Here is a 72089-nt window from a genome sequence, read left to right on the forward strand (position 1 = left end):
TACTTGTGTGGCTCACATGAAAATACTCACATTGGCATGATATTAGAGATAATCAATAAAATAAACATGTAACAATATAAGCACATACACCATCATATCGAGTCTTTTTAGCCAACTACATCCGCCCGTTCAAGAGGGGTTAGTTGAACATCATCGAGACCATCTTTATTAATCGAGACAAACTTGAATATTTTATTAATAATAAAATCATGTTTACAAGGGAGAAAGACAAAGATAGATACAAGAGAGAGGTAAAAGTTATGTGAGATGAAATGTGTTTTTACAATGTGGCTAAGTGGTCTATTTGTACTAAAAATCTACACTTTAGCATTAATTATAAAAATCTCCTAATTGATTTAGAACGATCTTCGTGATCACGTGCTCGCTCAGATTTCCCTTTTTAAAAGATTTCTATCTTGATTTACCACGATCCTGCTCCCGATTTTTTTTAATACACGCACAATCAGAAACACCACAAAATCAAGTATAAAATGGGAAAAATAAGGTACTAACTGGTTAATATATTACACTAATATTATACAATAAAAATATGTCATCAGGTACATACGCTTGAGACAGTGTTTGCATTGACAGAGTTCATATCCTTCCTCGTCTATTTGTTTGTTTTTGTTCACATACTATATCACGCACACAAACACGATTACATTGTTTGTTACTGAATTTCGGGTTTCTGCAGATTGTTTCACACGCAGATCAAGCAGAAACTATAACCTACAGAATATCCAAATTATTATCGCTTTACTTTGTCTTTGAGCCAAATGGGACAAGCATCAGGTCTCCGTAAAAGTGTTTTATATAAAATAAGGATGATTGATAAGTTGATCCTGTATGCTGCGAGTTTGTCTCCAAATGACCAATATCCTGTCCCAACAATTATAAGGTCAAGTTGAATGTCCTACAAATCACAAATGGCACAAAAAGTTGCAATGCAGACTTGGCCGGCCTTTTTCAAATCTTTATAAATTAAAGCTCGACTACCTCAATCAAAGGCCAAAGCATAACGCAACTAAACAGCTCTAAACAAAGAAGAGAACATTTAAGATCGTGCTTCCAGATTATTTGTTCATTCTTTCCAATGGCCACCACTAATCTTTTGGTTGCATTTGCACTGATTTCAGCAATTATTGTTCCAGCTTTGGCAACTGAGTTTATTGTGGGAGATGACAATGGTTGGAGAACCAACTTCGATTACCAAACTTGGGCTGCAGGCAAAGAGTTTCACGTCGGCGACAAGCTCAGTATGTCGTTTACTTAAATATTTTATGCGATGTTCACTTGAGAATATTTTCAACTTCTTGGAGTAAACGCAATGTGCGAATCTAACATGCTTTCTAATTTCTGATCTTCAAGTGAGATATAATGGCATTTTTGGTTCAACTTTGCCATACTTGGAATTTCGCTCAACGTAATAGTGTAGCTTTCTTATATCTAATTATATTTGTTTTCTATTGTTGTGCAGTTTTCAAGTACTCTGCTGGCGTTCACAATGTTCATAGAGCAGATTCAGTTTCCTTTCCAAACTGTGCACCATCTGCCACAAGTGTAGCGCTTACTACCGGAAATGATGTGATTACTCTTTCAAGCGAAGGAAAAAAGTGGTATATATGCACCAAGGCTTCTCATTGTGCCACCGGAAACATGAAGCTTGCGATAACAGTGTTGCCACAAATGGAATCTCCAGCACCAGCTCCTCCTGCTGTTTCTGCAGCTACCGTACACCGGGCTTCTACATATTTTGCATGGATTACTGCAGCATTTGGCGCAATCATGATGATAATTGCAGCTTAATTAAGAATGTTCAATAGTATGTCAATTTTTTTACTTTTAACATACCTTTTCGTGTTGGTGCTTAAATTGTGATCAATGTTATCCCCTTATCAATTGCTTTGAATTGTAGTACGATATTTTAGTCACTTGTATTGAGATTCTTACAGTTAATACAAGTATTCTTGCATTTGCTGTGTCAACCGTGTATATGGTATCTGTCCATCTTATGATATACTAATGAATGAAGGAGAGGAAGTTCTGATCCTGAGAGCGAGGGGGCGATGAAGACTGGTCATTTCAGACTGGTCATTTCAGACTGGTCATTTCAGACGGCCAGTTATCAGAAAACATCAAACAAACCTTGTAGGACAGCATGTTAATATTCTCAACGGAGAAAAAGTATTTTATACAAGTGGCTTCTAAGGCCGTCTATCAGTTATATTTATTTATAAAATTGAATGCATTTTTTTGTATGAAGCCACATTTGTGGTGGCCAAAATTATGGACAAGGGTGATAAGGAGAGGAAGTCCTAAGTTGAAACTTCAACATACGAAGAACAAATACTAGTCCTTAAGATTTTTTTTGTATACCATAGTTTAACACACACATTCGAAACACCAAATGAACGGAGTATTTTATAGAAGTTTACTTTTTTAGGTCCCTGCTTGCAACCGATTTCAACTACCAGTCGAACCATCTCGTCAATTTCATCTAAACATCAAAATAAACGGAGTATTTTATAGACGATCAAGGTGGATTGTCGATTATTCACAAGATAATGATATTACTAAAACAGGTTACTGAAATTTAAAACTGGGTACAATCTGCAGGTGCAAAAGAGACTTTGTTTGCACCAAGATCATACTCAATCTGGAAGTTGATTTGAGCTCGGTTGCCATATATGTCTATACCATCGTCCGAAGGTATCATAGATAAGCAACTCAGACCGTTCCCTACATTTCTAAATATGTTGATTGTATTCAAGATAACATCAGCACCTGTAAAGTGAAATGTCATTTTTATCTCAGGGACTGCAAAGAGTGATTCTGTTTGGTAACATAAACGGTACTTAGGATGTTCGACTGAATTAAGACCGACCGTCACACGTACTGCTTCTTCCAAATCACCATACAACGCCGAGTTCAAAATATTAAGTGTAGTTCCGGAATCAATTATTATATTTCCACTTCCAGACTCGACCTGAACATTGTTCTGTATCGTATTGCCTCCAACTGTAACAGCATCGAGGTTTAAATAGTAGTAAGGACGATTACCATGGGATAGCATTGGAGTCGAAACAACATTAGAAGCTGACACCAAGTCAGCATCCTCTCCAAATTTTAGTTTGCTATTTAAACCCGACCTCACGGGTACTAAACAGTAGGCGAACTTGTTGTGAATGGTGTTTGCTAGTTGAGAATTGAGAGATAAATCTCCTTGGCCTAGACCAACTAGTCCAGAGCCCTGACTACTAAAAAGGCCACCGTTAATGTGACCACAACCAAAAACAGTGCCTGGAAACTCTGTATTTGACTGGCCATCAAAAGTGAACGTATCAGTGGCCAATTCTCCATTTGTATACGAATCGTCTCCATATCGATAATCGTACAAGCATTGGTTGTTTGTCTGGCCACATCCGCTTCTAGGAAGTGCACTACAAGCATCTGAAGTACATGGAACATTGTTGGAATAAGTGGATGATTGAGATGGATCAAAAAAAGGGGCATCTTGTTCGTAACAACTGGTACAAGGCTCACACTGTATCCATATAAGGTCACTGCCGGTGTCAAGCACAGCAAATTGTTCAACTGGTGGAGTTCCGACTGAAAACTTCATTAAGTAATCCCCATCGCCTGGGATGACAGTAGACTGGAGTTTATTTTGGTTGTAGTAGTTTCTATAACGAGCAAGTGAGCGAGTTGCAGCATTAATTGACAAGTCCTCTGGAGTGGCAGAGGCATTATAAAAGGGAGATTGAGGTGAGTTTCGGTAAATAAGCTCCACGGTGAGGCCCTTGATTAATTTAACATTGATAGAAATGAGAAGCAAGATGCACAGAAGGCTATGCATTATTCTCCTAAGGGGTTATGAAACAACGATATGGAGTAATATGTTACCACTCGCTGATCCTCCTTATATAGGAGATTTAAATGACTAGTACTAACTCTTATTACTATTAATCTATCTTAAGCACACAAACCACAAATTAACCTACAGAATGCCTTTTTCTTTATTCTCTTTGTATTACTTTTTGTTTGTGTTAAGTCGCTTTGAAAATTCACAAACTAGCATAATTATTCTCTTCGAAAATTCAAAGTGCCAAGTCTCCGCCAAAATATGAACCTTAATTATGAAACTTCACTACCCATCCCCACCCCCTCTAGAATAATACGTCAGAGGACTGACACTGATCCAACGCCAAACTTATTCTTCTACGTAGTTCGGAATCACGGATCAACAAATTTCTTCGTTAACAATATCAACTCAACTGGAACCAACATTCACGGTTCACTGTTGTCAATTATTTTCTTGATCTATTATGCAACTGTATAATCTGAATTAAGATTACACACTTTATACTCCAACAAATTCAAATGAAATGCATTTATATTATCGCTAATTAGAAACAAAGTCTATAACTAGCAAGAATAATAACATAAAAGCTAAATTTTTATGTGGAAATTTTAATTATGATCAGCGCGCAGTTATTTCTGCTAACTACTAATATTACGTATGCTCTGTTATGGTGCAGTTTTCATGTACTCTGCTGGGGTCATAATGTTCATAGAGCAGATTCAGCTTCATATTAAAATTGTACACCTTCTGTAACAAGCGTTGCACTTATTACCGGAATGCAAGCCATGGGAAAAAAATGGTATATATGCATCAAGGCTTCTCATCGTGCCACTGGAAATATGAAGCTCGCGATAACAGTGTTGCCACAAATTGGATCTCCAGCTCCGGCTCCTACTGTTTCTGCAGCTACCTTACGCGGGGCTTCTACATATTTTGCATGGATTACTGCAGCATTTGGCGCAATCATGATGATAAATATGGCTTAATTAAGAATGTTTATTAGTAAATCAATTTTTCGTGTTTGTGGTTAAATTGTGAACAATATTATCCCCTTATCAGTTGCTTTCCATTACTGTGTTTTAGTGACTTGTATTGAGATTCTTATAGTAAAAACAAGTATTCTTGCATTTGATGTGTCAAGTGCCAACCATATATATGGCATCTGGTCCATCTCATGATATACTATTGAATGAAGGAGATGAAGTTTTGATCCTGAGAGCGAGGGCGGTGTAGACTGGCCTTTTCAGACAGCCAGTGATCAGAAAACATCAAACAAACCTTGTAGGACAGCATGTTAATATTCTGAAGAGAGAAAAAGTATTTTATACAATTGGCTTTTATTATCTACCAGTTTAATTTATTCATAAATTGAAAACATCTTTTTATATATGAAGCAGACATTTGTGGTGGCTAAGTTGTGGAACAATGGTGATAAGGAGAGGAAGTCCTAAGTTGAAACTTCAACGTATTAGTACATCTTACTTGTTGATACTCCATCATACCATAGGTTTACACTTATTCAAAACACTAACTTTATCTCAGAAATTTATTTTTCTTAACTACACACGTCCCTGCTTGCCAACTAATTAATCTACATATCTTTTATGATAATTGCTATCTGTTTCAACTTCCGGTCAGACGCATCTTGTCAATTTCATCAGAATATCAACATAAACTATTTTTGTAGAGATCAAAGTGGATTGTGGAATTATACAATGGTTACAGTTAACTACAATAGTCTTTTCTCTCGAATCTTGCGTGCATGAATCTTAAAAGAGGAGTAGACAACAGAAATAGACGGAGTACTAGTGACTACTAACTACTAACCAGTAAGGTCCCTTTACAAATTAACCAACCATATTACATGGTTTCATTATTCTCAGGATTACAATATTACTAAAACAGGTTAATGAAATTTAAAAGTGGATCCTGATAGTACATGTAGCTCCCGCAAGGGATAGACCCGTACTCCTAACTCGATCCAGTCCTGCACACCATTAGTCCTAATTGACCCAGTCACGCAAGCAAAACCTTACGAGGTCCCAGCACGAGAGACACATGCCAAAACGCATGATAGGGACAACTGTCACCCATCAACCATGAGAATAATCAAGGCACGTGTTAGAGGATCCTCAGAACATTCCCCAACCAGTCCCGTCCCGACACTTGTAAAACATCCACTCCAGCCAGATGTCCTCCGCTCCTAAAACCAACGACTACGATTAAAAGGTACCAACCCCAAAACCCTACCCTTGGGCTATAAATAGCCCAAGAAGGAAATATTTTGGGGTTAATCACTCTCTTACACTCATATACACACACAACCAACTTGCATTCCTTTCTATCTTCATCTTCCCCAAAAACGAGTTCTTACTCTCACACCGAAGGCGCCGCGAGATCCAAACCCCCCTAACGATGTTGTTTTGTAGGAGCCCCACGACAGCTACACCACTACCGCGACGAATGATCCAAACATGGCGTCGAAGGAGCAGCCCCGCCACCAGGAGTTACCATTTGGCGCTAGAAGGAGGGGCTCTACATCCTTGGGTCTCAGTTCCCCTGGATTCACCTTCATCAGCAAGCTCTTGAAAGAGTCCATTTCTTTAACTTGTAAGAACCCAATCAACCAAACTCTCTCATAAATATGAATGTTGTTTATTTAAACCACGTTTATCTGTGCTCGTTATTTTAGGCCACGTTTGTGTGAGCCCTGTTTCGTTGATTTATTCCACGTTTGTGTGTGCTATTGTTAGTTTTGATTATTTTAGAACCCCGATTTTGCTCTAGTTTGCATATTGCCTTTGTGTTATAGAACCCAACTGCACTCATTCTACCACATTGTTAAGTAGTCCCAGAAGATTATTTAAACTAGTCCCAGAAAACTGTTTGTTACTGCTTGTTATTGTTCTATATAGTTTTTGCGATTTTCGAAAAGCAACCTTAGATCAATATTGTTAGTTAGAAATTTTTGTTAGTTGTTATTGGTATTTTTGAGACAATGGCAAGAGCAGGAAATCATACTTCTGGGAGACCCTCTGCTAGCACTCAGGTCCAGGAGTCGGACCACTCCCAGGCTCAGGAGCCCGGAGCTGACCAAGAAACACTCCAGGAGCAACTATTGCAACACACTCCAGTTATGGAGAGGATTTTCAACACTCGGGACGCCAGGACCCTCATTGAACTGAACCAATACAAGTACACTAATGTCCTGGTGGATGACGAACACATGGTCAACCTCACAAGTAATGAGTTGGCAGAAGCAATCCGACTCTACAGGCAGGAGCAAACCCGGAACCAGGAAGAAGCCAAACTTGAGGAAGAACCGGAGGAGTCCGGGGACTCCCAGCAATCTAAGACATCTGTCTTTGACCGAATTGAAGCTAAGGGGAAGAAGAAAATAAGGATCAAGGAAACAAGAAAGAAACAGAAGCGGCCAAGCAAAAAAGGTTAGAAGAGATGTGAGAGCAAATCAAAAAGGAAGAAGAAGCAAAACTCAAACTAAAGATCCAGAAAAGAATGCAGTTAGAAGAATAAAAGCTACTGGCCAAGCCCAGGACCAAAAGAGCCCGGAGGGATCCCGCTCCGGAGCTGATTTCTGACGACGAAGAAGAGGAGAAGCAGAAAGACCTAAAAGATATCATCTATGAATTGAAAAGGAAGATGGACAGAGACCTGAGAGTAGAAATTGGGGAAACATTAACTCCTTTCAACCACTCCTTGGAGGCTATTCCCCGACAGCGGGACCTGAAGCACTACAAATTCGATTCTTTTGACGGTCTGAGAGACCCAGAAGAACACTTGAACTACTTTAAGCAGATTGCGCAGATATACTACTACAACGACTTGACAAAGTCCTGTTTTTTCGCATCAACTCTTAAGGGAGAGGCCCAGAGATGGTTCAGCAGGATCCCCTCCCGAAGCATCCACAGTTGGAAGGAGTTCCGCGCAGCATTCCTCAGGAGGTTCCATGCAAACAAGACACATGAGATGCATATCACCTAGAAAGAATCCGGCAACATGACAATGAGTCCCTCTTAGCCTATATATGTCGGTTCCAGGAAGCAATCAACAAGGTTTTGAACTTGGACGGGCGCGAAGCTCTGAGCATCTTCAGGATAAACTTAGATCCGGAGCACAATGAAAGATACATAGTAGAACTGATCAATAAGGAGCCACAAAGTCTGGCAGCAGCTTACTCCATGGATGTCAGATTCATAAAGGAAATTGATGTACTCCAGGCAATAAGGATGACCCGCAGTGACGGATCCAGGAGTAAGAACTCTGCTGACCGACCAAAAGGGGGTTACCATCAGGACAAGAAGTTCAAGCAAAGCCAGCAGAACCAAGAAAGACAAACTACTCCAGTTTTTCAGAGGCTCGGTCCTAAGCCGGAGTCCAAGAGCGATCCAGGACCCACGAAGCAGTCCCGGGAGCCAAATCAGGAGCCAGACTGGATTCCTCTAAACATGACCCGAGAGGAAATCTTGAAGGAGGTAAAATACAAACCTTTTTATTACCCTCCGAAGCCAATGCAAACTCCTTCGGAGCAGGCCTTACAATAGGCAGTGCGATTATCACGAGACACACGGGCACAAGATGGAGAACTGCCTATCACTCAAGTACTTCATCGAGGACCAAGTAAAGAAAGGAAACCTGAACAAGTACTTGGTCCGGGATAACAACAATAGAGGAGAGGTACAGAAGAGAGGAAATAACGCAGTTAATGTAGTCCTAGGAGGATCCCACTCCCCACCACGAAGCCCGGACTTCGGCGAAGAAGTGATCTCAATCCAATCACTCCCAGATCCGGTGATATCCTTCAACAGTAAGGACTATGAAGGAGTCAACCCCCCACCACAATGCAGCTTTAGTTGTCACCTTGGACATCTTTGATAATGAAGTAAGAAGAATGTTGATAGACAATGGTTCCTCGGTAAATATTATCTTCAAGCACACAGTGGATCGAATGCAGTTAGGGAGCGTCCTCTCAAATGATTGCCGGGAGGATCCACTCTATGGGTTCGGACACAACTTAGTCCCAATCCAAGGGACCTTGTATCTGCCTATAATTTTTGGAACTGCTCTTAACCAAGTAACTCATGTCATTAAGTTCTATGTCATCAACACTCCTTCATCATACAATGGAATCATTGGCAGGTCTGCTCTAACTATGATGCATGAAATAACTTCAATCTCCCATCTCAAGATCAAGTTCCCAACACCGACAGGAGTCGAAGAAATAAAGGGAGATTATGGAGTTGCTGAAACATGTTACAGCCAGGGGTTAGTCATGGCAGAAACCCACTAGGACAATAAAAGGAAGGCCACAGTCCTTCGCAAACAGCAAAGTATAAAGAAGCACCGACCCCAGCCAAGGGAAGAAACAACAAAAGAAGTACAACTCATTGAATCAAGTACGGATTTAGAAGCAAACATACCAAGTCCGGAAGGACCGATAAGCAACCAAGTCATGATAGTCGACAAGGCAAATCAGGTCCTATACCAAACTAGTCCTACCATGCAAGCAACCAAAGACAAAGGATCAGAACAAGTAAACTTCTACTTGGAGAAGAATTCCGAAGCCCGAATTCATCAAATGATCTCAACCAAGGAACAAGCAATAATCGAAGCTGCAGTTAAAATAGAGGAAGTCCAGGTTAATGAAAGCAGTCTTAACAAAAAGGTAAAAGTTGGGTCAGGACTCGAAGAGTCCTTCAGAGAAAGACTAGTGTCCTTGCTCCAAGAGTACAATGATGTGTTTGCCTGGAGTCTAAGAGACATGCCCGGACTACATGAGTCCATAGTAATGTCAACCCTAACAAAAAACCATTCAAGCAGAATCGAAGAAACTTCCCTCCAGAGAGGCAGAAGGTGATAGACGAAGAGGTGGAGAAGTTACTCAAAGGAGGAATCATCAAAGAATTCAAATACCCAGAGTGGTTAGCTAATGTTGTCATGGTAAAGAAGTCGAACGACAAATGGAGAATAAGTGTGGACTACACTGATTTGAATGATACATGCCCGAAGGACCCATACCCTCTCCCCAATATTGATCAGTTGATAGATGCCACCTCCCGACACATCATGCTAAGTTTCATGGACGCCTTCTCCGGGTATAACCAGATCAAGATGAACCTGAAGGACGTACCTAAGACAACATTCATAACTCACAGAGCAGTCTATGCTTATGTGTTGTTGCCATTTGGATTGACAAGCGCATGATCCACTTACCAAAGAGCCATGAACAAGATATTCAAGTCCTAAATCAGGAGGAACTTGGAGTGCTATGTCGACGACATGATTTCCAAATCAACAACTATACCAGGACACGTAGAAGATCTGAAGGAGTGTTTTGACAACCTGAGGAAGAACCAACTTAAACTGAATCCGGAGAAATGTACCTTCGGAGTAGGAGCAGGCAAGTTCTTAGGGTTCATGATCAACAACTGAGGAATAGAAGCTAATCCTGAGAAGATAAAAGCAATCCAGGAGATGAGGGCTCCTAGGACCCAAAAAGATGTGCAGAAGCTAGCAGGATCCATAACAGCACTCAGGAGATTTTTCTCAAAGCTAGCAGAGAGGTGCTTACTATTCTTTGATTTACTCAAGGGAGAAAACAATAAGAAAGAGGTAAATTGGAGTCCGGAGTGACTAAAGGCATTTGAGGAAATCAAGTCCTACCTATCTCAGCCATCAGTCATAACTAAAGCTCAACCAGGAGAGCCTCTCTACCTATACTTATCAGCGGGAGCACAAGCAGTCGGAGCTGCCCTAATCAGGGAATAAAATGGAAGACAACAACCAGTTTACTATATAATCCAAGTACTTAACGAGGCCGAAACTAGATACCCAAGACTAGAGAAGTTTGCCTTCGCCTTAGTCACAACGTCAAGAAAACTCAGGCACTACTTCCCAGGAAGAGAAATCAGAGTGGTCACGCGTCAGCCTCTAAGAAAGATAATTCATAAGCCAGATGTCTCGGGAAGGCTAGTCAATTGGGCTATAAAGTTAAGCCAGTTTAATTTAAGATTCATTCTCAGGACTGCCATTAAAGCTCAAGCACTTGCATATTTCATAATCGAATGCAATTTCCCGGAAGAAGAACCGGAGCCAATGAACATAGATCCAGAGGCGGACCAAGCTATAAACCTAGGAGCTTGGACCTTGAAAGTAGATGGTTCATCAACAAGCGAGAGGTCGAGATCCGGACTCATCCTAACAAGTCCCGAGGGATTCACAATTCAGAGAGCTATATCTTTCGGCTTCCCGACAACAAACAACCAGGCGAAATATGAGTCGTTGATTGCAGGACTGGAGCTATCCAAGACCCTCAAAGTCTGGGACCTGAACATCTACAACGACTCCCAGATAGTGGTCAAGCAAACAAATGGAGAATACATAGCAAAGGACCATATTATGGAAAAGTATCAAGCACTGGTCCAAAGTTATGTAGCTTCAATCCCTAAGAATCAAGTCCTTTAGGTATGTCGAGAAAAAAATGAAGAAGAGGATATTCTATCCAAGTTAGTCCGGAACTCATCAGATCTTGACTACTCAATTAACTTTGAAGAACTCCGAAAACCATCTATTGATTCCGAAGAAGTCTTGGAGATCGAAAGCAACCAGAACTGGATGACTCCTTTCATCAACTACGTAGAGAAAGGAGAGCTCCTAGAAGACAAAGGAAAGTCCCAAAGACGGAAAGCCAAAGTGTTAGTCCCAAAGTATCGTAGAAAGGGGGGTTGAATACGATACCTACAATCTTTTTCGATTCGTTTTAAGTTCTTCGTTAAAAGTACGGAATCAAAAACAATACAAAATAATTCGAGGAATATATTGTTTTATTAATATAAACCTTGAGGTTGCTACTATCTAATCAAAGTATTGATTAGCTACAAGAAATTCAGCAGCATAACATTCTGTTTACAAGGATAATAAATTCAAGCTTTAATGGAGCTCTCGTAAACTGTATGTGTTTGCTGAAGAAGATAACTAACTGAATTAAATTACATTCACTTCAGTTTTGTAGTCTTTCAAAATTAAATGAACAGCTGGCCAATTCATGTCCACAAAAATCATTTAACTTTGTTGCATTTAACTCAGTGAACAACACCTTCTGTGGCGACAAAGTTCCTCTGTATAGCCTCTGCGGTGACACCTCTGTGGCGACACAATCACCCTGTATAGCCTCTGTGGCGACAGGTCTGTGGCGACACCTTCTCCTATATGGTCTCTGTGGCGACAGATTTGTGGTGACAGTTTGTCTTATAATACTCTGTGGTGACAAGCTCTGTGGCGATACCTCTCCTGTATAACCTCTGTGGCGACACACACTTCCCCTGTATTGCCTTAATCAATTTGTTCTAACACGTTCTGTGGCGACATGGGCTTCTGTGGCGACAGAGGTGCCTTAGAGCAAATCCTCTGTGGTTACTTCTCCTGTGGCGACAGTGATTCCTTAGTGTCTTTACTTAGAATATTTTTGGTTCTTTGTCAAGTGACTCTTTAGTGTATCAATCATTTTTCTTCTGTTAATTGAATCAAAATACTTCCTTGAAATGCTGATGTTTGGTGCACTGGTCTGATTCACAAACAACTAGCCTTGAAAGGATCCTGACTCAATTTGTCTTATGATTCTGAGTTGAGACATACTGATGTTTATCCACTGCTTCTTTCACTGAACCCTTGATTTGTAACACTTGAAGTCAATACATGCAGCTGATACTTAAAGCCTCTTGATGTCTTATTCTTCATGGCTGCTTGAACATAGTAATGAACTTCTTCCCATGATCTGTAGGAGAGCTTAATGAATCAATCACATCATTTGGTTCTTTGTGTTTATCCTGTCTTCATCTGAAGGGTTCATGTGATTCACACTTTAATAAAGTTTATCTGTTTCTGTTTTCATGTTGAGTTATAAATCCTCGATTACATGTTACATTACATTATGCTTTACAATCTCCCCCTATTTGATTGTTAGAGTTCGACAAGCAAATCCTTAAGGATAACTCAACTGATAATAAGAAAAAGTACGAACTATAAAAATAGATAAAGATATTAAATACATTCTGGATTACATATTCATTTCCAGATTTTTTATAATACAAATTACAAAAAAGTGTTCCTCTAGCCTGAACATATATTCTATATCTTCTTTGTCTTTGATTTCTTCTTCTTCCTGCTTCCTTCTTCTTCTTGAGGCTGAACGGATTTTCTCTTAGAGACTTTCTTCTGAGGACCTGAAGGTTTTGGAGGAGACTCTTTCAGCTCATTCAATCTAGCTTGTACACAATCACGAGCTTCTATTTCAAGTGCATTGACTGGAGGTGGATTGTTTAGCTCATGAAGCATTATCTCAAGATACTTGACTTTAGAGCATTTAGGAACCAGATCAAACAGTAGAGATGATTTTCTGGACATTACGAAGACTGTTATCCTTTTTAGATGTCCTCTTACTCCGTTGGTGTCATTAATCGATTCTTCTTCCGTTATTTCGTCAAGAATCTTTATGATAGGGATCAGAGCAACCATGTCATCTTTACAAGTAGACAGTTTGACATTCGTCAAGGCTTGCTGAATTGAGCTTGATTCACTTGTCCTGAAGTATTTGATTCTGATTCTAGATTTGTTGATTCTAAAGACTAACTCTCCTTCACTGTCAATGCTGATTATGGGTTCAGTGTCTTTGAGAAGACCAATTTCAGCTTCTCCATTAATGAACACCATCTCATGATATTCTCTTCTGATTTCCCTCATATCCTTCTCTGTGTCTCTGATCATCTTTTCATTGAGCCTATAAGCGTACATAACTTCAGCGGCTTTGACATCTGCTTCAGATCTCTTAAAACCTGGAGTTGTCAGTTTAGCTCTTTTGCTCCTTAGTTGACTTTCCAGAAAGGTAATCTGTAGATACCGAATGGTTTTTATGTGTTGGTCAGAAATGGTGATATTCTGCAATCTACCACCCCCAACAAGTTTGATCACAAATGAATACATAAATGCTTGAGAAGATACATCCATCATCATTCTCCAAAGTCTGTCTCTGAAGTATTCATTTTCATTCGATTCCAACCATGGGATCTTTGAGGCTAAGACAAACAGTTCAATAATATTCAACTTTTTTAGTACACTTGTGGACACTTTCATCTATAGACCATCTCTGTGATTGATAGTGATCTTCCATCCATTCTTCATAATGTTCACAGTAGTTTCAGTAATTACTTTGTTGAACTGATCATAGAACTCATGGATGTTTATATATGTCTCTCTGTAGTGCTCCACAGTTCTCAACAGATTAGAGTTTCCAGGGTCTGAATAGTGATATGTTTCTGGTTTGTCCATTTTCTTCTTTGTTTCTTCCCATTTACTTCCTTTCCTGTTAGCTTGAAGATATGCTTCTCTCTCCTCTCTGTTCCTTTTCCTTTGAATAGCTCTTTGAATTCTTGCTCTGGATCTTTCTATTTCTTCTTGAATTTCCAAATAAGAGCGATTTATTTTCTCTGTGATTCCATAGGATAGATAGTCATCCAAGAAAGCATCTTCATCTTCAAATTCTTCATCCTCTATGATGATCATTCTTTCTTCTGTAACCACTTTTTCAAATCTTGGCTCACACTCTATCGGAACATCACTTTCATCTATCTCACCTTCTTCTAAATCTTCTTCAGAAAATAAGGGTGTCGGAGCATATATCTGAGACAGAAGATTTCTCTGAGTTGTAATGATTCTGCTCAGATGCCCTGATTGCTCCCCTGAGATGTTGCGCTTTCTTTAGAGAATCTTTCCTTTAGGAGCACCCTTTCATCAATTCTCTCCTCTAACTCTTCCTTCATCTCTTCTTCAAATACATTATACATACCAGTGGTCTGAAAGGAATCTTGAAGTAGATTAACAGTAGTGTCCACTTTTTCTTGTTCTACTACCCTTTTCTCCCCCTCAGTTGGGTTATCCTTCAGAGCTGGTGTTGATTGAGCATGTAAGGTCGAGACAGAGATCTCAAGAGAAGCAGGCGGTTGCTTACTGACTGAGGTCTTTGACCCAGTACTAGCAAGAGCTGCTTCAAATGAGATTGGGATAGGCGCCTGCTTGCTAACTGAGATCTTTGGCTCAGTATTGGCAGGTGCTTTTCCTTTCCCTGTATGAGATAGAGATCGCTCAACGAATTCCCGCAAACTGGCGAATGCTGCTTGTTGATGTTCAAGTTGATTGGAAAGACTGGCGATTTGATGATCTCGGAGAGATAGTTCTGTCTGAAGGTGTTGATCTTTAAGAGCCAGCTGTTCCTTAAGATAGCTGTCTTTGAATGCTAGCTGCTCTTTGAGATAATCTTTAGTGACGTAATTGGATAGATCTATAGGTGTAGTTTGGATGGTAGGTGTCTCACATGCTTCTCATAGTGTATCGCTCAATACTCTATCACTCGGTTTTGGGTCATGTGTGTCACTCATTCTCACAAGTTCACTCCTCTCAAAGCTCCGAGTTCCAGGTGTACCTGCAGAAGACACCAGAGCCATCCTTAAGGAGGTCAGCAGTGGTGCAATGAGAGTTCGCAATTCCCCATCCTTGTCCGAGACAAGTTGCCTATCATCAGGAGATGATTCATCCAGAGTTTGAATCTCCGGAGGGAGCACCAGGGCCTTCAAATCTGGCATCTCATCCCCAGCTTCCCTTTGTATCTATGAAGATACATTCCCCTTAGGCTCACCAGGTAAATCTGGTTCATCACCAATAGGTTGCCGATCCGCACCTACGTCGGATCCACTATCCGCAGATGCATCCAGGTTTATTAGTCCTGGGGAGGTAAGTGATGTGCTAGATTTGGCAGCGATTACATCACTCTCTCCTAACACCTGTGAAGGCAGTTAATCCATTGAAGGACCTTGATTAGGATATTTTAACCGTAAAATGGTCGAATTCCCTGTTACCGTCAATACGTCCTCACCAAATAGTACTCTTCTAATTGACTCATTTAAAGCTTCAAGAGCTTGGATATTGGATAAGATGTTTGACTCATTACAGGATGTCGTGGCTGAAGGGCGAATTTCAATAGATCTACCTTGTTGAGAAGATAGATCTAGTAACTGTGTATGTGCCTTTTTAGCTAGAGAATCCTTTTGGGAAGATACCTGGAGGTTTGCAGATGTCTCAGGATGTTCACTACTTTGCTTCATAGGAGACAGAGCTGTGGGTTCACTCACAATACCTTCCTTATCTGCTGCATCTAGTGCAGTTTCTCCCTCTATTTGCATAGGATCCTTATACTCCAGGGCTTGAGCTAGGAGAGATGATGGTGTTTGGTTTGGCTCTAGAGGGTGGCTATGAATTTGTGGCATACCAAATTCACTCCCTAACCTATCTACTTGTTCAACAAGTATTTGTGTGTGCTGAGGATCAAGATGTAATTGATCTATGCTAATAAAATCAGAACATGCTTCAAATGTACGACTCATTGAAGAAGTACCCATACTTGAGAAGACTGGTCTATAGATAGAGGTATTAGAATGAGTAGATTCAGCAGCTTGATGTGGTGGACTAGCAGCTTCAGGTTGAGGTTGAGAGGATTCTTCAGATACAGCTTATTGTTCTTGCTCTACTTCAGCCTCTGCTTGGTCACCATGTTCAGAAATAGTTTGTTCTTCTTATACATCCTCATCTCCAACAGGCTCATTAGCAATATTTTCCTCTGGGTCATTGTCAGCTAGGGGTTCATCTGTAGCTATAGATGCATCTTTAGCTTCTTCTTCTTCTTCTTCTTCTTCTTCATATTGAGCATTGATAGTGGCAAAGGCATCTATCATGTGGTATGTTAGGAAAGCAACCTCTGTGTTTGGATAGTTCCCTCTTGTGTAGCTTTGTGACTACTAGTTGAGATAGGACAGGAGGATCTTGCATAAAGTCACTGTGAGTGGATGTCTTTTGGGATTCTGACAGTTTTCCATTTAGCACTATTTAAAGAAACCTTGCATATGGGATAAAGTTCTGATGATTTGATTGGTTCTCCAAAATGTGCTCCATGAATAACCTCCCAAAATTGATGCGAAGATTATTCGCGACAGCAACCCCAACAACTTGATTAAAAATAGTGAGTCCATGAAATCCAGCTGTCTTGGGAGACAAGCAATGAGACAGTATATTGAAGAATAAATTCCATTCTTTCGGAAGATGACTTTTGTTGAAGTGCCTTGGTAAATCATCATTCGCTGTCATTGTGCTCCTTATTGCTCTGAAGAAGCTGAGTAGTTCCCAATCTTCTGGAGTGTCATCAAAGTTATCTCGAGGTAACTGAAGATGTTCATTGAAATCATCCTCTATAATTCTGATGGTATCATCATCAATGTCAAAAGAAAAAGCTAATTTTTCATCATCTGAAGAGTTTATAGCTGTTGTGTGTACATGCCTGAGAAGCTCAACATTCAATTTCACGTTATTCGTTAATGCGAAGCGCACAATTGAGTGTTCGTTTAAAAAACAGATCCAAGTTTCAAAATATACCATTTTCACGGGATCACGTTCAATAATAGAAACAAAATTTGTTTTTGGAATCTGAATATTATTCGCCATTTAAATAAGATGAGAATAAAGTTTAGATTTAAAACAAATTAAATTGAGCACTTCAAATTATTAAGAGAAATAAATAGACTCTAAATTAAACACACTTTTAAATTTTAAGAAATGTCCAAACAAACCCTAAATGGATTAACCAAACACAGCCTTAAACAGTTAAAGATAGGGTAATTCGATCTGCAAATATAACCAATGAAACTAATTGATTTTGATATCAAATTACTCCTTGTGAACTGGGCAATCCAATACTGTAAAAATTAGAAATTTTGACAGTATTTAGTTAGGGTTTTAATCAATTAAAAAAAAAAATTCTCTCCTGCGATGGTGAAGCTGTGTGTATAACAAAATGACTGTGTATATATATATATCACAAAAACAGTCAATTTTTGTTCAAGGGGTTGTGTTATGTCTCTCTCTGTGGCGACCACTTTCTGTGGCGACACACGGTATAGGACTTAGAAAAGTTTCTAAGTCACAACCCTTTGCTACTGTTTTGTTTCAAACATCAAAAATAATTCTGTGAAAGAGATGTTTAAAACAAATAAATATTCACAATTATATTTCACCATTTTTACAGATGTCATTATTTTATTAATAACACTATAATTTTGTGATAAATAATTATGTTGCAATATATTCAATTTTAATGTCAATGAACCCCTTTAAATATTAATTATCTAAAGTCCACTGAGATCAAATTAAATAGATTTATCAATATGAATGTGCTCAGCCATATATATATTTTGTATGTAAGCACAAAAATGATTGAATTACGAGAAATAATTAATGGCATGTAAATTCAGATGTCCTTAATATATAGAATTTAAACAACAAGTGAATTTAACCAGACCAAGTTGCAGTTATTGACTTCTAAAATTAATTAGAGATATTTAACATCCCAAGTTCACCAACCAACTTAGAGAAAGTGTTTTCATCAAGTGGTTTGGTGAAGATGTCTGCAATTTGATCCTCTGTGGGTACAAAGTGTAACTCCACTGTGCCATTTGTGACATGCTCTCTGATAAAGTGATACCTGATATCAATGTGCTTTGTCCTTGAGTGCTGAACTGGATTGTTTGAGATTGCTATTGCACTTGTATTGTCACTGAATATTGGAATCTTTGATACCAATAGACCATAATCCCGGAGTTGGTTCCTCATCCACAAGATTTAAGCACAACAGCTTCCAGCAGCTATGTATTCAGCTTCAGCAGTTGATGTGGATACTGAGTGCTGCTTCTTGCTATGCCAGGATACCAATCTTCTTCCAAGAAACTGAAAGCTTCCTGATGTACTTTTCCGGTCAATCTTACAACCTGCAAAATCTGAATCTGTATAGCCAACTAGGTCAAAACCTGTACCTTTAGGGTACCAAATTCCAAGATTTGGAGTTCCCTTAAGGTACCTAAATATTCTTTTAACAGCTATTAAATGAGATTCTTTTGGTTCAGCTTGAAATCTAGCACATAAGCATGTTGCAAACATTATGTCTGGTCTACTTGCTGTGAGATAGAGTAATGAGCCTATCATACCTCTATAGCTTGTGATATCAACTTTCTTACCAGTTTTGTCCTGATCAAGCTTGGAGGTTGTTGGCATGGGAGTCTTTGCTGGAGCTAAATCTTCCAGATTATACTTCTTAAGAAGTTCTCTGATGTACTTAGATTGACAAATGAATATCCCATCTTTCCTTTGACTCACTTGTAATCCAAGAAAGTAGTTCAACTCTCCCATCATACTCATCTCGTACTTACTCTGCATTAGCTTAGAGAATCTCTTACAAAGATCATCATTAGTAGAACCAAATATAATATCATCAACATATACTTGAACTAATATCATATCAGATTTATGCACTTTGTGAAACAGAGTTTTATCTATGACACCTCTAGTGAAACCATTTTCAAGTAAAAACTTAGAGAGAGTGTCATACCATGTCCTCGGAGCTTGCTTAAGACCGTAGAGAGCTTTGAATAGAAAGTATACAAAATCAGCCAGATTTAGATCTTCAAAACCAGGTGGTTGTTCCACATACACCTCTTCTTCTAGCTCTCCATTCAGGAATGCACTCTTCATGTCCATTTGATAAACTTTGAATTCTGAATGTGCTGTGAATGCTAGAAACATCCTGATTGCCTCAAGTCTAGCTACTGGTGCATAGGTTTCATCATAATCAATACCCTCTTCTTGGGAATAACCTTTAGCTACCAGTCTGGCTTTGTTCCTCTTTACAATGCCATCTTCATCTAGCTTTTTCCTGAATACCCATTTAGTGCCTATCACTGACTTGTTCTTTGGTCGGGGTACCAGCTTCCACACTTTCTGCCTCTCAAACTGATTGAATTCTTCTTGTATTTCAATAACCCAATCTGGATCTTTTAGTGCCTCATACACTTTTTTAGGTTCCATTTCTGAAAGAAATCCTGAGAAGTGGCATTCATTCTGAGTGGCATGTCTAGTTCTTACTCCTGTGTCAGGATCACCAATGATCAATTCAAAGGGATGGTCTATGTTCCAAACTCTTTGACAAGGCAGATAAGATCTTGATGTTTCCCCTTGTTCAACCTGATGTTGAGTGTGAACTATAGATCCTCTTCCTGCTCCCCCTGAGTTGCTGTCACCATGACTGGATGATTCTGATCTGTTTGTAATGGTTCTTGATGGAGTTTCTGTATGATTATTATGATCATTATTTCCACCATTACCATTACTTGATCCTGAATCAGCATTGCCCTGAACTACAGGCCCAGTTCTAGCAATCTCAAGTTCTATAATATCCAAAGGATCATCTGATAGATTCTCATATTCCAGAGATTCAGAATCCTTTTCTCTCTGCAGGCTTGCCAACTTGGTGTCGTCAAATGTTACATTAAGGCTTTCAATCACCTTCTGATCAGAAATCATATAAACCCTGTAAGCTTTAGATTCCAGAGAGTAGCCAAGAAATGTACCTTCTTCTGCTTTAGCATCAAACTTTCCTAGATGTTCATTTCCTTCCTTTAGCACAAATCATTTGGCACCAAATACGTGAAAGTATTTCAGTGTAGGTTTCTTGTTAGCCATAATCTCATAAGGAGTCTTGTCATGATCTTTGTTGATCAGGGTATGATTTTGAGTGTAACACGATGTGTTGACAGCTTCAGCCCAGAAGTAGGTGGGAAGTCTTGATTCACTTAGCATAGTCCTTGCTGCTTCAACCAAGGTATGATTCTTCCTTTCTACTACCCCTTTTTGTTGAGGAGTCCTTGGGGCTGAATACTGTCTCGAAATACCTTTCTCCGTACAAAATTCATTTAGAAATGCATTCTTGAATTTTATCCCATTATCTGATCTGATCTTTCTAACAAGTAATTTCGCTTACATCTCAATCTTCTTTATATGATCCACTATTAGCTGAGGTGCTTCATCCTTGGATTGTAAAAACAACACCCATGTGTACTTGGAGAAATCATCGACCATTACTAAAGCATATCTTTTCCTTGATAGTGATAATACATTCACTGGACCAAATAAGTCCATGTGAATCAACTGAAGAGGTTCAGTTATACTTGTCATTTCTTTGCTTCTGTGTGAGGCTTTCTTTGATTTCCCTTTTTCACATGCTTCACAGAGTCCGTCTTGACAGAATTCCATCCGTGGTAGTCCTCTCACTAGTTCTCTCTTGATTAGAGAGTTCATTGTCTTGAAGTTTAAGTGCGAGAGCTTCTTGTGCCATAACCAACTTAGATCTGATGAAGCTTTGCTGTAGAAACATCTGCTTACTCCATCACAGGTAGACTTCAAGTCAGCTATGTACAGATTACCTTTCCTTACTCCTTGTAAAACAAGCTTCTCATCTTTCATGTGGGAGATCAAACATCTTTCTGTTCTGAAATCAACATTGTATCCCCTGTCACAGAATTGACTTATACTCAGGAGATTATGCTTTAATCCTTCCACAAGAGAGATATTCTCAATAATGACATTTCCAATTTTCAAATTGCCATATCCCTTAGTAAATCCTTTACTGTCATCTCCAAAGGTAACTATAGGGCCAGCTTTCTCAACCACACCTGTGAGCAGGGACTTTTCTCCTGTAATGTGCCTAGAACACCCACTGTCCAGAATCCACATGATCTTTTCTTTTCTTACCTTACCCTGCAAATACAGATTGATTAAGAAGACTTTGGTACCCAAGCTTTCTTGGGTCCTGAAGGTTTAGGGGTAGAAACAGAATCAATAATTGAACCTTTAACAGGCTTAGCTTTCACTATGGCTGGCTCCTTCTCAGTGTCAGTCTCAACAGAGTTGTCAGACTTAGAGATAGGAGTAACAGTCTTGTCTTGTGTGTGCTTATTTCTCATGCTTGTCTTAGTGTTGATGCAAGTGCTAGCAGTTGCATGAAAAGCTTTAAAATAATCAGACATGGTAACAAATGCACATAGCATACATCCAACTATACCACAAGGTTCATGAAAACTAGGCATGTTAGGCATGGCAGACATACTGGAAGTTGCAATAGATTCTACTTTACCTTTAGTGCATGCATGTGTAATATGTGCAGCCAAAATTGCAATTATTACAAAGCTTTCTAGATGCAGATGAGGAAGATGCAAAATCAGATTTCTTGTTAACACCTACCTTGCCATTCCTGTTATTTTTAGTCTTATCCTTAGCACTCTTACCAGTCTTAGGATTAACTATATGTTCTGGTTTCTTAAGAGTTTCAAGTTCCTTTCTATCCACCTTAGTACCTAGGTCAGCTATGGATTTAGCTTTCGTAGCTGGAGCCTTAGGAGTCTTAGGGGATTCCTCTATCTTCTCTCTATCTTCAGCAATTAATTCCTCATTGATCCGCAAACTTACTTCATCCAACGGTTCTGAAACAGACTCAGTGAATAAGGGAGATACGGCATCCTTAATAACATATGGAACCTTTTCTGAGACAAACATGTTTATCTATGATGTGCCACTATGTTTCTTACTGTTCAGCTTAGAATAGTCAAGTCCTATTGAAGTCTTAGATTTAAATCTTTGACTATCTATTATCTCCTTCTGAGTCAGAGCTGCATTCTTAAATGCCTGTAATTTCTTTTCTAAGTCAGCAATTTGGGTTCTAAGAATGGCCTCTATGTCTGCATTGCACTTAACCTTATTCTCTAGATATTCATTCTTTTGCTTAAGGTATTCTAGTCCAACTACAAGCAATTCTAGTTCTTCATTCCTAAAGGTTAAACTCTCAGATTTAAGAACTAACTTATCATTTTCCATTTTATATGCAAGCATGCTAGTATGAACATTATACAATTCTAAAGTAAGTTCATGCACAGTAGATTTATATTCAGATCAGACATTTCTATAGTGGTAAGTTTAGGAACCTGAGATGATCGTGGTGATTCCTCTGCAGAGTCTACCATGAGAGCCAGATTTACATGCTCTTCCTCTTCATCCGAATCGGTATCATCCCAGCTTTTTTCTTCAGCGATGTAGGCTCTTCCTTTTTCCTTTACCACATAAGCATTCAGCTTCTGTTTCAGCTTCTCATTCTTCCTTTTCAGATCTTCATAAGTTTCCTTCTTTTCATAGGAATCATTAGATTTTGTTGCCTTGGGCTTTCTGCAATCAGATGCAAAGTGCCCTAACTCATTGCAGTTGTAGCATCTGGTTTTGCTCTTGTCAACCCAGCTTGACTTGTAGCCTCATCTGGAGCTTGACCCTAACGAGTAGCTTCCTTTCTGAAATCTCCCTAATGAACCCCTTTGTTTGTAGTTGGGATTTCTTCTGAATCTAACATGACTAAACTTTGCAGCCACGTAAGCCATAGATTTGTCCTCCAACTGTTCAAGTTCCTCTTGAGTATAAAACTCACTTTCATCTTCTGGCTCACCATGAGTACTTTCAGCCACAATAATTTCTTTAATTGTTGAGGAGGGTGTAACCTTGTTTTCTTGAGATTCTGGTTCATGAGCTACAAGTGCAATGGTTTTTGCAAGTGCCGTACTCTTACTGTCAACAGAACCAGGTCCATAGATAATGGCTCTTTGCTCTTGCTCCAGCTCATGTGTTCTTAACTTACCATAGATCACATCCAGGGACATAGTGATAAAATCTGATCTTTCCCTGATTGAAGTGTTCTTTTGTTCCAGGTGAACTGGGAGCGTCAGCATAAACTTTCTGTTAGACTCTCGTATGGGGTAGACTTTCCCTTGCAGCTTTAATTCACTTAACAGTCTTGTATATCTCTCGAAGAGTGAAGACATTGCTTCTCCGAGTTGAAGTTTGAATGCCTCATACTGAGTCGTCAGAATAGCCATCCTGTTTTCTTTGACTTCCTCTATTCCTTCCATCAAAAGCTCAATGGTCTCCCACATATCTTTTGCACTGTTACTTCCTAGAAGCTGATGGCTCATATCATTATCGGTCGATTCCACAATTATGAGTTGAAGACTTGTGTCCAGATTTATCAACTCCTTATCGGTTTCCGTGTATTTAGACGGATCCCTGGGAGAAGATGTGGAAGGAATTCTTATACCAGTTGTAGTTGTGGATTCAGCAATTACTTCCATCGGAATATAAGGTCCATTCAGTAGTATCCCAACGTAAAGTGGATTCGAAGCTTTCATAAACAACATCATCTTTTTCTTTCATAGGTTGTAATTATCTCTGTCAAATGGAGGAACCTTTATGCTTCCAATTCTTTGGTTATTCATTTTCTTGGCGGAATTAAATTATTTAAAATTCAAAAAATTCAAGAAATGAGAATTTTTGAAAATTAAAAAATTCAAGAATTTTTCAAGAACTTGTTTCTTTTTCCGGATCTTGATTTGTATGTCAATCAACAAGCTCTGATACCAATTGTTAGTCCCAAAGTATCGTAGAAGGGGGGGTTGAATACGATACCTACAATCTTTTTCGATTCATTTTAAGTTCTTCGTTAAAAGTACGGAATAAAAAACAATACAAACCAATTTGAGGAATATATTGTTTTAATAATATAAACCTTGAGGTTGCTACAATCTAATCAAATTATTGATTAGCTACAATAAATTCAGCAGCATAACATTTTGTTTACAAGGATAATAAATTCAAGCTTTAATGAAGCTCTCGTAAACTGTCTGTGTTTGCTGAAGAAGATAACTAACTGAATTAAATTACATTCACTTCAGTTTTGTAGTCTTTCAACATTAAATGAACAGCTGGACAATTCATGTCCACACAAACCATTTAACTTTGCTGCATTTAACTCAGTGAACAACACCTTTTGTGGCGGCAAAGTTCCTCTATATAGCCTCTGTGGCGACACCTCTGTGGCGACACAATCACCCTATATAGCCTCTATGGCGACAGGTCTGTGGTGATACCTTCCCCGGTATGGTCTCTGTGGAGACAGATCTGTAGCGACAGTTTGTCTTATAATACTCTGTGGTTACAAGCTCTGTGGAGACACCTCTCTTATATAACCTCTGTGGCGACACACACTTTCCCTGTATTGCCTTAAGCAATTTGTTCTAACACCTTCTGTGGCGACAGGGGCTTCTGTGGCGACAGAGGTGCCATAGAGCAAATCCTCTGTGGTTACTTCTCCTGTGGCGACAGGGGTTCCTTAGTGTCTTTACTTAGAATATTTTTGGTTCTTTGTCAAGTCACTCTTCAGTATATCAATCATTTTTCTTCTGTTAATTGAATCAAAATACTTCCTTGAAATGCTGATATTTGGTGCACTGGTCTGGTTCACAAAAACTAGCCTTGAGAGGATCCTGACTCAATTTGTCTTATGATTCCGAGTTGATACATACTGATGTTTATCCACTGCTTTTTTCACTGAACCCTTGATTTGTAACACTTGAAGTCAATACATGCAGCTGATACTTAAAGCCTCTTGATGTCTTATTCTTCATGGCTGCTTGAACATAGTAATGAACTTCTTCCCATGATCTGTAGGAGAGCTTAATGAATCAGTCACATCATTTGGTTCTTTGTGTTTATCCTGTCTTCATCTGAAGGGTTCCTGTGCTTCATAGTTTAATAAAGTTTATCTGTTTCTATTTTCATGTTGAGTTATAAATCCTCGATTACATGTTACATTACATTATGCTTTACACAAAGCATCCAAGTTCTTCCTTGAAAAAGGACTACTATACCGCAAGACATTCTCCTCTCCTATTCTAAAATGCATCGGCCCAGAAGAAGCAAAGTACTGTTTAATGGAAGTCCATGAAGGGATATACAGCGATCACATGTCGGCAAAGGCCCTAGCTCACAAAATCATAAGGCAAGGATACTACTGGCCAACTATTCAACGGGATGCGGTGGAGTTCATGAAAAAATACAAGGAATGCCAGCTCTTCAGCAATGTGTCCCGGATTAGCCCAGTCCTATCTTCCTCAGTCATATCTCCAATCCCCTTTTCTATCTGGGGCATTGACATCATGGGATCCTTCCCCCGGCCAAAGGAGATCTCAGGTACTTGTTAGTCTCAATTGATAACATGACCAAATGGGTTGAAACGAAAGCAATGAGGACCATAAACCAGCAGGACTGCATAAAGTTTATGGACAATATTTTGATGAGGTTCAGGATTCCAAGAGTCCTAGTATCAGATAATGGACCACAGTTTATCGGATCAGAATTCGAGTCCTACCTCTAAGAGCGCGGGATCAAACACAAAAAGTCATCAGTAGCATATCCCCAAGGGAATGGACAAGTAGAAGTCACCAACAGAATCCTGCTCTGGGGTATTGAGAAGAGACTAAAAGAAAGTAAGAGCAAATGGCCAGAAGAACTACCAAGTGTACTATGGTCCTACAGGACAAGCCCCAGGACAAGCCGGAGAGACTCCATTCAAACTAGCTTATTGTACAGAAACAATGCTTCCTATTGAGATATGATCTCCTTCCCACAGAGCAATAAACTTTGATGAAGTAGCCAACGAAGAAGGACTAAGAACAAACATCGAGCTAATTGATGAGGTCCGGGACCAAGCTATAGCAAAGATGGAAAAATATAAGGAGAAGATGAAGGAGCATTTCAGTAAGAAGTCCAGAGTCAAAATCTTCCAAGTTGGAGACCTGGTTCTTCGAGACACGGAAGCATCAGATCCTACAAATAATGGAAAGCTAATGCCCAAATGGGAAGGACCATACAAGGTCAAAGAAGTCCTGAGACTAGTAACCTACAAACTCTTGAACATGGATGGATCAAAAGTCCCCAATATCTGGCATAGACTCAGACTAAGGAAATTCTACCAATAGCAAACAAAGCAACCAAAATCTTGTAGCCAATATGGCAAGCAACCATTTTGTTTTTCTTTATATTTTGTATGAATGAAATTCCATATTAATGAAAAGCATTTCTCCACATTACATTTATTAAATTTATCGAAAAAGCAACCACTAGTCCGGACCAATTATTAGTCAGGACTAGAGCCAACATGTTTACTTAGAATTAATTTTTTAAGTACAACAACAACCACTAGTCCGGACCAATTATTAGTCAGGACTAGAGCAAACATGTTTACTTATAATTAATTTTCTAAGTGCAACAACAACCACTAGTCCAGACCAATTATTCATAGCAAACATGTTTACTTAGAATTAATTTTCTAAGTACAACTTCAACCACTAGTCCGGACAAATTATTAGTCAGGACTAGAGCAAACATGTTTACTTAGAATTAATTTTCTAAGTACAACAACCACTAGTCCGGACCAATTATCCATCAGGACTAAAGCAAAGATGTTTACTTATAATTAATTTTTTAAGTACAACAGCAACCATTAGTCCGGACCAATTATTAGTCGGGACTAAAACAAACATATTTACTTAGAATTAATTTTCTAAGTAAAACAACAACCATTATTCCAGACTAAATATTAATTTGGACCAGAGCAACCATATTTACTTAGAATTAATTTTTCAAGTAAAACAACAATCACTAGTCCGGACCAATTATTAGTCTGGACTAGAGAAATTTTTTTTCCTTAACATTAATTTTCTAATTAAAACAGCAATCACTAGTTTGGACCAATTATTAGCCTGGACTAGAGTAAAAATATTTTCTTAGAATTATTTTTCTAAGTAAAACAACAATAACTAGTCTAGACCAATTATTTGTCTGAACTGGAGCTAACATATTTACTTAGAATTAATTTTCTAAGTAAAGCAGCAATCACTAGTCTGGACCAAATATTAGTCCGGACTAGAGCAACCATATTAACTTAGAAAAATTTCTAAGGCAAGAATAAACTACAACAGCAAACATAAAAGCAAACAAAAGCAAAGAAACCAAAGTAAACCGGACCAAAGAAGCCTGGAGCTAAGAACAGTATTAACATTACAGATTAAGAATCAATCTAAAAACAACAAGTTCAGAATTAAAGTTCAAGCATTCAAATATGAATCTACGATTCCGGGGAAGTTGGCGGAAGGAAGCTAGGACAAGGACCATCGAAGGGCTCTGACTCATCGAGTCCAGCTTTAATATTTTGCTTTGCCTTAATAAATTCTTGGACGAAGCTCTCCCAGTCCGCCTTCGGGTCAGTTTTTATATACTTCTCAGCAACAATCCAGCAACGTCCAATCTCCGGAGCACCAGCATTCATGATAGCCCTGTCATATTCATCATATTTCTTCTAAGCTTCAATAACTTCAGCCTGCGGCCTAACAGCGGATAACTGCTTCCAGAGCTCAGTCAATTCTACCTTCAGGTCAGCAGCTTCCTTCTCAGCACTCTCAGCCCGGACTGTCATTTCATTCAGATGAGTGTTCAGTACGGACAAAGAGGTATCCTTCACAAGAATCTGGTCCCTAAACTCCGCAAGCTCGGTATTCTTGTCCGCAATCTTGGTCCGGGGATTCTTCAATTTATTATATGAGAGAGACACAACTCCAGACATGTAACCACCAATCTACAAAGAAGAAGATACAAATCTTAGAAATATTTATAAGACAGAAATAAAAGAAAACAAACAAATGCAGAAACATTATATACCTGACCCCATAGACGAATAAACTCCTTCATCGTAGCATCGAATTCGGGGTCCCTCATCTCCTTCCATTCAGCTGGAGAAGGAATCTCAGCCATAAAACGAGCAACCCTAACCTCCAGCTCCGGGCTACTTCTCTCCGAACGTTCCTCCTCAACACCCTTCCCCTTGTCCACCCCAGACTCAGAAACAACATTAGCCTTCTCAGCTCGAGGCGGATTCGAACCAAAACTTCGGAGCCTCTTCCTACTCCTCGTCACATCCACTTCAGGAACATTGCCCAAAGGTTCAATTTCCTCCAAGTTCTCAAACTCATCTTCGGCCTCCACCCCAACTTCCCTCTCCGGACCCCTCTGCTGTTCCCCAGACTCCGGTCTAGAAATAGCATTACTTTAAGATCCCTCCTCTGGGGGAGGGTTAGATCCGGAACCCACAACAGAAGCCTTCTTCGTCAATTTGAAGACAGTTCCCAGCTTCTTCAAAGCATCACTATACGCAGATGACGACATGCACTACTAGAAAAACAGGATTAGACATCGCACCTTAGACATCGGTTAAGAAAACCACCGATGTTAAATCTACTTTTTACATCACTTAAACAAGAACCGATGTCATTATATTTTTCGGACATCAGTTTTCTTTGAAAACAATGTCTAGGACAAGATTAAAAAAAAAGTAAGCGCGAGACCCCTCTTTTTTTCCCCGCCTTAAGCCAAATATTTTGGTTTTAGTTCCCCCCATAACTTTCCCCCTTAATTTTTATTCCCCTCCTAAACAAACACGGGCCTTGTCCCAATTTTCAAACTAAAAAAAATAAAAAGACATCGGTTTGATTTTTAAAAGACATCAGTCCACAACTGATGTCTAAGGCCTTTTTTCTAGTAGTGATGTCCGGATTATAGTGAGGTAAACCTGCCAAAGAACAAACAAGCAAAAACATAAGCACAAGTACTTCACAAAGACATAACATAAGAAAAAAAAACAAAACATAGTCCGGAGTACAAACAAAACACTTACACCCTAGCCTATGCATAGTTCTGTGCATCATAAAAGTATCTCGGGTTAGCTGAAAACCCAAACATTCACAAAAGAAAAAACTAACCGGATAGCATCTCCCCGGAGCACAGACCTAGGGAACCTAGTCCGGACTTCCTCAGCAGCAATATGAGGAAGATACTGCGAATCCAAACCCTTCAGAATTATCAACCCCCCATTCCAATGCTTCAGTGAGGACTGCTGGATAACCGGTCTGTAAGAAGAACCATAACCGCACTCCGCATCCCGGAATCGAAGCTCGTACAGTAGCATCTGACTAGACCTTACTAAGATGAACATATGGTGCCACAACCTAAAGGTGGGTTGCACCTTGAACTGGTTACAGCAGGCAATAAACCACGTCATCCACTTTATGCCGTTATGAGTAATCTGCATCGGAGACAACTGATACTCATACTTGCATATGTGCTTCAAGAACACATGCCAATGGGGATTCCACCCGGACCGCAAATGCTCCAGCCACACCAGAACGAAACCATCGGATGGCCTATGATAAATCCTCTCCCCGGGCTCAGGCCATCTCCACTGAATCTGGGGATCCAGCTGGAAAGCAGCCCGGTTTAAAGGATCTTGGGCCGCGTGATCCAACGCGGTATACTCATCCTTCAACTCGTACGGTTCCTTGGAAACTATACTCCCCGCAAACCTCCTGTCAAACTCAACCTGATCATACGGCCCCGAACCGGCGTTCGGTTGCCCTAGCATATACGGACCTAATACTCCTAAAATACCAGTTGTTCTCTATTTCCTCACTTTTAGTTATGAATTAATTTGGAACAACAACCCACAACCCCTCCGGAGTACAGGGCACCTTCCTAGGGGATATCTTTCCTATAGTCAGTTTAGTAATGGCGTTGGCATCCGAAGTGGATGCCTTCTTCCCCATCTCAATGCGCTCGGAGTTAGTGGATGAATCTGAATCAGAATCTGAGGGCCCAGATAGCAGGAGATGTAAACTTTCGCACGAGCCTTAGTCTAGACCATATACCTAAAATAAATGATAAAGGTTAGTCTAAATCACTACAGTTTATTTATCTTGAAACCTACATGGTCCGGACTACCCTACGTCCAATTTTATTAAAATTTTCCAAGCCAGTCCGGAGGGCCGGACCCAAGAAACAAAATATACCCCCAACCAAAAAACACAAAAATCTCAAACAAAAAGTCCAAACTATACCCAAAAACACCAAGAGTTCAGTCCGGACTCAATTTAAAACCATCCATAAACAACAAAACCAAATACAAAGCAACAAGTCCGGACTCTATATTCAAGTCCGGACTCACCTACAAACCCTAATCCCAGAAACATGGCAAAACAAAATCAAACACCAAAAACCTACCAAAAAAGAGATATACAGTCATAGATATATATGTACATACAAACAACATCAACCAAAACCAAAAACATAAACGCGAAACACACATCAAAACAACAACAGAGAAGATCCATGGCACAACTGATGGAGGAAGAAACGTAGACAAAATAATAAATAGAAGAAATCTTACAAGAACAGATAATATGGAGCGATTGGGGATGACCAAACAAAGATCGCAAACACCCAAGACTCTTGTCAACAAAGCAGAGAAGAAACCTGGAAGAAAATGATAAAAACAAGAAGAAGAAATCGATAGAAAAATCGCAGAAAGGTAAAAGACAAAAGAAAGGGAAGGGGAGGCCTTTTTGTAGGCGGTATGAATACCAAGGGGCCAAACCACGTGGCCAAATCTCCGTCGCCCATCCAGAATGCGTATATACATAATGATATATATATATATACATGCAGTAATAACTACAGATAATTATTATGGCACGTCTTTTGAAAAAAGACAGCTGTAATAATTCAAATCATTTGGTGGGAAAACTCGAAGTCGTTTCAACTTCCAGTCCGGACTGGGGGGCAAGCAAAGCTCAAATTCTTCTAAGACAACCAACCTTAGTCCTGATTGGCTGAACTCAACGCAATACGGACTGAGGGCCAAGTAAAGCTCAAATTCTTCTAAAGACAACCAACCTTAGTCCTGATTGACTCAAAGCAATCCCCTGATTGACTGAACTCAAGGAAATCCGGACTAGGGGGCAAGCAAAGCTTAAATTCTTCTAAGATAACCAACCTTAGTCCTGGTTGGCTGAACTCAACGCAATCCGGACCGAGTGCCAAATAAAGCTCGAATTCTTATAAAGACAACCAACCTTAGTCCTGATTGAGTCAATGCAATCCCTTGATTGACCGAACTCAAGGCAATCCGGACTAAGAGGCAAACAATGCTTAAATTGTTCTAAAGACAACCAACATTAGTCCTGATTGGCTGAACTCAACTCAATCCGGACTGGGGGGCAATCAAAGATCAAATTCTTCTAAAGACAACCAACCTTAGTCCTGATTAACTAAACTCAATGCAATCTGGACTGGGGGGCAAGAAAAGCTCAAATTCTTCTAAAGACAACCAACCTTCGTCATGATTGGCTGAACTCAACTCAATCGGGACTTGGGGCAAGCAAAGCTCAAGTTCTTCTAGCGACAACAAACCTTAGTCCTGATTGGCTGAACTCAACACAATCCGGACTGGGGGGCAAACAAAACTCAAATTCTTCTAAAGACAGCCAACCCTAGTCCTGATTGACTCAAGGAAATCCGGACTGGGGGGCAAGAAAAACTCAAATTCTTCTAAAGACAACCAACCTTAATCCTGATTGGCTGAACTCAACTCAATCCGGATTGGGCGGCAAGCAAAGCTCAAATTCTTCTAAGACAACCACCTTAGTCCGGATTGGCTGATCTCAACACAATCCGGACTGAGGGCAAAACAAAGCTCAAATTCTTCTAAAGATAACCAACCTTAGTCCTGATTGACTCAAGGCAATCCGGACCGGGGGGCAAGCAAAACTCAAATTCTTCTAAAGAAAACCAACCTTAGTCCTGATTGGCTGAACTCAACTCAATCCGGACTGGGGGCAAGCAAAGCTCAAATTCTTCTAAGACAACCAAACTTAGTCCCGATTGGCTGAACTCAACGCAATCCAGACTGAGAGTAAAACAAAGCTCAATTTCTTCTAAAGAAAACAAACCTTAGTTCTGATTGGCTTAACTCAACAAAATCCGGACTGGGGGGCAAGCAAAGCTCAAATCCTCTAAACAAAACCAACCTTACTCCCCCATCCATAAAATCTGCATAAAGGAGTTGGGGCACATGATAGTACATGTAGCTCCTGCAAGGGCCAGACCCGGACTCCTAACTCGATCCAGTCCTGCACACCACTAGTCTTAGCCCAGTCCCGCAAGCCAAACCTTGAGAGGTCCTAGCACGAGGGGCACATGCCAAAACGCATGATAGAGACAACTGTCACCCATCAATCATGGGAATAATCAAGGCACGTGTCAGAAGATTCTCATAACATTCCCCAACCAGTCTCGTCCCGACACGTGTAGAGCATCCACTCCAGCCAAGTGTCCTCCGCTACTAGAACCAACGACTACGATTAAAAGGTACCAACCCCAAAACCCTACCCTTGGCTATAAATAGCTCAAGAAGGGAAGGCTTTGGGGTTAATCACTCTCTTACACTCATATACACACACAGCCACCTTGCTTTCCTTTCTATCTTCATCTTTCCCAAAAGCGAGTTCTTACTCTCACACCGGAGGCGCCGCGGGATCCAAACCCCCTTCCGGTGTTTTTTTGTAGGAGCCCCACAACAGCTACACCACCACCGCGGCGAAAGATTCAGGCACGACGTCGAAGGAGCAGCCCCGCCACCGGGAGTTATCAGGTACAATCTGCAGGTGCAAAAGAGTTGTTTGCACCAAGATCATACTCAATTTGGAAGTTAATTTGAGCTTGGTTGCCATATATGTCTACACCATCATCCGAAGGTGTCATAGATAAGCAACTCAAACCATAACCTCCAAGTTTGAATATGTTGATCTTATTCAAGATAACATTTGCCCTCAAAGGCTTTTGTTAGCGATTCCATTTCGTAACATAAATTGTAAGATTGAGCTGGATGTTGAACGGAGTTAAGACCAACCATCGCACGTACTGCTTCTTCCAAATCACTATACAGCCCTGGGTTCAACATATTAAGTGTAGTTCCGGAATCAATGATAATATTTCCTCCTTCAGTGATCTGGTTCTGTATTGTATTTCCTCCGACTGTAACAGCTTCAAGCTTTAGATAATAATAGTTACTCTCATGAGATAGCATTGGAGTCGAAACAGCATTAGCAGCTGATGCTGTATCAGCATCCTCCCCAAATTTTCGTTTGCTATTTAACCCCGAAATTCTGGGTACTAAACAGTAAGAGAACTTGTTGTGAATTGTGTTTGATAGTTGAGAATTGAGTGATAAAGCCCCTTGGCCCAGACCAACTACTCCCGAGCCATGAGTAAAAGCCCCAGCATTCATGTGACCGCAGCCAAAAATAGTGCCTGGAAACTCCGTCTCTGTTTGGCCATCAAAAGTGAAAGTATCGGTGGCTAATTCTCCATCTGTATACGATTTATCTCCATATTGGTAATCATACAAGCATTGGTTGTTTGTCTCGCCACATTTCCTTGTAGGAAGTGCACTACAAGCATCTGAAGTACATGAAACATTGTTGGAGTAAGTGTATGATTGAGATGGATCAAAAAAAGGGGCATCTTGTTCGTAACAACTGGTACAAAGCTCACACTGTATCTATATAAGGTCACTGCCTGTGTCAAGGACAGCAAATTGTTCGACTGGTGGAGTTCCTACCGCAATCTTCAGTAAGTAATTCCCACCGTTTGGGATGACAGTAGACTGGAGTTTATTTTGGTTGAAGTAGTTTCTATAACGAGCGAGCGAGTGACTTACAGCCTCAATCGACAAGTCCTCTGGAGTAGCAGAGGCATTATAAAAGGGAGATTGAGGTGAGTGTCGGTGAATAAGCTCCACGGTGAGGCCTTTGATTAGTTGAACATTGACAAAAATGATAGCCAAGATGCACAAAAGGCTTTGCATGGTTCCAAGGCTACTCTTGAGGGTTTAGCTTAATACGCAAAGGTTGTGAAACAATGATATATAGATGGGAACTCCCTCCTTATATACAGATAATTTGAATTTGTAGTACAACAACTTGCTCATAATAATATTAAGTCTAAAGTTGGAGATTAAAATGGATTAATCTAAGTGCAGAGGGCAGAAACTAACCAAGTAATTGTCCTTAACTAACTAATTAAACTTCACCACTAGTTGTAAAAGTTAGGCCCTCACTAGATTAACAACATTACAAGACGTGATTTCGACCGACGACTTGTTTCTTGTAACCAGATGACAAATTTCTGCATTGACAGATCAATCAATTCAACTGGAACCAACGTTCACGTAATGTTGTCATTTTCATTAAACCGAATTAAGATTATAATATTTATTATATCATACACTTTAAACTCTAACAAATTACAATTTAAAACTTTGTATATTATCACTAATAAGAAAATTCAGACTTGGAAGAATTAAAAAAGTTAATTTTCTTTGGTATAATATCATCACTAGGATATTTGCCCGCGTTACTTGCCAAATTTTTGCTTTTATATTTTATATCATATATAAGATTTTTTGTAATTATTTAAATTATATTTTTTACTTTGATCAAAGAAATAAAATTAATTAAAAATAATAATTTGAAATGTTAGTGATTGTATTACCGGATATGTAATTCTTTTATATATTTTGGGACAATATGTTAGAGATTTTTTCGGTATATTTTTTCGGCATCGTCAGTCTCTCTTATTTTATTTTATTTTATTTTATATCATATTTTTTTCTAAATTTAATTTTGATACAATTATATTCTTTTTAAAAATGTGATATTGTTCGATAGCCATTTATTTTATATTTTCATTATTTATTATAATTTTTACATATTTTTCAAAATTGTCTTCATTACGTTAAATGTTGAATATTTTTTGTTATTGTTCTATGTATAAGATGTAATTTTTTTTTATAATGTTGTTTGGTATATTACATCAAGGTTAGTGAAATAATTGGTATATCATTTTCTTTTTTTGAAGATAGCTGATTAAATTTAATCATAGTTATTATTCAAAAATGTATCTAATGAAATATGTAAAAAAACATTTCAATTCCAATTTCGAGGAATGTAAATCAAAATCATTATCTCCTCCAAAAACAAAGCAAAATCTTTAACTATAATATATTATTCAATCATTTCTAAAAATAAAATAAAAAAGTATGAGCATTATAATTTATAAAATCAGTGCAATATCTCCTCTTATAATTAAGAGCTTAATTTTTTACGAAGATTTCTCTGCATCGACGATATCTCGACTTTGAACCAAATTTCTTTTAATTGAAAATTTATTTTGTATGATGATGACCATTATAATGAAATCAAGAAAGATAGTAAATATTTGATTAAGACTACTTCTTCTAATTTTATTATGTATTAAGTTAGCATTGCACCACATACAATTTAAATTATCATTATTATCGTAAATAAAATAGGTCATACTCTTTGAGAAAGAGTATTTATAAATGAAGTTTGTTAGGCATATATATTGAAATGCTTATATGTCTACGAAGATTTAAGAAATAAATTATCCTCGACTTTTTATTAGATCTCAATCAGAATACATTTGTATTGTGTTCATAATTTGAGTTTCAAAAAAGTAACAATAATTTTAAATGTTATATTGATTTTTTTCGGTTATATTAGATTTGCGATCGTTCAAAATGTGTATTGTTTTTAATGTTCTTTTTTTAACTATAAATAACCGTAATTGTCATTATAAAAAATATTTATGTTTTTAATGTGAAAAATAAAAATATTTTGGTTTTAACTATATGTATTATATTTTAAGATATGTGTCATTATCATGTTCAAAACCAATAAGCATAATATATTATCTTAAGTTATAATAGATAATTCAACCATTTATAAGAATGAAATGAAGCCCACAATTGTATCAGTTGGTTAAATATGGATAATTATCTTCTTGGTCACACGTTCGAATCTCACGGAAGGAGAATTTATGATTATGCCTCTTAAGTCAGAGTCTGACAGCCTGTCACTTAAACGGGTTTAGCCAGTGCGCACATCTGAAGAGTAGCGGATGTGGGTTAAGTACAATAATTAAAAAAAATGAAATGAAAAATAAGTAATCATAAATATCATAGCATTTTAAAATCAATGATAATGTCTTCTTGTATGTGCGAAGAGCTCAATTTTTTATTGTGAGCACTTCTCGACGCGATATCTTGATTTCCATAAAATGTAGCTTTGTATTATTTAAAGATTTAAAGATAACAATACTTTTTTTAATAATCATATCTAGGGTGGCCATCCATCAAGAAAATACATAATTTATTTAAATTTTCATCATATATAGTTACAAAATTTAATTATCAAATTAAAAACGAAGTTGCACAATTTTTTTATTTAAAAAATTATTGAAATTTGATAAAATAATTTAAAGTGGTTAAAATCACATTTGTGCAAAATTATTTCACAGTAAAATCAAATTTAAAATCAATTATTTTTTTCAAATTTTAATTATTAAACATTTTATTATATTTAAATATAATAATTATTCTATATTAGCAATCATTTTGATGAAATTCTATAAGAGAATGTTAGCTATATAATCTTTTGAAGAAAGGCCATCATATCTGATCTGTATCTCTACTGTATATTTGGTTGTCGGTGGTACACAAATAAAACAGAAAAAGAGAATCGAATAAAACAGAAAAATTTTTGTAAATAAGCTTGAATAGTAGATTATTAATAGAGCAATTATTTATTTTTCCTAACGTTTAGATTTAAACTGAACAATTTATATGTGCACAAACATGTCAAAAACTAATTTAAATCTAAACAGGCTCTAAAATTTTAATAAGACCTTTTTCCAAACCAAAAAATCTAATAAAATATCAACTTATACCCAGTATTTTTTAATATATCTAAGTGGAGTTTCTCATCTTTCAGCTATATGTGTTTATTAAAAAGATATTTTTAGTTTAATCTAAAAATTTGAAAAACTACATTTACCAATTTACCATAAGGTGTAGGGAGTATTAAGTAATCCCTAAAACCATTGTTCTAAAAGCAAAAATAGACATTTATGATATAGTAGCCTTCCGATGACTAATTGGATAATCGAAATATTAATCAGATGTGCTTAATAAAATACAACAATGATTATTTATTAAACTAAGTATATTAATTTAAGAAAAAAGTGCATTGATTAATCTGATTATAAAATTGAATCTGCAAAACATATTAAAACGATTAACCATGATAAAATCTGTGACTTTTAGAACAGAACCTAAAAGTAACAAGGGGCTGTGAACTTAGAAAACACAAAAATATATAAATGAATTGATTTATAGAGAAGAAAATGTCAAGGTGTCAACATTTTCCTTCCTTCAATATGTGCTTACTGCTTATAGTACACAAATTCGTCAAAATACTGTTATGGTGCAAAATGTAGCAGAAACATATTAACAAATGCAAATGCATTAGCTTAGAAAAACGAAAAGAGGAAGAAGATAATGCAAATACATTCATTCACCAAGTATGATTAATGCTCTGAACTCTGAAGTATGAGGCCATCATTAAACTTGCAGGCAGCTAATTTGTCTTTTGAGTTTTAACTTTAATTTACCGAGCATTGCAGCAACCGTTGTGCAACAGCATTCGTCCCCAGGGTGAATCGTCGCCATCACAGCCCCTTATTTATTTACATGAAGCTCCATACCTACAAAATGTAAGTTGCATTTACGGTTCTAATTACCAAAACAACTTTAAAGATTTAACCTATTATGGAATATTCAACTTGAGGTCATTTATATGCATTATCAACAAACATAATCTTGCAATGTTGTACATAATCTATAAATCTTTATTACTGTAAATAAATTAAAGGAAACAGAGATGTAGACCACATGGCTTAGATGTTCTAAACAGCTCATTGCGTGAATCCTTAATGGATAGTCTTTACTCTTTGTTTTTCTTTATTGGGTAAACCCAAAAAATATTACTGGTATTAAGTTTTTACAGTAATAGATAATCAAAGGCAACTTAATACCTTACTATACTCCTTGCAAATATGTTGATCTACAAAGACATTCTAGAAAAAATGTGGAGCTAACTACCAACTTATTACATTTGTTGTAACAAATAATCATGCGAGTTGCAAACTTTACCTCCAAAAACATTACTCCATGTAAAAGGAGGCAATCCTATCTCCCAAAAACCATATATATGTAAACATACAGGTAATAATCTCCCTCTAAATCAATTACCAAATGCAATAACCAAAGATAAATTAAATTCTGAAAAACATACATGAAGTCTTATGAATACTCATCCATATAAAATGGACAATTTTGTCACCAACACTTCTCAAAGGCAACTGGTCAAACACTTGGTAGAACGTATCTCTGTAAATTTTTAAATAATGAAATATCACAAAACCAGTGAGAATTAGTTGGAATGACCTATACCTTATGAGATAAATCTCCCCTTCTACATCATTCTGAAAGAAAAAATAACCAAAAATCAAAACAAAATTCTTTAGAATCAAGATCGAACATTTGGACTGCGAAAAGTAAGTTTGGATAATATCAAAAAAAAATGGAGGGCATCAAAGGTAAAATTGTCATAAGATAGGATTCAGCTTTTATAATATACATAGATATACAAAAAGAAAAAAGCTCAATTTCGAGGAACCCGGAAATGCTGACAAGAAATTATTCAACATTACTTGGAAGCACCTATCAACATCGAAATCACGTATATCAAATTTTTTGTGTTTTCATTCTCTTGGAGATCAGTAGACTACTATTGTCTATTTGTCGGAACAAAATAACTAGTGTTTTGGTTTCCATAATAAGAAAACCCGCCCCGAGGATGACCTCATGGGAGTTGTTTGAGGTTATAAGATTCCTAGTGATTCTTTCTCTGTGCACAGAGTTTAGACTATGCTGCATATATAATTTCATTCCCTGATTTTATTGAGTCTTCCATTTTTTAATTAATCATACCAGGTCAAGGAAAGAGTGTTGCAGTTAAGTTATCCCATATGGCACTAAAAGTGCAATGCCGACGTTAGCCGGCTAAATATCTCTCTCAACACAATCCCTATAAATAGAACCTACACTAACACAGTGAAACTACATACACAACTAAAAATTTAAGCTAAATTTGAGCCATCGCCACCAATTCGTTTTATTTTTTACAATGGCCTCAATTAATTTTTTTGTTGCACTTGCTCTTATTTCAGCAGTAGTTGCTCCAGCCTTGGCAACTGACTTCATAGTTGGAGATGAAAATGGCTGGAGAACCAATTTTGACTACAAAACCTGGGCTGCAAGCAAAGAGTTCCATGTCGGCGATAATCTCAGTATGTCTAATCCTTTTTAGTTTGTCACATTATTTCGAGAGATATCATTGTCACTGATCTAATGTTGCTAAGGACGATTATTGACAAATTTTGATTTTTTGCAGTTTTTAGGTACTCTCCCGGACTTCACAACGTTCACAGAGCAGATTTAGTCTCCTTTCAAAATTGTACACCGTCTGCAACAAGTGTCGCTCTCACCACCGGAAATGATAGGATTACTCTTGCAAGTGAAGGCAAAAAATGGTATTTGTGCACAAAAGCTACTCACTGTGCCACTGGAAATATGAAGCTTGCGATAACAGTGTTGCCTCAGATGGGATCTCCAGCACCGGCTCCTGCTATGTCAGCAGCTACTCAACATGGAGTTAATACAATGTATTTGGCATGGATTACTGCTGCACTTGGTACATTCATGATGATGATTCTGAACTGAATAAGAATGCAGTAGTCTAATATTTGTATATTTTCCTTTTTGAGAAACTTGTACTATTTTTTCTCCTTGTCATTTGATTAAATTGTATTGGTATTCATATTCATAATATAAGAATGTTTTATTATCACGCCGTCGGTCATTGAATGGATTATTTAGGGGGAGGGGAATTCACAAAATTGGAAATTTGGAGTTTAACATTCTGCAATTAGATTGAGAAAAAAAAATACTGATTTGAATATTACCATTGGCATACTTTATTTTTTTGTTTGAAAGTGTTTTTTTTTACAGAAATTCAATTAATCAAATGCCATATCTCGTCTTGGACTTTAATTTATGACATCTTGTTGTAAGAAAAAGAGAGTGGTATCTCATAGATTAAAGTAGAAAAAATTATTGTTCTGTGGTATAATTGACAATCGCCATAGTTGAAGTGCATAAATGAAAGTATAGTATGGAAGTCTGCTTTGTAGTGGCAGAAATGTTAAGCACATGATGACAAGGAGCAGATTAACACACTATTCAGTATACTAAGGATTCATGATATTGGTCGTTAACAAACTAGACAGCAAAAGCAGTATTACACGGGTCTTACAATGAATTAGTTCAAGGCATCTGTGATTTTGGCAATAGAATTCATGCTTTCAGGGGGCAAACCTTTTTCCCCTGGATTTTGCTGCTGTTTTGCTGTTGCTGATGACCGGCTGCCTCCTCGATGCAAATGCCTCTTGCAGTACTTCTGATCTGGTCTAGCAACATCTTTGTTACACCTCCATTTCTTCCCATCAGTTCTCCTGCATCTCCCCGGTTCAGGTTCCATGTTCTTTCTATGGTTGCAACAATCTAAGCCACCAACAAATCCCAAACCTGAATCACATAATGTGTCCAAATTATCCTGTCCGACGTGCTATAACTTACGACTAAATACAAACAGTCCAGGAATAAGACATTAATTCTGAAACGTGTTGTAAAGAATAACATTTACAGGAAAATAAGCAGCAGAAGCTCATTAATCACCTTTAAGATCACTAAGAGAATGAGCAACACTTTTACATATAGGAAGAAGGAGATGATGAGGAACTGGAATTCCGCTTTCTATGAACTTGTAAATTAGCACTTGATCCCTTAGCTCTTCGATTTGTAGAAATGAGAAGCTGCATTTGCTACGAGATCTCCCATTGTCACAAATTGTTGGTTCTCTGCCTACGTAATATGCCAATAATAACATAATACTGAGATTAGTTTATTAGAAAATAAAACATGCTTATGTCTACCTATTGCAACTGGCTGTTAAAAAATTAAAGCTACCATGTTCCGTAATTCGGGCAATCTTGGAAGAAGGATTATAAGGTTCCATTATCTTATTTTCAGTCTGATGGAACAAGAACTTGCTTGTTGGAATGTATTTGTGCGTGACTGAAGTAAAATGATTGAGTTGATAATGCACGAGGACTTGTGATTATACTTGCTTCACAGATGGTATAACAGTAACACAAGAGACAAACTTATTAATAGCACCCCCTGCCAAGTCTTCTGCCTTTGTCGTGCAGTCTGTGTATATTTGTTTTTTCAATAAAATTACTATATGTTGGCATGATCTATCACAGGCAGTTAGGCACACACATACATGTGTGCGTGTGATGAATATGACCTGCATTTCTCAAGTATTTTACAGTTTGTACTTGCTGTCAAGCTCCACAAACCATAAAGACCCCGAGTTCAATAGACGATCCTGATGTTTTATGTCTATCTTTGCTGTAGCTTAAGGCTAGAAATGAGTCAATAACAATGCCCCGTTTTTGAGGACATTGATAAAAATTTGAAATTTCTCGTACCCAGGCTCTTGTAGTTGATTGGCAGATTTCTGATGATGACTTATTTCTAGAAATCGGGGTAAATACAGATTAGTTAGATAGTTGTGTTAAGTGATAGGGTTTGTTGTATTTCCGTTTGATTGGAGGAAAAAGTTTATCTTTACCTCCAAGACAAATTCTATCTTGATAAATTATCTTGATCTATTGAAAACTTATCTTTTCTAAGATTTATATTTTACATCTAACTATCGGGTTGTTTTACACAGACTTATTCAAATATTTTCAAACAAACAGATCATTATCTTATCTCTTTTTTATTTTGAATATTAAACCCGTCAAATTTGTGTGTATAAATACACATTTCTTGTTTTTCAAATTGAAACTAATGTTCATTCTACGTTTCATCTTTATTCTCTGAAAAACTCTTCTTATTTCACCCTCTTAAATATCCTATCAAATAAGATGAATTGTTTGATTTGTAATACACATCTCTTGTTTTCAAATTCAAGACTAATGCTTACACAACTATTCTTTCGGAAAACCTTTATTATTTCCATATTTTGAATATTCAGTCAAATAAGAAGATAATTTGAGTTTAAATTCTTATTATTATTCATTGCGTGTATTTATCAACTTGTGTCGGGTTGTGGCAATGATTTGATTTCAAAGGATTAGCCAAAGGTAGCCAGTGGGCTAGGTGGTAGCAATAGTGCTAGGTAGCAAGTGTGCCAAAAGGAAAAAGTTTTTTCTTGGCTATCCATTTGTAATCAAGAAAGATTGTAAGTTCTTTATTGAAGTTGATATAATACATTCTCTATGTTAGTTGGTATGAGAACTTAGATGTAGGCCATAGAATAAAAGTAGAGCAGAACCAAGTGAAAACGTCTTGGTGTTCTATATTGTTTAATCTATATATTACTGCATTTATATTTATCAGTAATTTATATTCTGCAGATTAACTGAGTCTGTCTCATTTGTTAAAGGGTCTGACACATTTACAAAGTAGATTGTCCCATTTATTATAAAAGTCAGATACTTGAATATATAGATTGTGCCTTTCGTTTCATTTTGTATCAGAGCATGTGCATTTAATCCTTTGTTTAATATTTATTTTGATAGCGATCCATGGATCAATCGGATAGGTATTCGAATAATTTTCCACCACTGGTTCTTGGTGCTGAGAACTACAACGACTGAAAATTCTGCATAAAAATCTTCCTCCAACGTGATGCTTTTGAGTGGGATGCCGTTGAAAATGGTATCACAGTCCTGATGATAGATGCCAAGCCTAAATTTCTCTAGTAACTCTCTCCTGAAGAAGTCAATTCTCTGAATCACAATGCCAGAGCTATGAATTCACTTTTAAATGGAATGGTACCTACTGAGTTACGCAAAGTGTCAGCTTGTATCATGGCTAAACAAATTTGGGATATAATCAAAGTCATCCATGAAGGTACATCTAAGGTAGTCGAACTTAGTATGCTAATGAGTGATTGTGAATGTTTTAAGTTAAAAAGAGATGAAAGTGTAAAAAATGCTCAAGAAAGATTTTTGACCTTGATGAATTCTATATCTCTTCTGGAAAGAATTATTCCATAGTCCGAAATCAATAAAAATATTATCAAGGCTTTGTTCAAAGAAATTTGCTCCTAAGTTAACCATACTGCAGGATTCGACTCTAATATCTACTATGGACACTCTTACACTCTTCAATGAACCGGAAGAGTTCGAGAATCAATTACACATGTATGATGAAGAAGATGAGGTTCCTCGGAAAAAGACTTTGGCTCTTAATGCAGATGCTGATGAATCAAACTAAGATTCTGATGAGGAAATTGCTCTCTTGACCAGGAAATTCCATAAATTTCTCGCTAAACAGAATGCATCAAAATGTCCCATGAAATTGCAAGTTTCCAAGAAGGATTTCAAGTCTAATTCTAGAAAAGAGAACAAAACTAATTCAAGCAAGGATGCATGCTTCAAATGGGGGAAAAATGGGCATTTTAATAAGGACTTCTTCAAGCTCAAAACTAAGAAGAAAGCATTATTGACATGGAGTGATGATGAATCTGATGTGGAAATCGAATCGGATGATGAATTTGCTCAATTGTGTTTTGCTGGACTTGAAGATAGTTCCAATGACAATGATGAGGTACAAAATGTTCAATATAGTAAACATTCCAATATATCTCAAATTGTACTAACCTTGCAGGCTTAAATAGAAAATTAAAAGAAAAGAATGCTTATTTTGACAAAGCATTGAGTGAGGTTCTCAATGAAATGGATGATTCTTTGAAAGGTGAAATGTTGGCTGCTAAAAATAAGTCATTAGCCGAGAAGGTCTATAAGATTACAAAAGAGAATGAGATTAAATTGAAAGACGTTTTTCTTGAGGCTTTAAAGAAAGAGTCAGACTCAGTTGAACAAGAAACTGTCAAAAAAGATAGTGCACCTGACCCTGTGGTTCGTGAATAAGTCATACAGCTAGAGAAGGATCTAGCCCAGTGTTTTTATGGTGAAGGAACTCAAAATGCTATACTTGCAGAAAAAAACCTTCTCTTAATAAAGAAGGTATAGGATGTGAATTATTCAAGAAAAGGTGTTAAAAGAAATTGACGATATCAGTTTTATCTATCAGAGTTTGCCATCAGTATTTGATATCAGAGTTTGATAGAGATGACATCATCAGCATTTATCATCAGTATTAGTTGATCAGTATTTGTCATCAGTATATGTCAAGCTGGAAATCAGGAGATATCAAAGGAGGAGATATTTGCAGGAATATATCGGTGTAGGACTTTACTTATTGTAGAAATCAATAGATGGGTATGTATTATGATTCCTTATTCAATTGGAACATATCTTCTAGATTGATTGTGTAGCTGTGCAATATATAAGCACAGGTTAGGTTTATACTATATGTGTTGGTTCAAATTGATATATCATTTATATAACCTAGCAGCTCTCAAGGATATTTGTTCATCATTTGAGAGAGTATTATAATCAATTTTTATTCATTTATATAAAAACTATTCTTTCTGTTGAGTTTGTTAATTCGATTGACTGTTTAAACTGTATTCACCCCCTTTACAGTTGACCTAACAATTGGTATTAGAGCTTGTTGTTGATATATAAATAATTTAAGATCCACAAAAACAATCATCAATGGAAGATAAAGAAACTCAACAAAATCCCCCACCACAAGACACAAACCAAATCAACCATTACATGAGCAAATATGAGGCTATCAAGGTTCCAATCATGAGGATTCATGAATATCCAATCTGAAAAGTGAAGATGGCCTTGTGTCTGGAAGCAACAGATCCTGAATATCTGAACAAAATTTATGATGTACCTCACAGGCCCTTGAAGGTGGCTGTTGTTATTCCTGGTCAAGAAGATAAGATGGTTGACAAGGACAAAAAGGACTATACTTCTGATGATTACTCATCAATTATGAAATAAGCAAAAGTTAGACATATTTTGCATAGCAGACTTGATAGTGTCATGTCCAATAGGGTGATTGAATACAAAGTTGTCAAGGAAATTTAGGACACTTTGGAGGTCAAGTGTCAAGAACCACTGATATCAAGAAGAACAGATGGACTATACTCACTGAGGAGTATGAACACTTTGACTCAAAAGCTGATGAGTCCTTGACTGAAATCTATGACAGGTTTCAGAAATTGTTGAATGACTTGTCACTGGTTGACAAAAAATATGATTTAGAAGATTCTAACTTGAATTTTCTTCTTGCACTCCCTGAAAAGTGGGACTTGAAGGTCACATCAATAAGGGATAAATATGATCTTGATGAAACATCTCTAGATGAGATTTATGGCATGTTGAAAACTCATGAATTGGAGATGGAGCAGAGAAGCAAGAGGAAAGGGCCTAGAGCAAGACAGGTTACACTCAAGGTTGAAGAGAAACCAAGGGAGAAAGCTGGGAGAAAAAGTCATTATAAAGGCAAATCTATGATTGCAAAGTCTGATACTGAGTCATCAAACTCTAATGATGACTCAAACTTTGATAATGATTCAGACACTGAAAGTGATCATGGTAATGATGAAGAAATTCTACAGATGGCTGCTCTATTGGTTAAAAGCTTCAAGAGGATGGCCTACAAAGACTTCAAAAAGGGAAAAAGGTTTTCCAGGATCTAGCTCCTCAAACTCTGATAGGAGGAACTACAGAAGAAACTTTGATGAGAAGGAGTCAAAGTCTGGGAAGATTGACAAGTCAAAGATTAAGTGTTATAATTATGATTGAGATGGACACTTTACAGCTAATTGCAGGAAGCCAAAAGCTGAGAAGAAAAAACCTTGATTACAAAGAAGAAGTACTGGGATGATACATTATAATCTGATGATGGCGTCAACTATGCTCTCATGGAAAATTCTGAAAGTGAGGTTGAGACTACTGAGATTAAGGTACCTCAAACTACTCTTACTTTTGATACTGATGATGAAAGAGATATGTCCTAAGTCCAATCATGTATGAGGATTTAGGAATTATATAATATGTTTTGATTTCATTGATATTAATAAAAGACTTGTTTTGTTTTTATTGCGGGCTCTATCTATTTAAATGTTTAAATAAGATATACCACAGTTTAGAGTAAAGCCTTTTATGAATTGTGATGAGATCATAATAATGAGACCTAAAAGATGATAACTCTAAACTTAAATAGTTCCTGGTCGTAGGATTACTAACTGGTAATTAATAATCCGCAAAGATCGGTACATACTATGCTTGCTTCATTATGAAGGATGTCTGTTCTCATAGACATTTGTGTGGTGACACTATAGCTAGTATGTAGGTGCTTATTATAGAATAAGTTCACTGAACATGACTCACAGAGCTGAATAACTGATGGAGTTCACTCACGTGTCAGCAGTTGTTCACATAGTGATAGTTGTACAAGTATCCTTAGACTTGAGGTCATCATAGTCATCTTGTGTACACTGAACTATGCTTTGGTTTAGTTCTTAGTCTCAAGGGACAATTATAAGGGCTCTACTAGGTATAGGAATTTGTACACGAAGATAGTGTATGATCAATAAAGGATCTACCCCTTCCAGTGTAGGAAGAGAATGTTCAATGCTGATCCACTTATGTTAGTTCAGGATTCTCTGGCCAGAGTGAATGAAATTAGAAAGGAGTTTCTAATTTACATTAAATAGAACTAAGCATAGTGAATGGGAAAGCAAGTGATTAAATAAGATAGGCTTGACACAAGTTCCATGCCTTGTATTTAATCGTGACATTGCAGGGTAGAAGGAATTAATTGTACGGTAACTACTCACTGAATATGTTCTTGGTATTCTAAGCAGTGAATTCGTATTATCCGGATAGTCGCGATATGCTGAGAAGTATCCCTCACGATGTAGAATAAATATGATTAATTAATTAATCATATTTAATGAATTAGAGAATTTATATAAATAATGATAAAATAGTTTTATTATTATTTATTTCTACTACCGGCTTAATATTGAACCTACAAGGTCACACCATAAAAGTGAATGATTTAACGGTGGAGGAATTAATTAATAATGGCTGATAATTATTTATTTATGAAATAAATAATTAATTGACAAATTTAATAATTGATTAAATGAGATTTAATTGATTATAAATTAATTAAGAAAAGGTTCTTAATATTATTAACTAAGAATTTAATTTTTGGAAATTAAATCAACAGAGAGAATTATTTCTAAAGTGTTTAGAAAAAGGATTAATAATTAAAAGGTGTTTTAATTATTAATGAGAATAATAAAGGGTTAATAATAATAATATTTTATGGGAAAATTTTCAGCTGAAAATTTTGCCTATAAATATACTATTATAAACCCTATTTTTGCCTCAACTTAAATTTTTTACAAAACCCTAATTCTCTCCACCTCCTCTTTCTTCATTACATCGTTTTCTTGGTGGATACCAGTGGAGTGCTTCACACTTGAGGAGCAACTGCTAAAGATCTCCGCTTGTGGTTCTTGGATCGCTATTAAAGACCTCCATCTTTTCATTAATGTAAAGCTTCTTAAGGTAAACATACTGAACTACGAATTAAATATTATTTTTCGCATGGATCCTGCGGAGGGTTTCGGTTTTTTTAAGATTTAAATTTACGTTTTCGTTGCGTTTATGTGCTAAAAACCCTTCAATGACATCAGAGCTACTTGCGAAAAGTTTTTAATTCGTTTATGTGTTTAACTGTTTTCGATAGATGAGCATGTACGTGATTCGCCATGATTTGATGTTGATATAATATGCTTATATATGCATGGTTTTGAATATATGATATTCATGTGAGTTTGTTAGGTCCCAATTTGTTTGTAGAAGGGGGGGGTTGAATGCAAACAATACCGTTTCGTCGAATAAAATGCGGAATAAAATTGTGAAACAAAATTCAAGTTAAATAAAACTTTTATTAAACTTGAAAGGTGTTACAACTACGGTATCGATTACAAGGGATTAATCTCAAATCAATTATTACAAATTTAGAATAAATTCGACATGAACTTTTTCTATTTTTGTAATTAAAAGATCAAATGCTAAAAGCGATTTGAGATTAAGTTCTAGGGATTTTAATCCGCTAGATTGATATACAAGAACAAGATAAGTAATTCTAGTGGTTTGGATTTAACATTAACAAACTAGAATATTTGATCTTGAATAAGCAGATGAATGATGAAATATTTTCTTTTGTTTTCTGCTGTGTTTTCTTGTTCTGTATGTGCTGCTCTGTTTTTGCTGAGTTGTTTGTTGATATTGTCTTCTGCTTTCTTTTAAACAATCACAGCCGAAGTTGTTGAACTGGTGTGACAATCTATTTGAGCTTGAAGGACTTTCGGTGAGACAATCTATTAGAGCTAGGAAGACAATTAAAATGAACTAGCAAGACTTTCGGTATGACTATTGATTGTCATACCGATTGTCATAGTAGTACAATTGAAATTGTTTTTCTGAATACATAATTGATTTTAATCTAATTGAAAATTCTATCAATACAATCAACTGAATTAGCAAGACATTCGGTATGACTATCAATTGTCATACCGATTGTCATACTAGTACAATCAGTTGTCTTTTTTTAGAATTATCACAGATTTTAATCAATTAACATTCTGAAAATCCTTAATATTAATTCTAAATTAATTAATCAATTTAATTCAATTAATCAATAAATTAATCCTTGCAGATATAATTTATTCTCTTAATTAGATTATATGACTTAATTAATTAATAGAGAATTAATACTATCCCTGAGCAGCATCCCTTCTTCTGACAATCTTCTGAAAGTCTCTGAGACTTATGAATCAATTCCGTCACTTCAATGCTGACACTCGATGTACTGTCTGGTTCATGAGTGACTAACTTTCGTGATGTTTCTTCATGTCTTGACTTTGTTGTTCTGATTGAATCCTTGTAATAAATGATACCTTGACGAGATCTCTGTCACTTGATTAAATCCACGATCTTGATTTATATCACTGAGGCATGATCAAATGCTTGAACTTCTTCCAGTGAATCTTCAAGTCTGCAGATGAACAATGTTTCTTTGTTCTTTGACAGATGTTACTTTGTGAGATCTCTCTGATGCTTGATCCACTATTTACTTATTACATTCTTATTTGAGTTGAGTTAAATACTCGAATAAACGAGTAGGCTATGACATATGCCTTTCAATCTCCCCCTATTTGCTTGTTAGACAATAACAACAAATACCTAGAGGATAACTCAACTAACAAATAAGAAAAAGATATAAACAGTAATGTAAAGTAAATAGCAGAAAAGTTCTGGATTATATTTAACATTTTCCAGATTCCAAATGAAATTTACAAGTGAATACAAGATAGATGTTCCTCTAGCCTGAACATATAACTACATTAGACTATCTTGATTCATAACGCTCTAATCATATTACATTGAGTTTTGAGCTAATTGACTTTAGTTGTCTTCTCTTCTGACTTCACCTTCTTCTAAATCTTGAAGCAATTCCTTGTCAAAAACACGATCCTTTTCTGAAGTAAAGCTTGCAGGTCTGACTGGTTGAACTCCAACTGTCTTCAACTTATTCTTGAGTTGATTGTACCTTTTAACATTCTTCTCACAATAAGCTTGAATCAAGTCAGCAGCTTGAGTCTTCAACATGGATGAGTATCCAGCAGTTCTCAAATGATGTTCCATCCAGACCAGATGCTTAGCTGAGTAGTCTTTAAGAGATTGTACATCTAGCTGACAGATTTGAAGACAATCAGACTTAAAGAATCTCACCTGATGAGGATTGTTGACCACTTGAGGACTAGCCCTGCTGGCAAACTCTTTAAGCCTTTCCCGAAGAACTTCATTCAACTCTGAGCTTCTTTTCACTTTGTTTAAAAGAACCCAAATCTCTGACAACGAACGATTCTCAAATAGATGAAGTGACACTTTGAATGATCCTTCACTCTGACAATATACAAAAATGCTCATCTCATTTAGGGATCTATCAAAAGCAGCTGTGATCCTTGAGACTTCAGTCTTGATAGCATTCATGTACATGTCATTGTTAGGATTTGAGATTTCCAGCTTGTCAAGAAGATGTAAGAACTGCCTATCATTGTTAGTGCATAGCTGAGGCATATCGAGTACTCTCCTAGCTTCATCCCACTTTCCACCAATCTTCAGTCTGACATCTCTTCTCCTTTCTTGAGCTTTAATGTCATGAAGACGTTGCTTTTGAAGAGTTTCTGTTCTTTGTATGTCTTTTCTCCTATCAATGATCTGTGAGACCTTCTTGAGTTCAGCTTCTTTTCTTTGCATCTCTGACTGCTCTTTCTGAAATTCTTTCTCAAACCTAGGATCCACTGTATCTTCTTCTTCCCAATCTTCAAAATTACTTTCTTCTTCAGCTTCAAATAACCCATCTTTATCTTCCTGAACTGGTTCAGTGGGAATGTCAAAAATATCGAAGTCATCCTGTTCTCCACTGTAGTAGGCATCATCAGCCTTTCCTTTATCTCCAGCAGAAGTATCTTTTTCTTTCCCTTTGGAACTACTCCCTTTCTTCTCCCCCTTAGTTGAGGGATCCTCTACTGACTTTCCTTTGAAACCTCCACCACTTCCAGAGCCTGATCCTCCACCAGACGGTCCTTCAAAATAAGCTCTTTGTTCTTCATTAGGGCAAAGAGAATTCTTGATCATGTAATATAAGTGCTTCATGCCTTCATTTAGATGTTCCATGCCCGTCTCTATCTTTAGAAATCTTGAGTTGTCCAGTGAATGATTCATCTCAACGAGGTCTTCAAGAGAAGTCATTCTTGTATGTAGGGAGCAGAAGTTGGATATGTCATCAGCTGATAAATTTGGAGTGTCCTGAATAGAATTGAGCTTTGGTATTACAGTAGTCTTTAAATCTGAGATGTCATTCCTTATGATTGCAAGCTGATTGTCGACAGAGGTAGAAGAAGAAGACCGTTCAACCACTTGTGCTTTGAATGCTTGAGCTTCAGCTTGACTTTTAGCAAGTTCTTCTTTCAGGGCAGCAATCTGAGCTAACAGGTTGACAGTATCAGTGTCTGTGTGTGCTCTCACCTGAAGTTCACTCGTATTTGGTTCACTCATCTCACGTGCATGTGTTTCTCTCAATATGATTGCTCGTGAGGAGTCTTCCAATTGCTGTTCTTGTGTACCTGCATTAAAAATCACCCTAGCCTCTTCAAGAGAGGTCAGTGGTGGTGCAATGGGAATTCGCGAGTCCCGATCCTCAGTCAATGCTATCAAATCTTTTGGAATAGATGTCTGAATTGCTTCAGGGATAGATTGACCGAGTTGCCCTCCACTTTCTCCAGATAAATCTGCGAGTGGAGAATCCCATAAGGGAGCCAGAGTTGTTGGATCTGGGAGGGGAGAAAATGACTCTATTAAAGATGGCGGAGAGTCAGATTTTCCCTCTGAAGCATGTGACTGCTCTTCTGCCGTAACTATGGCAGGCACTGTAACCGACTCTACGTGCACTCCTCGCTGGGTGTCCTGAGTATTATCTGGGGAAGTGTATGGTTCCATTGTGAGTAATGGAATTGTGCTTGACTCAGTACAAGATGCCATGGCCCGATGGCGAATTTCAATAGATGCATCCTGTTGAGAGAATGCCTCTAGTAACTGTTCATTGGCCATTTCAAAGTCCATGTCCTGTTGGGAGGACAAGGATGAGCTTTCAGATGCCTCAGAATAGGTTTTTCTTTTCTTAGGAGGAGGCAGAGCTGAGGGTTCACTCATATTTGACATTGTACTACTTCCTAATAATCTTCTGGGTAACATTTTAGACAGTGGGGGAGAGGGTGAGATAGAATGAGACTCTGTGTTTGGCTCTATGACCTGGGATTGAAGCTGTGGTTCTACAACTTCATGGTCAGCCCTATCAACCACTGAGGGTCTGTTAAAAGAAGTAGGAAGAGAGTGAGAGAGAGAGTGAGGAGTTACTACCTGTAATGGAAGAGCCTGGGTGGCTTGAACCACTGGAGGTTGAGGTTGCTGTTCATGGCCGGGAAGATTAAAAATAGGCAAGGGAATATAATTGGCCATGAAAGCAGATACAAGTACTGGTACTTGCATAAATTTGAAGGTTGTGTCTTGGCGAGTGTAAATCTTTTTGCTAACTGGTGGGGGTTCGGTTACAGCAGAGTTAGCAAAAAGTGCTTTGTGTTCAGGGGTGAGTAGATGATCTGCTATGAGCATAAGAAAACGAGCATAGTAACATGATACCCTACGATTTGTAGAATGATCACGTAAAGCAGAAGTTAGACGTCTCAAGAGAATGGGAAAAAGTAGTTTGCCAAAATTGATCCTTTGATTGAAAACAACCGCAAGACCAATATACTGCAGGGTGGAAGTAATGTTATGAAAATTAGATTTTGTGCAGTTGGCAAACACTTTGGAAAGTGTATCGAAGAATATATCCCATTCAGACACCAAATTTGATTTAGAAAGTTTGGTTAAATTGATCACCCCCTGATAGTGAATAGCATTGAAAAAATTTGTGATATCATTTTCAGAGGGTAAATTACAGAAATTGTCTAGTGGAAAATTTAACGCACGATTGACGACTGTTTCATCAACTACATACTGTGTGTTTGCGATGGTGAATGAAAAAGATTTTGAATCATCGGCCACAGTAGAAGTTGTGCAAATCAGTCTAAGTAGATCGACGTTTAAAATCACATTTGATTTAATAGCAGAGCTAACAATCGAATGATCATTTAAAAATCTAATCCAAGGCTTAAATTTTTCAACATCACATTTTTCCGGATTGAAATAACCAACTAGATTATGCGCGACAATTTGGAAATTGAGAGCCATTTTTTATAAAATAATAATAAGACACAAGCTTTTCAGAATTTTAAGAATAATATTAAGAAAATTCGAATTAATTAAATTAATTTAATAATTCGAATTAAATTAATTATAATCGAAAAATTTAGACAGAAATGTATCTCGTTAAAATTCTTAAATCACTAACACAGTTTTGACACACCAAAAGACACAAACTTTTCAGAAAATTCAACAGCACTTCTTTATGTATATACTTATATGTATATATCACTAAAGTGATGATTAAGTTTGCTGAGTAAAAACTCGAGCAAGGAAATAACAGGTTTGGTTTGGTTCGAAGAGAGAGAAGAGAGAAAATGGAGAGAAAACTGTTAGAAATTCTTTGAAATGAACTGCTATGTTGAAAATGATTCAAAACAAAACAGCAACAGCCTTTATATAACAGCTGGTATGACAATCCGGGATTGTCATACCGATTGTCATACCAGGCAAAAGAAGGAAAAGAAACAAATAAAAATAAACAACTGGTATGACAATCTGATAGTCATACCGATTGTCATACCAGTACAAAATAAAACAATATAATTCTGATATTAATTTTATTACTGGCATGACAATCAATAGTCCTACCGATTGTCTTTCCAGTTATAAAATTAATCTGATATTAAAATAAGCATTAACAGATTTATATTTTTATGTTTACTGAAATGATTTTCAGCAAGACAATTTTAATTATCTTGCCGATTGTCTTTGCAGTAGAAAAACAAAATGAATATGTACAGACAACTATTAATGTACTGAAACTTTATTACAAAATAGTAAAACTGAAATAAATACTTAAAATTTTTACAGAAAATAAAGACAATATTTCAGAATTAATTATTTTTATTCCAAAAATAGATTTCTGTTGAATTTTAGCAAATAAAATTCATAGAAAAATATTTTTAGAGGAAATAAAATATTCTGAGATATTTTAAATTAACAAGTAGAGTAAATAACATAGATAAGATAATATATATTACATAGAAATAAGCAAGAAATATGATAAAATTCATTCAAGAACAGATTCCAGATATTAATTAAATTAATCACAAAAACTATTTAACATGCCCAATTTACCAACTAATCTGGTAAATGTGGATTCGTCAAGTGGTTTAGTGAAAATATCTGCTATTTGTTCTTCTGTTGGAACAAAAAATAGTTCAACAGTACCATTCATGACGTGCTCTCTAATAAAATGATACCTGATGTCAATGTGCTTTGTCCTCGAGTGCTGCACAGGGTTGTTGGTGATGGCTATTGCACTTGTGTTGTCACATAAAATAGGAATCTTGTTCAATACAGAGCCATAGTCTCGTAGTTGGTTCCTAATCCACAAGATCTGAGCACAGCAGCTTCCAGCAGCAATATATTCAGCCTCGGCCGTTGAGTTGGAAACTGTTTGCTGTTTCTTGCTGTACCATGAGACTAGCCTGCTTCCTAAGAATTGACAACTTCCTGAGGTGCTTTTCCTATCAACAACACTTCCTGCATAATCTGAATCTGTATATCCGACAAGGTTAAAACCAGATTCTTTAGGGTACCAAATACCTAGATTTGGTGTTTCCTTAAGATATCTTAAGATTCGTTTAACAGCAACGAGATGAATATCTCTAGGATCCGCCTGGAACCTTGCACATAGGCATGTAGCATACATAATATCTGGTCTACTCGCAGTAAGATAGAGTAACGAGCCAATCATACCTCTGTAGCTTGTGACATCTACCTTAATGGAGTTTTCACATGGTCCAAGCTTGACAGCTGTAGTTGATGGAGTCCTTGCTGATGCAGAATCCTCTAGATTGTATTTTTTGAGGAGTTCCTTGAGATACTTGGATTGACAAATAAATGTTCCATCTAACCTTTGATTTACTTGTAATCCAAGAAAGAACTTCAGCTCTCCCATCATGCTCATTTCAAACTTGCTGTGCATTAACTTAGCAAATCTCTTACAGAGATTATCATTAGTAGACCCAAATATTATATCATCCACATAGACTTGGACTAATATAGTATCATTCTTATGTTTTTTAGAAAAGAGAGTTTTGTCTATGACACCTCTAATAAAGCTATTTTCAATAAGAAATTCAGAGAGAGTGTCATACCATTTTCTTGGTGACTGTTTTAGCCCATAGATAGCCTTGAAAAGAAAGAAGACAAAATCCATATGATCTGGATCTTCAAAACCAGGAGGTTGCTCTACATATACCTCTTCATCCAGCTTTCCATTCAGAAAGGCGCTCTTGACATCCATTTGATAAACTTTAAAGTTTGAAAATGCTGCGAATGCCAGAAATATCCTGATGGCCTCAAGTCTAGCCACTGGAGCATAGGTTTCATCATAATCAATACCTTCAGCTTGAGAATACCCTTTAGCTACCAGTCTTGCCTTGTTTCTTGTAACCACACCATCTTCATCTAGTTTATTCCTGAATACCCACCTTGTACCAACAGCTTTCTTGTGTACAGGCCTAGGTACCAGTTTCCAGACTTGTTGACTTTCAAACTGATTGAGTTCATCTTGCATAGCAATCACCCAATCTGGATCAGTTAGTGCTTCTTCAATTTTCTTAGGTTCCATCTCAGAAAGAAATCCTGAGAACAGACACTCATTTTGAGTAGCACGTCTAGTTCTGACTCCAACATCTGGATCACCAATAATCAACTCAAAAGGGTGAGCTTTATTCCAGACAGTCTGTCTTGGAAGATTTGATCTTGATGATTCGCCTTGAAATTCATTGTGATGTTGTGTCCTACTAGATGATCCTTCAGCATTTCCCCCTGAGTTGTTGCCATGTTGACTTGAAGATTCTCCGTCAGTAGCAGTGGTATCTCCATTGTTTCCAGAGTTTCCATCACTATTACCTTGAGTATTATCAGGATTAACAGGTTCTTCAACAGCAACAACCTCAGGTTCTTGACCATGTTCTGACTCTGAATCTGACGTATCATCAAACTTCAGTTTCTCAGAAGGATCTTCAGTTTGGATACTAGGGAGTTTAGTGTCATCAAATGTAACATTGACACTTTCAGTTACTTTGTGTTGATCAATGATATACACTCTATATGATCTTCTTCCATATCCAACAAAAATACCCTCATATGCCTTTGCCTCGAACTTACCACGACGATCATCTCCATCCTTGAGCACGAAGCATCTGGCACCAAATACATGAAAGTATTTGATAGAAGGTTTCTGTTCATTCAAAATCTCATAAGGAGTTTTCATGAAGTCTTTGTTGATTAGAGTTCGATTCTGAGTATAACATGCAGTATTGACAGCTTCAGCCCAAAAGTACATTGGAAGACCTGATTCATTTAACATCGTTCTTGCAGCTTCAATCAATGTATGATTCTTCCTTTCTACCACTCCATTTTGCTGAGGGGTTCTAGGAGCTGAAAATTGTCTGGTAATCCCTTTGTCTGTACAGAATCCATTTAGAAGTGCATTCTTGAATTCTGTTCCATTATCTGACCTTATTGCTCTAACAGGGACGTTAGAATCTAACTCAATCATCTTGATATGATCAATCACAACTTGTGGTGTTTCATCCTTAGAGTGAAGAAATAAAACCCACGTATACTTGGAATAGTCATCAACTATCACAAGACAGTAACACTTCTTTGACATAGAAAGGATATTAACTGGACCAAATAAATCCATGTGCAATAATTGCAGAACACCAGTTATGGAAGATGTGTCAGTGCCTTTGTGACTTGCTTTCTTTGACTTTCCTTTCTGGCAAGCCTCACATAGTCCTTCTGGAGAGAATTCCAGCTGAGGCAGACCTCTTACCAATTCTCTTTTGACAAGAGAATTCATTGTCTTGAAATTGAGATGGGAAAGTCTCTTGTGCCATAGCCAACTCTCATTTGACGATGCTTTTGCATAGAAACAATTGACTTCAAGATTGCTTCCAGAGTTCATGTCAGCTACGAACAGATTTCCTTTCCGTATTCCCATTAAGGAAGGTTTTTCACTTTTCTTGTGCAGAATCTGACACTTCAGCTTGTCGAATAAAACATTGTAGCCGTTGTCACAGAACTGACTAATGCTAAGCAGATTGTGTTCAAGTCCTTGCACAAGATATACATTTTCAATGATAACATTTCCAGCTTGCAAACAGCCATATCCCTCCGTTAAACCTTTGCTGTTATCTCCAAAGGTAACCACTGGGCCAGCTTTCTCAACCACATTTGATAGCAGGGCTCTATCTCCGGTCATATATCTTGACGATCCACTGTCAAGAATCCACACTACCGGTTGTACCTGTTTATTGCCCTGCAATACAAATGGATTAGAACTTCTTCGGAACCCAAGCTTGGCTGGGTCCGGCATACTTGTAAAATTGGCCTTTATCAGGCAAAACAACATTCTTAATTTCACTATTCTCAACATTCTCAATGACTGAACATTTGACCTTTAAAACAGCCTTATCAGATTTATGTTTAGGCTTAGGCATAAATGTCTCCTTTCTAGCTTTAGGAGGACTAGCAGTCTTAGACCTATCATGCTTTCTATTATTCACATGCTGACGAGGAGTAGTCTTATCATTAGAAGCATGCTTACCATTAAAATAAGCAAACAACAGATTAAAAGCACAAGACATACAATCAGGAACACCACATGCTTTATGAGAAGGATTAACAATAGGCAACTTATGCATGGTAGACATGGCATTTGTGCTATCCAACTCATGTGTGTCTGAGTTAGTCTCAGTTGCTTTCACAACCTTGACTGGAACTTTTGACACACTTGACTTGGAGACAGCTTTCCCATTAGCATTATCTTCAGCACGGATTTCTTCTTGAATAATAAAAGAGGTCTCATCAAATGGTTCAGCAATTGATTCCTTATAGAGGGGTTCATCAACACCCTTAAGCACATGTGGTACTTCCCTGCCTTTAGCACATACATGAGGAGGGGAGTTTATGCCTAATTTTCCAATAGCAGCATTGTAATCATAACCTATTCCATGTGTTTGATTAACAGCTTGCTTATTGTAAAACTCTTTGGACTTCGAACAAGAATTAAAGGCTTTAACCTTAGCCTCAAGACCGGTGATCTTGTCTTTGAGAATAGTTTCGAGTTGTCTATAACAGTCAACTCTATTCTCTAGAAAAGATACTTGGTCTTTAAGTTTATCTTGATTAATGTGCACAAGTCTTAATTCATTGACCTCTTTCTCAAGGTCTTTGATTTGATGATTTAACAATTCATTATCACGACGAGCACAATCTAAGTTACCTCTTAGATGATAAACCATTTCAGCATCAGAAAGTTTTACCTCTTTTCTTGACGATGAGGTGCTTGCATCACTAGCCATGAGAGCAAGATTCCCAACTTCTTCATCTTCACTGTCAGTATCATCCCAGCTTCTTCCCTTTGCCAGGTACGCCCTTTCAGATTTACTCTTCTGATTAGAATCGTAAGAGTTCTTCCTTGCTTGTTTTGGCTTCCTGCATTCTGTGGCAAAGTGTCCCAACTCATTACAGTTGAAGCATCGAATGGTGCTTCGATCAACCATCCCTGTTTTATACCCACCACTGCTGGTGTTAGAGGATGAAGATCCACCTTTCTGGAATCTGTTGTAGTTGGACTTGTACTTGAACTTGGGATTCCTTTTGAATCTGACATTTGAGAATCTCTTGACAATCAGGGCCATTGACTCATCCTCCAATTGCTCCAGTTCTTCCAAGGAATAATAATCATCTCCTGATTGATTTGTAGTAGGTGAATCAAATTCTGCTACTATCACATTATCTTCAACCTTGGAAGACTGTACCATTCTATCTGACTGTTGAGATTGTTGTTGATATAGTGGTTGTTGTTGTTGTTGTTCATCAGCTACCAGAGCAGTAGACGTGCTGACCACTCTTCCTTTCCCGTAAACTTCCTTCTGCTGAATCTGCTCCAACTCATAAGTCTTTAACACACCATAGAGCCTTTCCAAAGAAATCTCACTCAGATCTCTTGCTTCTCTTATGGCAGTGATTCTATGTTCGAGATGAGTTGGCAGTGTTAAAAGGAACTTTTTATTGACCTCCCTGATGGAATAGTATTTACCATTAATGTTCAGGTTGTTGATCAATGCATTGTACCTCTCAAACACTTCAGTGATTCCTTCTCCTGGATTAGATTTGAAGTATTCATACTCAGAGGTTAGGATTTCTAGTTTGTTCTCCCTAACTTCCTCTGTGCCTTCATTAATAATCTCAATAGTTTCCCAGATATGTTTAGAATCTTTACAATTCATCACATGTCTGTTCATTAGGGGATTAAGGGAATCTACTAAGATTAATTGAAGGCTAGCATCCAGGGAAGCTTCTTCTATTTCAGCAGGAGAGAAGTCCTCAGGATCCTTCACATAAGTTCTCGCTTTGGTGATCACCACATCATTCTCTATTACCTCTGGTTCAATAACCATAGGAATTTTTGGACCCTTCTTCAACACTTGCAAATATTTGGGATTAGCAACCTGTAAAAACAGTAGCATCTTCTTCTTCCACATCACATAATTTTCTTTATCGAAAAGTGGAATTTTAACGGTTCCAACTTTTTGTGTAGTCATTATGAATTTTTGAGTGAATAAAAATTCAAGAAGTGAAAGAAACACAAAAGTCTAGGATCTTGATTTGTACGTTAATCAGAAGGCTCTGATACCAATTGTTAGGTCCCAATTTGTTTGTAGAAGGGGGGGGTTGAATGCAAACAATACCGTTTCGTCGAATAAAATGCGGAATAAAATTGTGAAACAAAATTCAAGTTAAATAAAACTTTTATTAAACTTGAAAGGTGTTACAACTACGGTATCGATTACAAGGGATTAATCTCAAATCAATTATTACAAATTTAGAATAAATTCGACATGAACTTTTTCTATTTTTGTAATTAAAAGATCAAATGCTAAAAGCGATTTGAGATTAAGTTCTAGGGATTTTAATCCGCTAGATTGATATACAAGAACAAGATAAGTAATTCTAGTGGTTTGGATTTAACATTAACAAACTAGAATATTTGATCTTGAATAAGCAGATGAATGATGAAATATTTTCTTTTGTTTTCTGCTGTGTTTTCTTGTTCTGTATGTGCTGCTCTATTTTTGCTGAGTTGTTTGTTGATATTGTCTTCTGCTTTCTTTTAAACAATCACAGCCGAAGTTGTTGAACTGGTGTGACAATCTATTTGAGCTTGAAGGACTTTCGGTGAGACAATCTATTAGAGCTAGGAAGACAATTAAAATGAACTAGCAAGACTTTCGGTATGACTATTGATTGTCATACCGATTGTCATAGTAGTACAATTGAAATTGTTTTTCTGAATACATAATTGATTTTAATCTAATTGAAAATTCTATCAATACAATCAACTGAATTAGCAAGACATTCGGTATGACTATCAATTGTCATACCGATTGTCATACTAGTACAATCAGTTGTCTTTTTTTAGAATTATCACAGATTTTAATCAATTAACATTCTGAAAATCCTTAATATTAATTCTAAATTAATTAATCAATTTAATTCAATTAATCAATAAATTAATCCTTGCAGATATAATTTATTCTCTTAATTAGATTATATGACTTAATTAATTAATAGAGAATTAATACTATCCCTGAGCAGCATCCCTTCTTCTGACAATCTTCTGAAAGTCTCTGAGACTTATGAATCAATTCCGTCACTTCAATGCTGACACTCGATGTACTGTCTGGTTCATGAGTGACTAACTTTCGTGACGTTTCTTCATGTCTTGACTTTGTTGTTCTGATTGAATCCTTGTAATAAATGATACCTTGACGAGATCTCTGTCACTTGATTAAATCCACGATCTTGATTTATATCACTGAGGCATGATCAAATGCTTGAACTTCTTCCAGTGAATCTTCAAGTCTGCAGATGAACAATGTTTCTTTGTTCTTTGACAGATGTTACTTTGTGAGATCTCTCTGATGCTTGATCCACTATTTACTTATTACATTCTTATTTGAGTTGAGTTAAATACTCGAATAAACGAGTAGGCTATGACATATGCCTTTCAGAGTTGTTTAATCATAAGATGATTATGTAATCTGTATATATACTGATATATACATGATTTATGTTTGTTCTAATTATGAGAATCATATTAGATACGGATTCTGAATTGGCTGTTACAGATTTGCTGAAATCTGGGTCTGTTGTCCGATTATGCAAACGAATACCCTACTCCATAGGTAAACGAGCGTATGAACAAAACTGATAGCTAAAGCTATTAACGACTCGTCTGTAAGGCGTTTGACGTCGTTTACTGCCCGTAAACAGTGATTCTTGTTTTTCTGATTTGATTCTGATTTTTCTGATTTTTGTCATATTTTCTTTTTATGATTAGATCATGGATAATATGATATGTTAAGATCATATTATGTGTTTTAACATGCTTTTATGTGTTGTATGAGCATGGTGGATGGTTATGGCCTTTCGACCTTAGTGTAATGGTTTTGGTTTTGGTTTTAAATACGACTTGCATGTCGTCAATCTTTGTAATCATAAATCTCGAATGTAACTCGAGTTATTCTTGTAAGTTCATTATATTAGTTTTACTTTCAATCATGTAATGTAATTGAAGACTCAAGAAGGCTATCCAATGGAGGTGATACAAAGAAAAAGACGAGGCATACAAGAAGTCTAAACAAAAAAGAAGACTTATGTAATAAGTAGTTGTATTTATTTCCATCACCATATTAGATTGACCTTGATCTTTATCATGAGCTTGATAAAGATCATATAGGATGGGGCCATAACCAAACACATTTACTTTATTGCACTTTACATTTACTTGTTTATTTAATTTTATATATGAGATATATGCCTATGTTTACCATGCGATGATAGATTTAGGTGAACTTAAATCAATATAAGGCGTGCTCTAGAAAATCTAGAATAGGAATCGTTTCTTGCCTTAACAATAAATATTATGAATACGATCATGAGATTCTTGTGTTTATGAAACACGTAATTGAATATGAATTTTCAATATTGAGAGAAAAGATGATTCTGTCAACAACAGATTTCTATCTGTAAGAAGGGTTATTAAGTGACGCCTCTTGATAATGCTCCCCCCGATCTGGGAATCATCTGATTATTGATTATTGATTTGAAATATTTAATTTAAAAGGAAGAATCTCTTTATAATATGATTATAATTGTAACGTAATATAATCCCTCTAAATTTAAATAATATCAAGTAGTAATTGGCCAATGACACAACGGGCTTGTGTCGGTCATAGCCTTCCAACATGGTAGAAAGTGGTTCTTATTTTTAAATCATTGTCGTTTCGTGCTACAGCCGAGGGATTTGATTTCGAAATAAGAAATACTTGTCTATTACATAGAGATATGTACATTGAATTAGAATCTAAAGGTCGGTACGTGCTACAGCCGTGGGCCGTTGGAGACTGATTCAATTATACGAAATGTTGGGTTAGACTTGACTTAGAATATTGAGTTTGTCATGCCACAGCCGTGACTCAATTATTCAAGAGGCTAAACTTATATTAGGGAATAACATAAGATGTAATTGACAAGAGTTGTCTGCCTATTGAACATCACATGACATTTCGTGCCACAGCCGAGGTTGTGTGATGGAATGTAGGATCTCTATTCCCACTAGCATTATGAATGCTTAATTTTCACTTAGGGGGTTGAAAAAAATTAGATAAACTAGTGGGAGACACTTATGAATAAAGTCTCGATTCATATAGTGTTTTCAAATGAAGTTAAATATTTGCTAAGTGTTGTTATGTGTTTATCATTTACAGATTTACTATATTCGTCATGTCTTCTACACTATCACTCTGGAGCATACTAGATGCTCACAAGTTGACTGGTCCTAATTTAGCTGTTTGTTTTCACTGTAACAAGTTGGGGCATTGGAAGAGGAACTGCAAGGTTTACCTTACAGAATTAAAGAAGAAGAAGGGTAGTAAGACTACCGCTTCTGATTCAGGCATGTTCATGATCGAAGTTAATATGTCACTAGGTCAAATTTCTACTTGGGTATTAGATACCGCCTGTGGTTCTCATATTTGCAATTCGTTGCAAGGACTAAAGGGAAGTAGGACTCTTGAAAAAGATGAGGTGATTCTACGTATGGGCAATGGAGCAAGGGTTACGACCATATCTGTAGGATCATTTAGTTTACATATGCCTACGGGCAAGACTATTATTTTGAATAATTGTTATTACGTTCCCTCTATTGTGAGGAATATTGTTTCTATTCCTATGTTGGATGTGGATGTTTTTTCATTTATTATTAAGAATAATGAATGTTCTATCCTTAGAGATAATGTTCTTTTTGGACGTGGCATTTTAAATAATGGTCTGTATGTATGTGACGTAGAGCATGATTTACTTCAGATTGAACAAACTAATAAAAGAAAATGAGATGATGAAAATCTGACCTATTTATGGCACTGTAGGCTAGGTCATATTAGTGATAGACTGCGGACATTGTATAAGGAAGGGTTACTTGACCCCTTTGATTTTGAATCATATCCTACATGCGAGTCTTGTCTATTGGGTAAAATGACCAAATCTCCATTTAGTGGACATGGAGAGAGGGCTGCAGATTTGCTAGGATTGGTACACACAGATGTATGTGGACCAATGTCTACGCAAGCTATGGGTGGATTTTCGTACTTCATTACTTTCATAGATGATAGATCTAGATTCAGATATGTGTATTTGATGAAACACAAGTATGAAGCCTTTGAAAAGTTCAAAGAATATAAACATGAAGTTGAGAAACAAACCAAACACAGTATTATAACTCTTCGATCAGATCGAGGTGGTGAATACTTGAATGAAGAGTTTCTAGATTATCTCAAAGAAAATGGTATAGTCTCCCAGTGGATTCCTCCATATACTCCACAGTTAAATGGGGTATCTGAAAGGAGAAATCGAACTTTATTAGACATGGTTCGGTCCATGATGAGCTATGCGAATCTTCCAGTATTCCTATGGGGTTATGCATTGGAAACCTCAGCATATTTACTGAATAAGGTTCCTTCCAAATCTGTTCCTCAAACACCATATGAGATATGGAAAGAAAGGGAAACCGAGTCTTAAACACGTTAAGATTTGGCGATATGTCCAGCTTATGTCAAGAAAGTTGACCCAGATAAGCTGGAATCTCGATCCGTAAAATGTAATTTTGTGGGATATCCTAAAGAGACTTTGGGGTATTACTTTTACACCGATCATCGGGTGTTTGTCCCCGGACATGCTACCTTCTTGGAAAAGGAGTTTATCCTTGAAGGAAACAGTGGGAGCAAAATTGAACTTGATGAAGTTCAAGAAGTACAAACTACTACGGATCAAGTGGAAACACCTGTTCAGACTGAACAACCTTCTGTGGAACAGCCCATTCGTAGGACAGGGAGAGTGTCTCTCCAACCTGAGAGGTATTATGGCCTTGTCATTAAGAATGACAATTAGTTGTCAATCATTGATGATGACGACCCTGTGACCTATAATAAGGCTATGAGTAGTGTTGACTCAGAGAAATGGCATAGTGCCATGAAATCCAAAATGGAATCTATGTATACCAACCAAGTATCGACTCTGGTTGAGGCGCCTAAAGGTGTTAAGCCTATTGGGTGCAAGTGGGTATACAAAAGAAAGATTGGGGCAGATGGCCATGTGGAGACCTATAAGGCCAGGCTTGTGGTAAAAGGATTCAAACAAAGGCAAGGGATTCACTTTGATGAAACTTTTTTGCCTGTAGCCCTGTTAAAATCAATTCGGATTTTGCTTGCGATTGCTGCTTACTACGACTATGAGATCTGGCAAATGGACGTGAAAATGGCCTTCCTCAATGGGGAACTTGAGGAGGAAGTGTATATGACACAGCCAGAGGGTTTTCTTTCCAAGGGAAATGAACACCTGGTGTGTAAGTTGCTGCGAACTATATATGATTTAAGGCAAGCTTCTCGTAGATGGAACATCCGTTTTGATGAGACAATCAAAGAGTTTGGTTTTATCAAAAACATAGATGAACCATGTGTCTATAAGAAGGTTAGTGGGAGCGCGGTAACATTTCCTGTATTGTATGTGGATGACATACTTCTTATAGGAAATGATATACCGATGCTACAATCAGTCAAAGTATGGCTATCAAAGAATTTCACCATGAAGGACTTGGGAGAAGCATCCTACATTCTCGGTATGAAGATCTATAGAGATAGATCTAGAAGAATGATAGGTCTTACCCAGGGTACATACATCCAGAAAGTGCTTAAAAGGTTTAGCATGGAAAACTCCAAAAGAGGTCTCCTACCGATGAGCCATGGAGTGTCCCTTTCCGAAAAAATGTCTCCTAAGACACCTGAGGAAAGAGAGCGTATGAGTCAGATTCCTTATGCTTCAGCAATAGGATCTATCATGTACGCGATGTTGTGTACAAGGCCTGATATTGCTTATTCAATTAGTGTGACGAGTAGATATCAGTCCAATCCAGGTGAAGACCACTGGAAAGCAGTGAAAAACATCCTTAAGTACTTGCGAAGGACTCATGACATTTTTCTTGTTTTTGGTGGTGAATCTGAGTTGAAAATAGAGGAGATGTCAACGTCGAGAGAGTTGACACACATAATAACGTAGCAGACCCACTCACAAAGCCACTTTCTCAGAGTCACTTTGATCGTCATAAAGACAAGATGGGTATTAGATACCAGAATGATTGACTTTAGTACAAGTGGGAGATTGAAAGAGATATGTCCTAAGTCCAATCATGTATGAGGATTTAGAAATAACTTTTATGTAATCTGTTTTGATTTCATTGATATTAATAAAAGACTTGTTTTGTTTTTATTGCGGGCTCTATCTATTTAAATAAGATATACCACAGTTTAGAGTAAAACCTTTTATGGATTGTGATGAGATCATAATAATGAGACCTAAAAGATGATAACTCTAAACTTAAATAGTTCCTGGTCGTAGGATTACTAACTGGTAATTAATAATCTGCAAAGATCGGTACATACTATGCTTGCTTCATTATGAAGGATGTCTGTTCTCATAGACATTTGTGTGGTGACACTATAGCTAGTATGTAGGTGCTTATTATAGAATAAGTTCACTGAACATGACTCACACAGCTGAACAACTGATGGAGTTCACTCACGTGTCAGCAGTTGTTCACATAGTGATTGTTGTACAAGTATCCTTAGACTTGAGGTCATTATAATCATCTTGTGTACACTGAACTATGCTTTGGTTTAGTTCTTAGTCTCAAGGGACAATTATAAGGGCTCTACTGGGTATAGGAATTTGTACACGAAGATAGTGTATGATCAATAAAGGATCTACCCCTTCCAGTATAGGAAGAGAATGTCCAATGCTGATCCACTTATGTTAGTTCAGGAATCTCTGGCCAGAGTGAATGAAATTAGAAAGGAGTTTCTAATTTACAGTAAATAGAACTAAGCATAGTGAATGGGAAAACAAGTGATTAAATAAGATAGGCTTGACACAAGTTCCATGCCTTGTATTTAATCATGACATTGCAGGGTAGAAGGAATTAATTGTACGCTAACTACTCACTGAATAGGTTCTTGGTATTCTAAGCAGTGAATTTGTATTATCCGGATAGTCGCGATATGCTGAGAAGTATCCCTCACGATGTAGAATAAATATGATTAATTAATTAATCATATTTAATGAATTAGAGAATTTATACAAATAATGATAAAATAGTTTTATTATTATTTATTTCTACTACCGGCTTAATATTGAACCTACAGGGTCACACCATAAAAGAGAATGAGTTAATGGTGGAGGAATTAATTAATAATGGCTGATAATTATTTATTTATGAAATAAATAATTAATTAGCAAATTTAATAATTGATTAAATAAGATTTAGTTGATTATAAATTAATTAAGAAAAGGTTCTTAATATTATTAATTAATAATATAATTTTTGGAAATTAAATCAAGAGAGAGAATTATTTCTAAAGTGTTTAGGAAAAAGGATTAATAATTAAAAGGTGTTTTAATTATTAATGAGAATAATAAAGGGTTAATAATAATAATATTTTATGGAAAAATTTTCAGCTGAAAATTTTGCCTATAAATATACTATTATAAACCCTATTTTTGCCTCAACCTAAAATTTTTACAAAACCCTAATTCTCTCCACCTCCTCCTTCTCCATTACATCGTTTTCTTGGTGGATACCGGTGGAGTGTTTCACACTTGAGGAGCAGCTGCTAAGGATCTCCGCTCGTGGTTCTTAGATCGCTATTAAAGACCTCCATCTTTTCATTAATGTAAAGCTTCTTAAGGTAAACATACTGAACTACGAATTATATATTATTTTTCGCATGGATCCTGCAGAGGGTTTCAGTTTTTTTAAGATTTAAATTTACGTTTTCATTGCGTTTATGTGCTAAAAACCCTTCAGATGATATATGTGAATTAAGGCTATTTCTTAAAACACTGGATGTAAGTTATAGGGATCAAACACTTGAAAATGCTAGGATCAGAATTGAAAACTCTGATTTAAAGAAAAGAAATGATCACCTAGAAGCTGAGATGGTTTTCATGTTAGAAACTCAAAAAGAAAGAGATAATATTGTGTATGTAAAAGATGAATTATTAGAAAAGCATGTTTATCTGGAAAGAGAATTAGCTAAAGAAAGAGAGGTGATTAAGCTTTGGACTAATTCAAGAAAAACTACTCACGGTTTAATAGAAAATGGTTGTTGGGGATCAGGATTATGTTATGCTAATAAATCGAATTCTGATGATTTAAATGAAAAAGAAACTAAGAAGGTTAAACCATTAAATACTGATAGAAAAGTAAATCTGAACAAGTCTCAGTTAAGACCTATTAAGTTTAATTTAAGTACTGATGTTGTTAGGTCCGTAAATGAAAAAGGATCAACATCAGCATCTAAGTCAAACTTAAAAACTAATATGTAATATCCCGTAATCTTTTTAGAATTCGATTAATAAAAGAATAATAGAATAAAAAGTATTAAAATTAGATAAGGACTAGGATTTAAAATTGGGTTAGACTATTGGGCCTAAAATTTGGATCAGATTCTAATATGGATAACTTGTAGGTTAAGATACAGGGTTTTGTATCGTTATAAATACATTCTATTCGTCTTCCTCGTTTTAATCATTAAAATTCGTAGGCCTTTATTCATAAAATTCAGCAGTCTTGTAAAATTTGTAGAAAATTCATCGTAAGTCGGAATTAAGTGATCGTGGACTTTTTCGGAAAGATCTTTTCGTTATCTTCAACTTTCATGTTTTCTGTTTCTCAAGATAACATCGTTTAGAGGTCAAAAAGAGTAATTTCAGATCTGGTCAGATTTTGAAGTAGGTTTTCGATCGATTTTTTTAGTATTTTTAAAATTGTATGTTATGTGTTTATATTTGATTATCAAAACATGGGCTAAGTGATGATATATTTGAAACTATTATGTGTTAGAGTATATGTATTGTTGTGTATTCATTGTGTCTCTCGACGATAATTGAAGATCTTTGATTTGTGACATGATTTGTAAAAATATCGAATAAGAACTTAGGACCGTAGTCACCGGATTGTAGTGACAGTTTTGTGAAAATTTAGGACCGTTATCACCGGGTTGTAGTGGTCGTGGCATGAATTATAGGTTTTGAATTATTGTTATTATTTATGTGGTATGTGTATTGTATAGATTATCGTATTTTATTATATGTGTTCATGTTACTTGGCCAACTAGTTGGATCGATTGGTCTCTTGCTGGGCTGTATAGCTTATTCTTACAATTTCAGGTTTCGCCTAAGAGTTCGAGTTGGATAGCATTGGAGTTCGATGACTTAGAATTGGAGTAGATTGACTTTTGGACTCCGCTTTTAGCTGCGCATTTGTAATAGTGACCTTTGTAATAGATTTTTTTATTAGTAAATTGTATTTTATTTTAGTTTTGGTTTATAATTAATGGTCAGGAAGTGCGGGCTGTGTACAGTAAATATACACGCATAATACACAATTTTGAAAACACTAGAAAAATCTATCGAAAACTTACTTCAAAATCTGACCAGATCTGAAATTACTCTTTTTGACCCTCTAAACGATGTTATCTTGAGAAACATAAAATATGAAAGTTGAAGATAACGAAAATCTTGTTTGAGGATTGCCCAATGCAGTGTTTACTCCTGATGGCTTATGTGACTCTTGCCAGAAAGCCAAGATAAGGAAATCATCTTTCAAGAGTAAGACTGAATCCTCAATTCTTAAACCATATCACTTGCTTCAAATTGATCTTTTTGGTCCAGTAAATGTAACGTCTATTGCAAAGAAGAGGTATGCACTTGTGATTGTTGATGAATATGCAAGAGACGCATGGGTGTATTTTCTGCATACCAAGGATGAGACTCCATCCATTCTTCTTGATCATGTAAGAGAACTGGAAAAAGGATCAATATACAAAGTAAATATCATAAGAAGTGACAATGAAACTGAATTCAAGAATAGTACTATGGAAGAATTCTATAAATATAAGAGGATCAAACATGAATTTTATGCCCCTGGAACTCCACAGAAAAATGGAATTATTGAAAGAAAGAACAGAACTCTTGTAGAAGCTGCAAGGACCATGCTTGAAGAAGCAAAATTGCCAACCTACTTCTGGGATGAGGCTGTGCAGACTGCATGCTTCACACAAAATGCAACATTGATAAACAAGCATGGAAAAACACCAATTGAGATGGTGAAGGGAAATAAGCCAAATTTGAAGTACTTTCACATTTTTGGCTGTAAATGTTTTGTTCTCAAAACTCATCCTGAACAGCTTACCAAATTTGATCTAAAAGCTGATGAAGGCATTTTTGTAGGATATCCGCTGTCTACAAAAGCTTTCAGAGTTTACAATCTGAGAACAAGAGTGGTCATGAAATCTATTCATGTATCTTTTGATGACAAAAAGATTACAAGTCTAAAAGATGTTGATGATCATGAAAAATTGAGATTTGAAAATGAAGTACCATATGCTGAACAGTTAAATCCTAATGATCTGACAAACTCTGAAAATACAAATCCTAATATCACTTTAAACTCTGATGAGCCACATGTCAGTGGAAATACTACAAATACTAAAGCACATGTTGAAAGGGAGTAACATGATTCACATCAAGAGTCAAGTTCAAGTGATTCAAATCAAGAAACGTCAATACATACTTCATCAGAATCTGATTCCTGAAATACTGATGAAGCAAATACTAAAAATATTAGAAGCACTGATTCAGGGGGGAGCTTCGGGTGATAGTAATGGTACACAACAATGAAACTAGAGACTTCATGGATCAAGGGGGAGAGTCTACTTCAAGAAGATAACTTCCTTGCAAGAAAATGGACTTAGTTACACACACCTGACTTAATCATTGGAAATCCTAATAGTGGTGTCAAGACAAGAAAAGCCACTCAAAATGAATGCCTCTATCATTATTTTCTATCTCAAACTAAACCTAAGAAAGTGGAAGAAGCTCTTCAAGATGTTGATTGGATCACAACAATGCAACATGAGCTTAATGAATTTGAAAGAAACAAAAAGTCTAGACATTGGTACCAAGACCAAATAATAGATCAGTAGTTGGTACAAAAGTGGGTATTCAGAAATAAAACTGATAGTGACGACATTATTACAAGGAATAAAGCAAGGCTGCTTGCAAAGGGTTATTCACAACAAGAAGGCATTGATTATGATGAGACTTTTGATCCAGTTGCAAGGCTTGAGGCAATCAGAATTTTTCTAGCCTATGCTGCTCACATGAAGTTCAAAGTGTTCCAAATGGATGTGAAGAGTGTATTTGTGAATGGTGAACTTGATGAGGAAGTTTATATTGAACAACCTCCAGGGTTCATTGATCCAAATATCCAAACCATGTCTACAAATTGGATAAGGCACTCTATGGACTAAAGCAAGCTCCAAGAACCTGGTATGAAATACTTGCTTAATTCTTATTGGAAAGTGATTTCAAAAGAGGTACAATTGATAAAATGCTATTTTATAAGTACCGCGGTAAGGACTTGTTGTTAGTTCAGATATATGTTAATGATATATTTTTTGGCTCTACTAATGATAAACTCTGTGAGAGGTTTGTCAAGCTAATGCAGTCTAGATATCAAATGAGCATGATGAGAGAATTATTTTATTTTCTGGGATTATAAGTCAAGAAGACTAAATAAGGGATCTTCATCAATCAAGCAAAATATACCATGAATTTACCTAAATAATTTGGGATACAAGACAATTCAACTGCAGCAACTCCCATGGCCACTGCAACCAAGTTAGATTTAAATACTAGTTCATCAGTAGATATAACTAACTACAGAGGTATGATTGGCTCTCTCCTATATTTGACTGATAGTAGACCTGATATCATGTATGCTACCTGTCTGTGTACAAGGTTCTAATCTGATCTAAGGGAACCACATCTGTTAGCTGTGAAAAGAATTTTTAAATATCTCAAAGGGACCATGAATCTTGGATTGTGGTATCCTAGAGATTCGGACTTTAAGCTAATTGGATATTCAGATGCTGATTCTGCAGGATGCAAATAAATAGGAAAATCACTTCAGGATGCTGCCAATTTCTTGGTGGTAGATTGGTTTCTT

General features: G+C 36.8%; 6 protein-coding genes and 1 long non-coding RNA gene across 7 annotated transcripts; 3 read left to right on the top strand and 4 right to left on the bottom strand.

Moving 5' to 3' along the window:
• The first annotated feature begins 880 nt into the window (after positions 1 to 880).
• Positions 881 to 1930, top strand: LOC141668393 (blue copper protein 1a-like). Its single transcript, XM_074475270.1, has 2 exons — positions 881 to 1259; positions 1481 to 1930. Exons 1-2 carry the CDS (start codon positions 1097 to 1099, stop codon positions 1807 to 1809), a joined length of 492 nt encoding a protein of 163 aa, XP_074331371.1. The 5' UTR covers positions 881 to 1096; the 3' UTR covers positions 1810 to 1930.
• Positions 1931 to 2494: 564 nt separating this feature from the next.
• On the bottom strand, positions 2495 to 3906 carry LOC141668391 (putative aspartic protease At2g35615). Its single transcript, XM_074475269.1, has one exon. The coding sequence runs from the start codon at positions 3857 to 3859 to the stop codon at positions 2597 to 2599; it is 1263 nt and encodes a 420-aa protein (XP_074331370.1). The 5' UTR covers positions 3860 to 3906; the 3' UTR covers positions 2495 to 2596.
• A 4793-nt stretch (positions 3907 to 8699) lies between these two features.
• On the top strand, positions 8700 to 9173 carry LOC141665396 (uncharacterized). The gene has a single exon (XM_074471384.1). The coding sequence runs from the start codon at positions 8700 to 8702 to the stop codon at positions 9171 to 9173; it is 474 nt and encodes a 157-aa protein (XP_074327485.1).
• A 24198-nt stretch (positions 9174 to 33371) lies between these two features.
• LOC141665398 (aspartic proteinase CDR1-like) lies at positions 33372 to 34430 on the bottom strand. Its single transcript, XM_074471385.1, has 2 exons — positions 34142 to 34430; positions 33372 to 34024 (listed from the first exon to the last, which is right to left on the bottom strand). The coding sequence occupies exons 1-2, from the start codon at positions 34428 to 34430 to the stop codon at positions 33372 to 33374; spliced, it is 942 nt and encodes a 313-aa protein (XP_074327486.1).
• A 3458-nt stretch (positions 34431 to 37888) lies between these two features.
• Positions 37889 to 39245, bottom strand: LOC141668395 (uncharacterized). The gene is made up of 2 exons (XR_012553048.1): positions 38937 to 39245; positions 37889 to 38188 (listed from the first exon to the last, which is right to left on the bottom strand). It is a non-coding gene; the product is annotated as an uncharacterized LOC141668395 (long non-coding RNA).
• A 253-nt stretch (positions 39246 to 39498) lies between these two features.
• Positions 39499 to 40307, top strand: LOC141668394 (blue copper protein 1a-like). Its single transcript, XM_074475271.1, has 2 exons — positions 39499 to 39835; positions 39940 to 40307. Exons 1-2 carry the CDS (start codon positions 39673 to 39675, stop codon positions 40266 to 40268), a joined length of 492 nt encoding a protein of 163 aa, XP_074331372.1. The 5' UTR covers positions 39499 to 39672; the 3' UTR covers positions 40269 to 40307.
• Positions 40308 to 40791: 484 nt separating this feature from the next.
• On the bottom strand, positions 40792 to 41743 carry LOC141667922 (growth-regulating factor 12-like). The gene is made up of 3 exons (XM_074474565.1): positions 41574 to 41743; positions 41283 to 41468; positions 40792 to 41132 (listed from the first exon to the last, which is right to left on the bottom strand). Exons 1-3 carry the CDS (start codon positions 41620 to 41622, stop codon positions 40867 to 40869), a joined length of 501 nt encoding a protein of 166 aa, XP_074330666.1. The 5' UTR covers positions 41623 to 41743; the 3' UTR covers positions 40792 to 40866.
• Between the last annotated feature and the right edge of the window lie 30346 nt (positions 41744 to 72089).

Source organism: Apium graveolens, chromosome 6 (genome assembly GCF_009905375.1).
Source record: "Apium graveolens cultivar Ventura chromosome 6, ASM990537v1, whole genome shotgun sequence".
Lineage (NCBI taxonomy): Eukaryota > Viridiplantae > Streptophyta > Magnoliopsida > Apiales > Apiaceae > Apium > Apium graveolens.

Excerpts from the sequence above, each read along its gene's own strand:
- LOC141668393 (XM_074475270.1), top strand. The coding sequence starts at position 1,097 with ATGGCCACCACTAATCTTTTGGTTGCATTTGCACTGATTTCAGCAATT. Across the intron at positions 1,260-1,480 it reads TCACGTCGGCGACAAGCTCA|TTTTCAAGTACTCTGCTGGC; the intron begins GTATGTCGTTTA and ends ATTGTTGTGCAG.
- LOC141668391 (XM_074475269.1), bottom strand. The coding sequence starts at position 3,859 with ATGCATAGCCTTCTGTGCATCTTGCTTCTCATTTCTATCAATGTTAAA.
- LOC141665396 (XM_074471384.1), top strand. The coding sequence starts at position 8,700 with ATGAAGGAGTCAACCCCCCACCACAATGCAGCTTTAGTTGTCACCTTG.
- LOC141665398 (XM_074471385.1), bottom strand. The coding sequence starts at position 34,430 with ATGCAAAGCCTTTTGTGCATCTTGGCTATCATTTTTGTCAATGTTCAA. Across the intron at positions 34,025-34,141 it reads ATTTGCTGTCCTTGACACAG|ATGCTTGTAGTGCACTTCCT; the intron begins GCAGTGACCTTA and ends CATGTACTTCAG.
- LOC141668394 (XM_074475271.1), top strand. The coding sequence starts at position 39,673 with ATGGCCTCAATTAATTTTTTTGTTGCACTTGCTCTTATTTCAGCAGTA. Across the intron at positions 39,836-39,939 it reads CCATGTCGGCGATAATCTCA|TTTTTAGGTACTCTCCCGGA; the intron begins GTATGTCTAATC and ends GATTTTTTGCAG.
- LOC141667922 (XM_074474565.1), bottom strand. The coding sequence starts at position 41,622 with ATGGAACCTTATAATCCTTCTTCCAAGATTGCCCGAATTACGGAACAT. Across the intron at positions 41,469-41,573 it reads TGCCCGAATTACGGAACATG|GCAGAGAACCAACAATTTGT; the intron begins GTAGCTTTAATT and ends CATATTACGTAG. Across the intron at positions 41,133-41,282 it reads TTCTCTTAGTGATCTTAAAG|GTTTGGGATTTGTTGGTGGC; the intron begins GTGATTAATGAG and ends TATGTGATTCAG.